Source organism: Myiozetetes cayanensis, unplaced genomic scaffold, assembly GCF_022539395.1.
Source record: "Myiozetetes cayanensis isolate MyiCay16 unplaced genomic scaffold, myiCay2020 scf6-25, whole genome shotgun sequence".
NCBI lineage: Eukaryota > Metazoa > Chordata > Aves > Passeriformes > Tyrannidae > Myiozetetes > Myiozetetes cayanensis.
Window position 1 is genome coordinate 6,733,177 of NW_026087853.1, and position 70,721 is coordinate 6,803,897.

Genomic DNA, 70,721 nt, shown 5'->3' on the forward strand with positions numbered 1-70,721 from the left:
TTAAGGTAAACAACAGGAATACTCCTAAGTGACATTTCCTCGTGGTTTCAGCTGTGCAAGTCAGGAGCAAAGCAGTACTGCTGGCCACAAGGCTCCTTTTTGACTTCTCTTGGTCCTTCTACCTTCTTGTGACACATTAAAGAAAAAAGAGAAGAGAAAATGGTATCAGCAGAGCAATCCCTACCTGGTTGTTTTTTCCTCCTTGCTGCTCAGCCATTCAGTGGGATTTTTCTTTCAGGGGAGTAAATGGATGCCTCTGCTACAGTTGGTCTATGGAGAGGACATCTCAAACAGCAGGGACAGAGTCACTTATTCCTGAGAAACCATGTTGCCACAACTTAGCCTTGAGTGCAGAAGGGTGGGGATACTAATAGAAACTTTCAAAATAGCCTAATAAATTAAACAAGGTACAGCTGAGGAGGAGGACTCAAGCTGAGCTGCTTAGGTATCTGTGGCCTCACCTGGAGGTGACTGGTAAGAATTGGGTAAGATGGTCTTATTTCACCCTTCAAATTTTCTTCTAGAGCAAATCTTTATATGTGCCTTGAGCTTCTCAAGTATTTGCCTACACAGTTTCTCTCAGAGCCTTTTGTAATAGGCTATGCAGAAGTCCCCAGCTTGTGTGTAAGCCCAGTTTTATACTTAGAGACAGACCTACCAAAGTTAGTACAGCACTTGCTGGCTCAGGACTTGGTTTTGTTTGCTTGACTGAGTGAACCTTTCTTTTGCAAAGGATGAGCAGTGTCCTGGGACACTAAATCTCAGCAGCTGGAGGTGCTGTGTGATGTCTCTCTTTATAACCTCTGCAGCAATGGCCATCAACAGCAGCAGAAACCCCATGTGGTAAAAGGGGAGCAATGAGCAACCACCAATGCTCTAGAAATAATGACACAGTAGGTGCAGCTTTTTTAGGGACTGTATGTAAGCAGAAATAAAGCCCCTGCCATCCCAGTCTTTAACAAAACACATTGGTGGCATCGGCAGCTTTAACAGAGTTGACTAGATAGGGACTTTCATTTTCAGTGCAGGATCAGAGATTTATTTGGTATACACACCACGTTTATGTTCCCAAAGGGCTAAATTAATACTTTTGAACTGACCGTTTTCCTCCTGACACAGCAATTTTAGGCAGTGATTTACACAGATTTAGACAGTGATTTGCACAAAACTCTTTAAGGGAGCTGCATTAAAACTGAGAATTCATGCACCTCTAGTCAATAGCATACCAGCAAAACATCTATAATTTGGAACAGTGTCTTTGAAACCTAGTGGTTCATATTGATTATAGTCCCCAGCTCTTACAACAGCCTTAGTAAAACTGTAAACCAGTGGCTTTAACGCAAAAGAAAGAAATAAAACTTTTGATTTTTGTTTTCAGTCTTAATTTAGTAAGAATGGCTTACATAAAAAACATTCAATGTTAAATCAACTAGAAAATAGCACTTAATTTACATGCTAAATGGTACCGGTTAAAATAACTAAGTCAAAGGCCTATAATGGAAAATTAATATTAACTGTGTTTGCAGTTTACTTGGATTAATTTGTTGTTGGTTTCTATAATTTTTTTTTGCACAAATAAGCACTAACACTTTCCCAAAGGTAAGACAGGCTTACATTTAATTTATGTAAACAACTTAATGTATCCCCTTTAGGACTTCACAATCTTTGTGGTAAACTTGTACAGATGTCTGTAATTACCCTAACAGGACAAGTGAGGAACTCGTCCCTATCAGAAAGCCTAATGAGAAATAAGAAAGCCTAATGAGAAATAAACCACTTTCTGCTAGAAATATTAGTAGTAAAATGAGCTTGATTAAAAAAAAAAATCTTATTAGAAATGCTCATGTTAAAATTCTGCTGCTTGTTTATTTTAATTAAGCTATTGGGAGAATCAGTAAGACTATTAATTAGGAAGCTCTTTTTTTTTTTTTTTTAATCAGAGTGCTCATCTAAATTGCTACAGGGTTTGTGTCAAGGAAAGTCTTATTTTTAAAAATCCTACCAACAAGTAGTACTACACAGGAAACAGCTAATATGCTTTGAATGATAAATAGGCTTATAATAATGTATCTCCAAAGATTATACTTTGGAGACTGCATAGAGAAATCCATGCTCTTAGGAAGATTAAAGCTTTGGTATAACTTCAAGGCAGCTGTAACTTACATTGCTGATACTTTTCAAATGAGCTTGCGGGTGTATTTTAAAAAGAATTCTCTGCGTGAAATTTCTCCTCAGAAAGTGCAAACCCTCCCTTCTGGTGAATGCATACATAAATACACACATATCTCCACGCAACCAGACAAGGACTGTCGTGCTGGGGGAAGCTCCAAAGGCTCAGTAAGTGAAACATTTAGGCAGGGCAGGGAACAGAGATTGACTGAATACACCAGCCCAATTCTGATGATCCAGTTGAATCAATTAACTTGCAATTAACTGTGAAGCTGTTTTCAGTGCTCTGCTACTCCACCTTTTGTTTTATTGGGAAAGCTGCTGATGTTCGGGGACCAGCACAATACAGGCTTTCATTTCCATCTGCTTACTGACATGCTAAAAATAGGCACGCTCCTCATTAGCCTAGAAAGAGAAGCTGTATTTTGATGGCACAGGGTTTAGAATTTTAAGTCAGATCCACAAACTATCTTACCTCTGTGTCTTGGGGCACATAAGAACTCTTGGTTTTTCATTTCTTTTGTTGCTGGCAGGCTGATATGGAGCTATATTAGCTTTTTAAATCTTGATTTTTTTTTTGTTGGAATTTCATTTATTGGTCATTATTATATTCAAACGGGGATTTCAATTAATGCTTCAGAAGACCTGATACTTCTCCTTGTGTGCTCTTAATACTTAATGGGTTTTTTTTGAGGGGGAAGTCGTTATTTAGAAACTGTGCCCCATACGCTTTCAAGGTAACCATCAAAAGTGTAAGCACAGAGTTGATGTCTGCAATACAAGATATTTTTGAAGATATGAAGAGGTACTGCTTACCAAGTGGCTGCAGGTGAGTGACAGGGTGTATAAGCCAGCTGGGGAAAGGGTTAGTCGCTTGGTTATGCAGATGTGTGTCCCTAACTAGTACAAAGCTGTTGTTACCTCCCAATGGGCTCCACTTGCTGTGATTTGGATTCAGGAACTGGCTTGCACTGAGATGCTCCCAGTGTGATATTCCTCACTGTTGACTTTTCAGGTGTAATTTATTCTTGATGATTATGATTCTTACGAGGATGAAGATACGAAGTAGAAGAAATTAGAGATCTCAATAATTTGTTGCACAAGCAATCTTCTTGCTATAAGGTTCGTTCTCTTCCTTTGAAATACATTCCTAGGGGTTTCCAAGGTCCTTCTACAACCTGGGTGCAGAGAGGCCTTAGGAGAACAGTAATTCCTTGAAAGTTTCCCTCTTCCTTTTGTTTTGACTCTAGTATGGCTACAAACATGTGTTACTATGTCAGAAAATAGAAGAACAGAATTTTGTTTTTTGCTTATAGCTAACAATATTTCTTTCATGGTATTTTACATCCACAGTTGTCAAAGTGTTTCAAAGGAAGCCATTGCCCCCATTTCACAGATGTGGAAACCAAGGCACAGGAAAATGGCTTGCCCACATCCTCTTAGGAAGCCAGTGGCAGAAAATGAGTGATCTCTGTAGCCCAAGTTCACAGCATTTCATGCACTTCGAAGAGTGCTTTGGCTGTCAAAAACCTGTTTAGCCTTTGCAATTGACCTCTCACTTAATAAGATCCAGATACTGCTGTACCTTCATTTTCTCACATAAAAAAACTGGAAGCAGTTGGAAACAAAGTGAAAGCACTCCTTACTTTGACTGCCCCTGCTGCTGGCTGGAGTGTGGCTGTGAAGTCTGTGTGCTTAATGCCTGTGGGCTCAGTCCTAGCGATGGAGTTAATGGTAAAGCCCTCTAAAGCAACTAGCTCCACTTTTTGGCAGCTGCTGGGATGGTAAGAGCCTTGGTATCTGCTGCAGGTGGAGCCTGGGCCAGTAGCAGCAGCAGCTGTGGGTGGCAGATGTGGGGGACAGTGCTGCTAAGACCCTTTTGCTGTGGTCTCCATGACCTGCAGCAAAAGAGTGAGGCAGTTCAAGCAAGGAACCATGTGAAGGTGTATGTGAAGTATGAGGATGGACTGTGACAGGTAGGAGGCTGGGAGAAGGTGTGTTGTAAGATCCGTTCATAGATCCTAGGGATAAAGCCTTCAAAATGGAAAGGAATTTCAGCAGTTACTTCAATTTGGGCTTGTATAGCTGAAGGGATTAGGGACAGGATATAACAACTTTAATCTCTGGATGTTTGCTAGGTTTGAGATAGGTCATGGTTTGGAAGAGATTACCATGGTGGCTGCCATTTGATCTACATGCAGTTGTGCTGTGGTTTGCACTCAGGCCTCTGCAGGCAGCCATACGTGCCACAGAACATGCCCTGTAGGGGTCAGGGTCTCTTCTCTGCCCTCTAGGCTTCTAAAAGCAAAATAAAGCAGTTGAAAGTACTTGGAGGGAGAAAACGCCCTTCTGTTCTGTTCCCCCTGGGGTCTCTTCAATTAAAGAGATATTTTAGAAAAACAAACCATTTGTCTATGATTCAGGATGGGTTTGTAGACTGCTGGTATGGTGAATGTGGTCCCTACTCCTGGGGTATATTCTTCTGTGTATGACACTGCTTCACCAAAGAGGATTAACATACAGACCTGAAAGGGCTTCTGGAGTCGTATTATTCTTATCTTGTCTGCACCTTTTGTCTCTACTTCTTCCTGAACAGAGAATCATAGAAAAGGTGTTTGGAAGGGTCCCTGGAAATGGTCTTGTCTGAGCTCCCCTTCAGAGGACTATCATCACCACTATGGTTTTGTCTAATTGAGCTGTTAAACCCTTAAAGAATGGACATTAAAAAGCGTGATAAAATGTGTAGAACAATCTGTTGGTCTGTTGGTCTCAAAGGATCACTCCTTTGTGTGCTATTGCGGGTTTCATTTAGGTTACAAAATTGAGTTGTGGGTTTCAAAGGATCACAGGACCGATTACCCTTTTTGCATGTGCTGCCTCTGCTTCTCCTCTGACTTCCTCCATCTACTCTGAGTGATGGATTTGGTAATTATTGTCACCAATTCATGAGTAAACTCACAGCAGATTATGCTGTATGAAGCTGCACAAGTACTAAACAAGCACATCAAGTTCTGCATGCCCAGAGCAGGGCAAATCAACCATAACTGTAATGTAGGTGTCATCAGTGAAGACTGCTGATCTTAGAAAAAACCCTCCTTTGACACGCTGGGCACGTATCTAAACTGACTTGATAGGAGCTGACTGCCACAGAGTGATTCTTGTCTTCTGACTCTGAGTAATGCAAGCTGAGCCTGCTTAAAGTCTCCATTAAGGAAGTGCAGGGCTCCTGCTAATTCCTACCGACATCTGGCTCTGTATGAATTGTCACACACAGTTCTTGCAGGAGTTGTTTATGCTGCACCAAAGAAAGCATTAGAGAGTCCCTAATGTGAATTAAGTGCCAGCACAGCATGGATGAAGGGGTGAGTTACTCACAGTGCTGAATATGTTGATTATCTTCCAGTGATTAAATTCTCCATTGGTATTTAAGGCCTGGTACCTGCTCTGAACTAAGGAGTTGGGAGACCTATTGCTGTACTATGGACCTCATTTCCATTGCAAATCTTGCAAATCATGTGGTTATTTTGCAAGATTGACACTATGCAGTAACTGTGAACACCTAGAGAGGTCCTGTCACTATCTCTGCCTCATTTTTAACCCTCTGTTAACGCTTCTCTTCCTGGGAAAGCTGTTTATCGCATCCTGCCCACAGCTTAGTTGTGAGGTGACCAAACAAAATGTGGTTTGTGATGGAGCTCTTTCATTGCTGTATTTCCTTTCAGATACATTATGTGGACATAATCCCATGACTAACATGGTCACCCATATTTCATGACCATGACTATCACCACACAGACAGAGTGAGCAGCGTTTGTACAGTGCTAAGGTTCAGCGTTGTCAAATTTGTATGTTGCACTTGGTTGACCACTGTGTACCAGAAATATGAAGCCACAGATCCAGGCTTCATGTTTAGACAGAATGAAAACTGGTTAATTTTGATGAAACTTATGAATTTTTCTTTTATTTAAATTTACCTTCTCTCTTTCCAACAGGAACAGAAGGTGTTTCTCAGCCCTCTCTGCTCTACAGAAGGAAGGAGAGGACTAAATGGTACACTCAACCCAAAAGATTCTGGCATGGCTCTGAGGTTTCAGCCATATTCTAAGTACAGTGCAGCACTGTGGTGGTGCTCCTGGACTAGATACAGCTCCATTTATATGCCTCTTTTGTTTCACAGATTCATAAAGGTTGGAGAAGACCTCAGAGATCATTGAGTCCACCCTTTGACTGAACACTACTGTGACAACTAAGCCATAGCACTAAGTGTCACGCTGAGTCCTTTCTTGAACACTTCCAGAGATGGTGACATCACGTAAAGAGAAAATTAGAAAGGTGAAAGCTCAGCTAGAACTCAGTCTGGCTACTGCTGCAAAAAATAATAAAAAAGTGTTTTTATAAATACATCAGCAACAAGAGAGTGCCAAGGAAAACCTCCATCCTTTATAAGATGCGGAGGGGAACACTGTCACTACGGATGAGGAAAAAGGCTGAAGTACTCAATGCCTTCTTTGCCTCAGCCTTTAACAATAAGACTGGTTATTTTCAGGGCAATCCGGCAGACAGGGACAGAGAGCAGAACAGACCCCCTGAAATCCAGGAGTAAGTAGTTAGTGACCTGCTGTGCCACTTAGACACTCACAAGTCTATGTGGCCGGATGGGATCCACCTGAGAGCACTGAGTGAGCTGACAGAAGAGCAAAACAATTGGTAATTATTACTGAGTATATAGAACTACATGCTTAGATGTTTTATATCCTATGTGGGAAATATAGGACTTAGATGTACAAATTCCTGTGAATCACAGGTCTTCTCCATCCTCACTAGAGAAAGGAAACTCACCAAGTACTTATTTTATTCTAAACTTTGAAATATTTTCAGTATTGAAATAAAAAGACCCCCAAACAACCAAGTAAAAGCTAACACTGGAATCCATCTCATTAAACATATCTGATTTTTGATGTGAAATACTTGGAAAAGGCTTCTGCTGATTCCTATCATACTTTCATTTTATCACATAGCCAGTGCTTAATTAAGGAATATGCATTTATTTGGCAGCAAGAAACTTGTGGTGATCACAGCCTGGTTTACATACTGGAGTCCATGTGCAGTTGCTGTAATATACCACAAGAATTCTTTTTGAGGTCCAAACTCACCGTTAGCTTAAATGACCACAGTCTTGTCAAAGTAGTTATGAGTGATTTTTCTTTTACTGGCAATTAATTTGGCCTTGCAACCACTGAAAAATCTTCAGGATTATGAGCTTTATTTCAATGTCACAAAGGGAGTAAAACTGCACATCTCAGTTCAGCATCAGTCTTTGACCTGCTCTGATTCTGTTTCCCTGCTCTTCTTGAATAACCACTGTAATGGAAGCAGAGCTGCTCTGGAGTAATAAATTATAAATGCTGTGCTTGAGTCTGCTTATTGGGATGTGACTGAATAGATAATATAGTTTTCACAGATGACTGTTAAACAAAGAGCCTCCAGTGGCTCAAAATTACCCATTTCTCTGTAAACTCTTAAAGGCAGTGGGAAGATAATGCCAAACACTCTCTTTGAAGGCCAAGGTAAGAACATAGAGAAAAAAAACTTCTCTCTGTGGAAATGAGCTGCTCTCTCTGGGTGGAAATGGGGGAAGCTGAAAGACCCAGGTGTAGAAATGGACACATGCTGCAGCATCTGAAGCAAGCAGCTTGTGGGTCATGAGCAGGCAAGGTTCCCTAGGTAACACAGAAAACCTGTGTTGTTACACAGACTAAAAAACCTGTTTGTTAGACAAAAAACCTGTTTGTTCCCCAGTCCTGCACCTCCAAATGATGTTGTTCCTGTTAATAAGCCAGTGGGGTGGTGAGGAGGAAGCTGGCTGTGCACTGCCAGCCTGGGCTGCAGGCTCTTGCTGGAAACCTGGAGGTTGCAAAGCTGCTGGGAAAATGCATCTCATACTCAGATTTTTGTAGCCTGGGGTCTAGTCCAAGAGCAGAGGAGCTAGACTGAAGAGCAAAAAGATGATGCTTGGGTGATGTGCTCTGAGACTGGAAAAGAGGGGAGAAAAGGGAAAACCTGTAAATGTGATGGAGACAGTCCTGCAAGTCAAACCTGGAGAGAGTGACATGGTTCTGCAGGGAATGGTGGGGGTATGCCTGTTTCTTCCAGCAGGAATGAGCTTTCTGCTGCAATGGGGCTGTGCTGCTCTGCAGGGTCTCCTGCACTGAATCTGCCCACATGTTTGCTCTCAACTCATCTCTGCTTTTGTTGACCGGTTCTCAATATGCTCATAGCGATGCTTTGGTTAAAGCAAATCAGTGATTTAATTCTTAGTTTCATTTCTAAGTTTCCAGTGTTACAAGGACGTTACAAGTCCTATTAAGCAAAGCAAAATAAGCTTTAGCCTGCACATTAGTCTAGCCACAGTGAGTTGCAATATAAAAGAATAGTTCTGAAATGTACCGAGCTCTTCCACTTGATTCATGTTTCAGCACAGTATCACACTATAGATTCAACAAACATAGATCTTTTAAAATGGACAGATATGTACAAAACTATGATACAGTGTTATTACAAAACTCGAGAAATAAAGCTCTGTATTTTGAAAACACAATACTGCACAGTCCCAGTTTTAAAGCCAAAGTAACATGACTCAAAACATTCTGCAGCTTGGATGTAGACTCTTGAGTGCAAGCAGCTGACAAAAGAAGTCAAACCCAGAGATTTACTAAAGGATAAGCTGAAAATGTGTCCAGCAGAGCACTCTGGAAAACCTCTTCCTGTTGCTTTAATAAGAGGAACTAGGGCCCTGGTTCTCCAAAAGTTGATGGACACTTCAGTGTGTGTGACGAGACTACTTAAGACTACTGACGTGCTTCAACTTAATTGCACATAAGCATTATGTAGGAACCACACACTGTTTATATGGCCATATGCCTACTAAAATATATCTTTTTTTTTATTTTACTTTTTTTTTCCCCTCCCTGTAACTGATTTCCCTTGCTTTAAATGACTGAGAGTAAAAATACATTTGTCTGATCTGGGTCTTGGACCTGATCCAATATAAATTGTCAGTGGGTGATGAGAAGAGGGAGTTAACACACTTCCACCTGTGGTGGTACAGCCACTGCTTAATTTATACCCTTAATTTAGTTGAGGCACTGCTATTTTTAACGTTTCTCTGAGGGCTAAACACTGTAGTCCATTCTTAGGCCACACTCAGCTGTCATTTCAAGAGGAGTTTGGCTTAAGAGCAGGTTAAAAGACTCGGCTTCCACGATGGTGAATAAAAGGTCTGACCCTTTCACTGCTGCCATATGCAGAACCATCCCCCATTTCCCAGGTGCCTGGTGTTAGGCACGGGCTGAGGGGTCCAAGGTCTCTGGGGAGGCTCTTTAGGTCCTCAGGAGGGGAGAGAAAGGCTGCAGGAGGAGAAGTGGTGCATCTAGGCGGGGCAGAAGGTGTCCGTGGTGGCATTTCATCGATGCAGAACCTGGTTTCTGGCAAGCTGGCAGTGCTCCAGGGACATGAGAGTGGTTCACTTGGTCTCTCTTATACCTTCTGCCTTGCTGTGACACCTGCAGGAGGAGGGGGAAATACAAATTATTTGCAACTATGAACAGAAGTGTGTTTTTTGCATGCATGTGTACCTAACAGGTGGGGCGCTTCTAGGGAAACCGGTTTCATCTGTTCTTCAGATAACCTGAAAACAGGTAGAATTGTATGTATTTAATAAAAACCTCATGTTTCCAGAACCAACCCTGACACTCAAGAGTTTGGGTAACTTCGCTTTTAAGCTGGTCCAACAACATTTATCTTTCTAGATATTAAATAGCTGAACTTACTAAATCCAGAGGATTTAGCAGGACTGTCAGAAGGCTGGGGCAGCACACTGACACTTTTAAGAGCCTGTCTTACTCCATGCTTAACGCTTTCAGGGCCTGTCTTTATTCTAACTTTTCCAAGTGACATAGAGATGGGAGGAGAAGAACAGGGAAGCTGCATGACGTGAGTATTTGTCTGTAGGAATTCTCTAGGGTCTAAGGCAAGGAAACTCAAAGAGCATCTCTCCTCAGTTCAGGCATTTGTACAGTTCCTCCTCTGTTTGACTGTCACCTTTGTTAAATGGACATTCTTCCAGCTTTTTTTTTGGATTTGGCTGGAAATGAGTTCAGATATTACCAGTGTGCACACAAACACAGTATACCCACCTGTACATTGGTTCCAGAGGAAAGCCAACTAACCATTTCTTTCAGGAATATGAAGATAATGTGGGATGCTAATCTTTGGGTGACAAATCTGACATTTAAGGAACATCAACATTACTACAGAAATTTCTGCGTAACAAGACACAGTCAAGGTGAGACCAGAACTCAATATCTGCAATATCCTGTACCAAACTAGAACTAGTGGTGACCTGAACAGATCATGTGTGCTTGGGCCAAAACATAGAATAAAATTAAAAAAAAAAAATCAGGTAGAACATCCTACTTAAAAAGATTGAATGGGAGCACTCTAGGCTTGCTGAATCTGTCATTTGAAGAGGGATGGACCTGAGCTGCATTTGGGAGAGGAAGCACTGTGGTGGGAGACAAAGAGAAGCAAATGTTTTTCTTTTTTCTGTGACATAAAATCTGACAGAGAGGAAAAAGAGAATTGTAGATTTCAAGGTGCAGCTCATCTCTGCCCTCCTGGCATTGAAGCCCACGTAGGTGCTCCGGGTGTGATGCCAGGTGCTGCATTCCAAGGATGCACTGAAACTCCTGCCTCACTTGGCCACTTCATAAAGGCACCGTTTGTCCAAGCCTTCCTCTGTGTTGCAGTCCTATGTCTTTTTAAGGACAAAGCAAAGCTGTCTGTGTTTTTTTCTTTTCTTTTTTTTTTTTAACTTTTCAAAAACTACTTTTTTTAAGCCTGCATGCTGGAACCCCATAGCTTGAAAAAAATACATAATTTGTATTATGTATAAATACATACAATATATTAATTATAATATGTATTAATAAGCTTAACTCACAGTTCCAGCTGCCTTCCCAGTGCAGCACGAGCACCGGTCCTGATGTACTTCCCACCTATCCTTCACTGCTACTATTTTCTGCTCCTGCAGTAAATCTTCCTTAGGATTTCTAAACCAACAGAGCTACTTCCAGTTAATGTAATCCTGTGGTACTGCACAGAAAGTGCTGAGACGAGGGCAGGAGTAGTCAGGACTGCAACTACCCAATGTATATCTCATTTTCTCTTGCTAGAAATGATAATCCAGGTGCATGAACAAAAGCAGTCCTGTGGGGAAATCCTCCACAGGTTCCTCTGTGCTGCCATCCCAGGGGCTGGGGCTGATGGGCTGTGTGGGAGCAGAGCTCCCAGCTGGGCTCCCAGCCCCAGGGAACTGGGGATGCTGGAGAATAAATACATTCCTTTGAGGAAATGAGACAAAGAGCAATTTGACAATATTGATTTAGTTCATAAGAGATGCTCATCAGCATGGAAAGGGCAACGCATAACTATGCAATTTCAGTACAGTGAGTGTTTCGGTTGGTTCTTTTTCTTGCTTTTCTTTCCACTTGCTGTAAAAACAGACAAAGTTTTGCAAATGAGAGTCTCATCCTGAAACTCCTTTTGAGGGGCAACCATATGTTGCCAGCATCAGTGAAGGATACAGGGAACTTGTGTGCAACTCTGGAGTCGAATTTAGCTTTGAGTGGGAGCTGGTATCTTGCCCCAACAGGTACTTGTCCCTGAGTCCAGTGTTTTATTCCCTTTTCCAGATAGCCATATTTAAATAGTGCTGCAGAAAGTGGTTACCCACCAGCAAACCAACCGTTCTTAGCCGGAGGTAAGTACTGAAATTGCATTTTTACAGTTTTTGGGAAAATAATGGGATCAAAGCAAGGACTTTTTTCATCACGAGAGGTTTGATTACTTGGTTAGAATAATGACTTTTAATTATTTGCAGGGAAAGGCAGTTTGGTTGCTGCTGACACAGAGGATGAACATGTGGGCTGTGATCTTGTGTCGAAGGGAGGTCAGCACTGACTCCACTCAACGCAAGATCAACACCCTGGAGAGTAAAAATCAGAGTAACAAATTTATTTCACATGTATTTGTGATTAGACACAAAGACAAAAAGCTTAGCTGATTTGCTGAATACTGATTAGGTCTGTGAAGTCCCAATGCAGTGGTTAGTTCACATAAAAACACCTTTGTGAGTTTACATACCTCATTGTGTCACACAACCTTTTTTTGTTTTATTATCTCCAGTATCACTCTCAACCTCTGCTTTTAAACAAAAGAGAGACACTAAATATATCTGGTCATGGCAAGGCAAAGGTAACAGGGAACTTTTTATGATGAAAACGCTGTCTAATAGCAGAGATGTTCCTAGGAACATGGAATCATTGAATGGTTTGTGTTGGAAGGGACCTTAAAGACCACCTGGTTCCAACCCCTCTGATGCCATCCCTGGATGCCCAGGGAACCATGTGGCTTTTGCAGGATGGGGTCTTAAGACAGAAGTACTAATGTCAGGTGTCAGGAAAACATCGCCAGGGCTGGGAGCATGGGATGCTCCTGCTGCTGCAGCTCCTCCTGCTGCCTCCTGGGAAGCAAGTTCTAGGAAACCACTTCTATTTTGTGGCTTGTTTTTAACTAGGGGAAAGTGTCAGGTTTAGAAAGGTAAATAACTACAGCCTTGGGGTATGCTGCATTAAAAGGTAAGTCGTCTGTGGTTGCTGCTCTACCCATGCTGTCTTTCTCAGAAATGGGTGCTCAAACCATTCTTTCCTTTCTCTTCCACTTCCCTTGGAAGGAAAAACACTAAACATTGATAAAAAGAGACTATCCCACTTTCATGCCTATTTGTTTGACCCCAGGATCTTTCAGGATACAGGTTTTGGACAGTATATTGTATCTTTCTAAAGGCTGACAGACCCACATGTCTTCTCTATGAGGTGTCTCTAATTTGGGATTAATTAGCCACCCAAAGGTGGCTTCAGCTCGGTATAGTCCAAAGCACTGGGACATTCTTCCCAGTTTCGGGACTGGCTGTGGACTCTTGCTGTGAGGTGGAGACCTGTGAGGCTTTGGCAGCTGAGCCCTCTCCCAACACCAGCAGGGCAGCCCAATTTGGCCGGTCAAACAGGGTCCTTTGCAGAAGCATCAGCAAGATGCTCTTTTTTAATGACTTTTAATGAGTTTTCCCCTCACCCTGCAGTAATGGTTTGAGGGCCTGATGTTTAGCAGCTACTTAAAGTACCCCTGGGGCACGCTGTCAGGCAAAGTGCTCTTGCAAGGAGGCTTAGCAGGGGAAAAACCAAACAACCCCATGGCAGCACTGATGTTGCTGCCTTTATGTGTTTATAAGTAGTTCAGAGGGGGCCATCGCTGATTAAGTACTGAGTATTAAATGCTCTTAATCACTGCTCTGGAGCCTAATGAAGCTCTTGTTTGCACATAACCATGCCTTGTAGCTGTCTTTAGCACACTTGACAGATGTGCTTATTGCCATCTTTACTGCGTATGTGTAATGGGCTTTTAAATTATTGATTCATCATTACCCGTTTATAAACTACTTATAAATGTCAAGCGAATGAACTATGCTTGGCTTTTTCAGGTTTAAAAAATAACAAGCTCCACGAGACAGTGTGGCTCTAGGGGCAGGTGGCATTGGGCCTTGAAGTGGGGAGGAACAGCTATATACAAATATCTGAGGAGGGCTCTCACACTGAAGTCACTTCCCGAGGGCTATTTATGACATAGGCTACCTGAGTAGCTTTTGCTGTGCCTCTTCTTCTTCTTTCGTTTCCCAGGTGGCCTCTGCTTTTCCCTGTCGGTGTGAGTTTGCTCTGGGGGAAGTGTTGCTGAACAAGAGGAGTCAGTGGCTGGCTCCTCTGAGAAGGACTTCTCCTGAGAGGTGTCCAACAGCGAGTCTGTACCAGGGTCTTCGTTTTCCTTTGTCATCTCTTTTGACTCTGCCTGATGAGCCTCACTGCAGGGAGCGCTGCCGGGGTCCGTCCCGGTCTTGCTCAGCTGGGGTTCTGGCTCCTGTGCCAGCCTGTAGCTCTCTGAGCCATCAGCTGGGCATTCCTTGTCCTGGCCTTCTGAGAGGGACCCATTAGTCCAGCTGAGCTGGTCTCTCAGAGCAGTGGCTGAACTGCTGCTCACAAAGCTTATCCTCGTGCCTGTGTCAGCCAAAGAGAAGGTAATGGAGCTGCCCTCTGTGCTCGGCTGGAGGCTTGCCCAGTTGTCTGTCTGCTCCGTCCCAGTGCCAGGCACAAGCTGACCAGCCCCATCAGCTTCCACCAATCTCACGGACGGGCTTTCGGTCTGGGACTCCAACGGCAAACTTCCTCCAGTGTTGTTTTTAGGTAACACCTGGTTTGAAGCTGAAGCATCTGTAACACCTCCATCCATCTCCATCAGGGCAGTGGCTGAGGGGGGAGTGCTTTCTGAGGGATGGCCATTCTTGTTTTGCTTGGTCTGATCATTCATCTGCTTCCCTGTTGCTTGTGGATCCTTAATGCTCTTTCCTTTAAACAAAAAACATGCAATCAGCCACAGCTGCTGAGCTGCACCAGGGATCAACCAAGATGCTTCTGCCACTGGAGAGGTTACAGGTAAGCAGCTGCCTGTGGAGGGAGCACTGATCCTAAAGCACCTATGCAGAGGCAGCACTAGTTTATCCTCCCTGTACCTCCCCCCTTATACCAGTGTGGTCACCCTGGCTGGACTACAAGGCTCCAGCTCAGCAAAGGCCCCGCTTTGTTTTCATCAGGTGTGTCTTTGCTGCCAACTGACTGATTTCCATGGAAGCTCCTGGAATTGCAAGGAGGCCTGAAAGTCTGTGGCAGGAAGCGAGAACCTGCAAGGTCCTGAACCAGAGTGGACTGCTGGCTTGGCTGTGTGAGGACTTCAGAGCTGCCCATTAACCAGCCTAATCCTGCCCTTGCAGAACAGGTCTAGGGAAGCCATGGGCTCTATGGCAGACCAATGTCCTTGGACTTACCTACTGTGCTCTAACACTGAGGTCAAGAGACCAAAGAAAAGCTAAACCCATGGGCTGTCTCCTCACAAGCACATAAAGAACTTGGGTACTTCTGCAAATAGGGTTTCTAATCTTTCTAAGGGCTTCTTCAGATTCCCAAGCATAGACTAGGATGGGGTGCAGCAGACTCCAAGGAAGTGACACACTGAGACTCAACAGGGTGGAGGGGACTTGTGTGGGGATGACACCAGTGTCCCATCAGCATGGTGCTGTGGCTGACACATGGATCAAGCATCTCAGAGGGCTCATCAGCACAGGTGCAAGGCCATACTGCTCCAAATTCCTGCTAATACTGGAACAGATCTGTCTGGCAACAGCTCAAGGCTCTGTGCTCCTCTTCTCGTCAGCACTGGCTGCAAAGCCTTCCTAAATAAAATGCCCCAAATGCAAATGCAAAGGCTTCTTGCTGGTGCGTGCTTGGCTCAGGCTCAGAGGCAGATGGGAATGAATAGCTGCAGTACAGTCAGGTCTGTGTCCTTACCAGACTGGCTTTCCTCCGGGCTCTCCTCAGACAAGGGTTTAGGAATTGCATCTGACTCATGTCTGTTCTTTGTCTTTCTCAGTGTGAACCCTTTCCTGATGTCGGCTAGCAGTGCATCGATGACACACACCTCGTCCTGCTTCCCCAAACCCTTCTTAACTGGGAGAGAGAGAGAGATGGGTGTTAAAATTGCCCATGGGGTGGGTACTGCTGTCCCAGTACAAGCAACCACTGGGCAAGAGCAAGGCACCAATATCAGGCCTGGGAGCAGCTCATGCTCTGTGATCCCACAGCAGTGTGCCCTGCATGAAGAAAAGGCATTTATTCCAAAGTTTCCCTGTTTCCTATGCATGTTAGTGGGGTCTTTTTTTTTTTTTTTTCTGGAGGGAAAATAAATTTTATATTTCTATCCTCTCAGCTTCTTCCAATCGTCTTTTTCAGTCTTTCGTTTTCATCCAGAGATGAAAGTTATAAAAGCTATATGCAAGATTTTTGGGACATCAGTAGTCTGTGATAAAGAGAAATTATTCAAGTGTGTACAAGGATCTTGGAGGAGAAGACAAATTTCTTGTTAGATTTGGTATTCAAAAGTTGTTTAGAAACTGAAAAAGTTAACTGAAATGTTTTAATTTGTGGTTTTTTTTTTTCTTCTGCTGTTCAGTCAGCAAACCTAAAATTAACTTCTCTGCCCAGCTGCAACAGTGGAAAGTCAATTCTTAGCTATGGCTCTAAGACACCTAAAAGCCTTTAGTCAGCTGGCACCTGGAAACCCACAAAATAAATTGCCACTACTAGTCCATTAAAGCAGGACCAGCAAAGAGCTTCTATGGCTCCATCTCTCTTTTTTGAAGCCATTTCAGATACTCACTGACTTTTCCATTTTCTCCCTTTTGTCTCTTCCCCTCTTCCTCTTCCAGCTGTTTTTTCCTCTTCTCTGCTTTGGCAGCTTGCTCCTTTCTGTCCTTGTTTTCCTGCAGTGAGGTAACAGGGGCATGAGAAGGTTGGCTAAACGTCTGCTAGAAGCTGATGAAGAGAAAGAAGATCTATAGATAAAGGAGGAAAAATTCTGGCCTTATCCTGTGCAATAAATGTAATGGGCATTGGGAATAAGGGCTGTTTTGCCAAGAGGGTGAGAGGGGCCTGCTGGCTTGGCCAGGACTCTGCCACATCCCAGTTGGAGGTGGCAGTGGTGATATGCCTAACACAGCCACCTACCAGTGTGCTCGTCTTCTGTCTAACCTTTCGCTGAAGTTAAAGTGGAAAATACTGAATCCACAGTTTTCTCAAAACGGGTGGCTTTTTACTACATGTACCCTTTCTGAGCCTGTTAGCTCAGGTTGAAGCAAAGGGTTCAGTTTTACAAGTTTTTACCTTCCTCTAAAATTTTCACGTTTGGCCCAAAAGTATCTTTCTCATTCTGCAGCCAAAGTTGCACCAAAATCCCAAATCACCAGGGCATGGGCCAGGTCAGGAGCACCAGCACTGCATGAGGATGCAGTGGAGAAGGGTTCAGACAGTGCTTCACTGGGTGCCTCACACCAAGTGCCAAAAGGAGGAGCCCATAACCAGCATTTTCCCTCCACCAGATTCTGGTGCCCATCCCATGCCTGGCTACTGCAGTGGAGGATGTGCCAGTACTAGGGATGCTCAGCATCATGCCAACCTTCAGGGCTCGGATGAAGAGATCTCTGAAGGTCTTCATGATGCTAAATATGTCCTCTAAGGACAACTTGCTTGGGTCTTCACAGAGGTAATTTGCAAGTTCTTCTCTCTTCCTTTCAATGGTTTCAAATTCTTCTTCCAGCTTTTTGGAGGCATCAATGCTATCCTGAAACACATTAAATACACACAGTAAAACACCATCCAGAGGACGAGGAGTGAAGTGCACTTGCAGAGAAAGAATATAGGAGCTTGGAGCAGGACTCTGGGTCCTGCCTTTTAACTGCAGCAGAACTTATTGGAAGCAGGTGGGAAGAAACAAAGATTTGCAGATGATTTTTGCTCCTGGCAAACTGGCCTGTGCCAGTTTACAGGGTTGGCTTGAGCAGGACATGGAAAGCTCCATGCAAAGCTTAATCCTGAGCAAAGGGCTTTACTCTGGTGATCCCCACAGAGGGTGAACATCTTCAAGTGAGAAGTCACACAAAAGCATGGACAGAGCAGCTGGGGCATGCACCTCAAGAAATGGCCTCACCAAAGGTATGTTGTTTTGGGGCGGAGCTGGCAAATGCACAGCAATGGTTTGTGTGGCACTGCAGCCTATTTCCAAATCTCAGAGCGTGTCTTGTGGCAGTATTTCCCCTCCTCTCATGAGCCTCCTCAGCTGCAAATGTACCACGCACAGCTTCTGAGTGTGTAAGGAGGGAGATCTAAGTGAGCTCCATTACTGACCTGGATTGGTTTCTCGTACTGTTGTTTCACATCATCATTTGATGATAAGACTTTCCGCTGAAGCTCCAGCAACTTCTTTAAATTGGTACCGGACTCCGTGCGTATGATATCAAGATTAATTCTGAAATCATACAGAACCCCACCATTAGTTGACACTCCAGCATCTCGTGCTGACCAAAGAGTGGGCAAGTCTGAGCTGGTGGTTTGGATGTCCCTCTACTTCCCACCACTTCACTGAACTGAAACCTGAGCTCTGAACTCTCTATACAGTCCAAGCTCATGGAAAACAGCTTCCTTCCACAGCACTTGTGGAAAGACTGTCAGGTCTACCTGAAACTTTGTGTATTGGATAGAAGGCCGAAAAAAGTCCACCTCTTCACAGCACTGTTCTCCACCTGGAGTGCTCAGCATTAGCTCACTTCCCCTGGCCAAAGGCACTTCAGAATGCTTCTGGGTAGCTGACCTTCACAAACTCCTGCTACCACAAAGGCAGTGAACATTTTGAAAGGGTATGGAAGGCAGCTTTAACTGAATGCTCTGCAAATTTCAGCCCTAAGTGTTGCCAGCTGTAGTAGAATTATTATATATTAAAGGGCTTTCAACATTCATCAACCAAATCTTTTGGTTCAAACTATATAAGATGCCATCTTGTTAATTTGCTATGCCAGCTGTGTGTGTCCTAATTTCTGGTATATTGTTGATGTGCATGCGATTTATTTTTGTTTTTAATTAAAAGGAAGTGACACACAATTTTACCCTGCTGCTTTTGAAACATATTCAAGATCCTTTGGCAGTTCCAGTAGGTCCTTGTGGCTGTTTTCTACTTCCTGAAGAGGAAGAGAGAAAGAAGAGTTATTTGCTGTGTGGCAGGAGCTGAGGGGAAGCTGGGGGGAAGGAACAGAGGCAGAAGTCTCCAGGAAGGATGACTGTGCCATGACCTGCTGCTGCCCAGCTGTCTGTAGTTTGCACATTTGGAGAGGAAAAGCATTTCTCTGGGCTATAAAAACATACAAGAGCACAGAACCCTGAGAAATACTCATAGTTCAAAGCAAAGCTAAGCTCTTCTTTTGCCCTTTTCTGAGACACCTACTCTTGAGCATGGGAGGAGGCAGGACTTTGATGCAGTCTGACACTTCCTACGGTCCCAGGAGGGTACTAAAAGGCCTTGAATCTTATTTACATCCTTCACTTTCTCAGCTGTCCTTGCTGAAGCTACTGCCAGCTAAAGTGGTGCTTGAACATGTATAGCCAGAACAGAGGGACCTTGATGAATGAAAGTGGCATAGCAGAGCATTCAGAAAAAAGGTAAAAACAGCATTGCAGGGAGTAAGAAAGTCACAGGACCTTAAAAAGTAGCATGAAAAGCTTGAGCATAGTCTGATGGAAAAGGGAGAGGCCGTGGAAAGGCAGAAAGGCTGAATGGGTACAGATGAGCCAGGGACAGCTTTGGCAGCCATGTGCTCTGTGGTTTGCGGCTGCTGATGTGCAGATTGCACAAATATGAAAAAGGAAGTTCCAGACACTGTGGGGAAAGATGATGGAGGGAATCAGAGCAAGTCTTGAGGAGATTCCTGAGTAGTGACAACAAGCAACCTCCACCAGCCAAAGTGATTCAAACGCTCCTGACTTGTGACATTCTGTGGGTAGCCAGGGAGGGTATGAGTACGAGCATATGGCATTAACTGGGAGTAGGACAAATGGTTCATCTATAATAAAACCTCCCTCTTCCCTACTGTGCAGGACTTGGCAGTGGTACCTCTAGAATATGGTGGAGCAGCGTAATGCGGGTCTGGTTTGCTTTGGTTTCTGTTAGTTTGAGCAAAGTGCTGATCTTAAACCCGTCAGCATCGCCTGTGTGACTTCCCTACAAAAGAGAAAGAAAGCACAGGTAACTCGTGTCCACCCAAATTACAACCCTAAAGGAGATCATTCACAGACTGTAATGGGTGAGGGCAAGACAAAAGAAGCCCTTACGTAGTTCAGGAAGTTTCCAACTTTGAGAATCAGTTGGCAAAAGAGCGGCAGGCGATGACTGGTCAGAAGATCTGAAAAACATAAAGGACTTTTAAGCAAAAGCCTCTGTTACACCAGAACATTTCCTACACTGTACTGAAACTGGGATTCTGAATTCCACTGAATCAAATCTGGTATTTCAGCTTTGCAGCCCAATGGCCCAACCTGCAGAGAAACTGGTTTAAATAGATTCAATTCCACAGGTTGCACAAGCTTTTGTTGACTTATGTTTCTGTCTTTAATCTGGTCTCTCCTTCCTAACAACAAATAACCTGGAGTTGGACCCTCCTCACTTACAGGCTTCAACTCACTGCCTTCTTTGGAAGTGCCCCAGTGTTTGGGCTGCAAATTTAATCCTGCCAACTCCATTCAGCTGTGCAGTGAAGCCAGCTCTGACAGCCCTGTGATTATCTGCCAGCTGCTAAAACCAGACACTCTCACCCTGTTCTTGGCCTCGCACGATGGAGGTGATCATTACCTGGGCATGAAGGGTACAGTCCCTGTCCTCGCTCTTATGGCAGGGTGCTGCTGCAGTGTGCTTTCTGAAGCACTCAGCTTTGAGTCAAGAGCAGCTCCAAAAGGACAGCTGGGCTGCTGGGAAGACACTTTTTGGGAAAGCTTCAGTTTATCCCAGCAAGCAGCTGTAATGCTAGCTGGAGAGACCCACAGCAGGAGTTGGGGGAACCAGTTCTTTAGGACAGGTAACACTTTGACAGTGCCAAGAAGAGTATCCTGCTCTCAGTGGAGTGGGACCAGAGGTTTCTGCCATAGGAAGCCAAAACCTATTATTGCATAATCTCCCCATGTACTCGCCAAATTTGAGCATCAGCAGTTTTATAACCCAAAATAACAAATTTATTCTTCTGGTTCCATTTGTAGGCAGGGAAATATTAAAGCACCACTACTTTCTGGGGGAAGTTTGGGGTGGGCTTTTCTGGCAGCAGAGAAAATTGCTGTACGAAGGTCTTAATTTGGCAAATAATGCTGGATGGATGAATTAGATGCAATGGGGCCAGCTCTGCTTTCTAAATTCAGCTCCTTTGAAAGGGCCGACAAGTTTCCAGCACTTCACCATTGTTTCAGAGGAATACATCTGCTGCAGAAAAAGAGGGCTGAGGATAGGGGAAAATGATCTTTGGTTCTGTTAAGGGCTTTGACCATCATTGGTACCTACTGCTGCACCTCATGTGCTGCAGCGAACCAGTGAATGGACCACAGGGGAGTTCTTTGGGGATTGGGTAGTAATATTGCAGAGCTCCAGTTTGGGGTTAACAGTGCAGTGCTCCAGGGGAGTTTGGGTGGGGATTAAAGCTTCCTGTCATGAATCAGATCCAGAAATAAGCTCAGGTCACTTACCTTCGCAGGCTCTCCTGATGGCTTCAGCTTTGGGCTGAATCATGTCCAGCACGACAGTGGTCTCTTCACAGATCAGCATACACTCAATGCGCAGCTGGTAGCTGAGGATGGAGATTGATTCACAGTGTAAAGAAACTGGGATCTTGGGCACCACAGCAGCCCTCTTCCCACACCACCAGCAAGTCCATGCCAGCCCACAGCACTGCTGCCAACCACATCCACATCAAAACATTGTCTGCTGCTTGCAGAGGGAGGCGAAGAGCTGCCCCTCGCCCTGAGGGCCAGTGGGGATGTAGATTCTGCTGACACACTGTGATCAGCAAAGAGAAGACTGACCACCGTGTGAGAGACGGGCTCCCCCTTCTTGGCATGGCATTTGGCACTGCCTTTCAGTAAGTTATGGAGCCTCCTTGGGTCTGGATCAGCTTCTGCTACTTCAGAGGGAGAGAAGGTGCTGGAGCAGGAAGAGCTCTCCATCTGAGGCTAATAGGGAAAGGGACAGCTCTGAGGTGGAAGAGGGAATCCAGTTATACCCCTCAGTGTTGGTCTGTGAGGCTCCTATAAAGAAACTTAAACTTCCCAGAGGTAAACCAAGAAAAAGACTGGGCTGAAGTTCATGACCAACATCCTTACCTGGGAATCTGAAGGAGGAGGAGATAAAACTGATCTGCATTTGCTAGCTTTGATTTCTCTTCTTTGAAGGCCTTCAGGTTTTCTATCTAATGGGAAATAAAGAATTAAGGCTGCAGGACTGCACTGTGTGTTCAGCTCTGTGAACCTCTGGTAAGGGTACCATTTTCCTCCTGACCTCATGCTTTTCAGGCAGCAGCTTCAGCAACTGCTTCAGAACCTCAACGTCGAATTTGGTCCGGTCCCCATTCTGGATCATGGCAGTCACCTCTTCATTGGAGCTGCAGGGAGGAGGAGCAGAGGCAGCCATCACCCAAAGAACTCTTTCACTACCACATACTACCAAGACTTTTATCAGTGCAAGCACTCTGTGCTTTCCCTAGTGAGAGCCACAATAATCCAAAAGGAAAGATACCTCCCCATAATTAAATTAGAATTAGGACCTGGATCTCTGCTATGACCCAAATTTTGTTTCTGGCCCTGGTCAAGTGACTCCAGGCCAGAGATGAATCCTGCAACTCCAGATCCTGTCTCTGGGCATTTTTTATTAACTTAAGAGGAAATTCAATTCTTAACTTGTCCATTGGACCTGTTTTGAGGAGGGATTTGACTTCCAGATGTGTCTCACAGCCTAAGTCACCCTAAGAATCTGTGCCACAACTTTATCTGTAAAATGGAAATGTAATGCCTTTGCCAACATACAACACTGTTGTATGTAAAAACATAACTAAACCTCTAAACTCAGTATTTTAAAGATAGTGTAGGACCAGCTGGGAATGTTCAGATGATTCAGTAACATGGACCACCAAAGCACATTGGCTAGAACAGATTTCGTGAGGACCTTCCAGATACCACAAAACCTGCTCAAAGTTTTGTCAACTATCACGAAAACTGACCCATATCTTACCATTTAAATTGCTTCAAAAATATGTTCAAATTGAGACTTTTCTTGGAGTCCAAAAATGTGATCTTCATTAAAGAAAAAGAAGATATCTCGCGTTAGATGAGCTGTCTGCAGTGATCGTTACTCAAAAGAACGAGTGGGACCTCCTCACCTCCTTTGGCTCCGCCTTCACGGGGGCGGCTGTCTTCTCCTTGGGGGTTGGTTGTGGAAAGCAAAACAGCTGCTCTATGCTGGTGTAGTTGGGTTCTATAGTTTCCTCGCTGCTGCTGCTCACCGAAGCCCACATGGAGTGACTCTCTGAAAAAGAGACGAAGTGTTCAGACTGGCTCTTGGGGCAGAGTGAGTTGCTAGAAGGGACACTCCTCAGAAGACAAATGAAATAAGATAAATGGTCATTATTGAGGAGAGGCAATTCTCACAGGTGGGATCCAAAGGGCCTGAAGGGCAATTAAACTTGGTGCTTTACCCCAAGATGTGCTGGTAAGGGGAGGCAGCACTGGGCACACAGAGGCTGCACAGCCCCATCCCTCCCTCTACAACTGCATTTTCCTTCACGGTGGGCAAACTGGGTCCACATAAGGGAGAGCTTGGACATTTCTTTTTTAGTCCCCTGGCTGATGTTATTTTTGCTTCCTTGCATCCTAACTGAGGGACTGGGCACAACCTGGACATTTTCTGACTCTGACCTTCTCCATTTATCATGTTATAATTGAACCTTCTTGTACAATGCTGGCTATGGGACTGCTTGAATGAATTTCCACCGTACTTTCTTAAGATGTATTTAAAAAACAATCAGCACCCTAACATGCCTCTGGAAGTCTCCACTGAAATAATCCCAACAATTTACTGTTCTTGTGATTGAAAACATGCCTTATTTAGATTTCACCTTTGCCTGCTTCTATGCAGTGGATGCCTTGCTTGTCTAGGACAAAGCTGACACTGCTTGTCCTGGCTTCTTCTCACGTTTCATGCTCCTCTTTGCATCCACTGGGAGAGGGAAATGTAACCCAAAAATCAAGAGATATAGGATGTGATCCTCAAATGCACTCTTACTCATGACTTTAATATTCCAACATACAAGTATAGATGAAGTGGGGAATGAAAGTTTGGGGAACTTAGATCAGAGCCTGTTGAGGACTCAGGCCTAAGGCATGTCATGGTGGATTAGGGAAATATTCCCATCTTCCTTTCTTTTCTTTTAATTTCCAACTATTTTAGTTATAAACAAGCTATCCCGAAGTACTGATTTAGTTGCAATGGTTACTGTATTATACTAGTAGTTCCACACTACTTTTATTTATTTAACCTCTGCAGGTCAAAAGTAAAGGAAATCAGGAAAGTTCTGTATCTAAATGGAGTCAACCACATTTGACAAACTCAAGGAGAGTGTTTCCTCCCTGGGTCACCCCTACAGCAGCTGTGACTTTATGCCACTCACCTCTCACCACGTTAGAGGGCAACTTCTGCCAGTTCAGCTTCTTCATCCTCAGCGTTGGCGTCTTCACCGCCTTGCGGGGAGGCCGGCCCATGCCAAGAGGGCAGCTGAACTGGGAGGCCACCATAGCTTCTATGTGATCTCCTGCCATGCCAGGCAGGAGGGGTGGAGGGGGTGGGATGCCACCCATGCCAGGCAAAGGAGGGGGAGGGGGAGGGATGACCACCCATGCCAGGCAATGGGGGTGGGGGAGGAGGGATGCCCACCATGCCAGGCAATGGGGGTGGAGGAGGTGGGATACCACCCATGCCAGGCAATGGGGGTGGAGGAGGTGGGATACCACCCATGCCAGGCAATGGGGGTGGAGGAGGTGGGATGCCCACCATGCCAGGCAATGGAGGGGGTGGGGGAGGGGGAATACCCTCCATGGCAGGCAGTGGGGGTGGGGGTGGAGGGATGCCAGGGAGTGGAGGGGCTGGAGGTGTATTCGTCATCAGGGATGTGGGGTTCATGGCTACTGTGCCAGAGGGTGGGGGCGGAGGTGGTGGGGGTGGAGGTGCTGGGGTGGATCCAGTGTTATGTGGAGGGTTAGACATCTCTGGCGAAGCAGAGCAGCCTGTGAACTGGCAGGATGAGATCTTCTTTTCGCAGGCAAGTGGCCCTGAGGATGCTGTCGGTGCCTTGGAGGGGTTTGATGATCCCACTGGACCCCGGGCTGCACGTGCACATGGCTCTGGCTCACCCTGGGCGCCTCCAGCTGCACTCCCAGACAGCCGGTTCTCAGCTCGCTTTTGCTTGTTCGGATGTTTCTTGGTAGACAGCAGCCTCTCCATGACTTCTTCAACTGTGTTCCCTTGAACTAGGGAAAGGAGTCAGGGTCAGAGGAGGGAACGGGGCCCCAAGGCTGGTCTGGTTCGTGCTATTCAACCCTCACCAAGCAGCAGACCTGGAGCCACAGAGCCCACTCTGTGGTGTCGCTTTGCACAGCTACACTTTTGGCTTCCAGGCAATTTCCTTCCCAGGCTCCCAGCCCACAAACGCTGTTTTGAAAAAGCCTGCCAGCAAGACAAGCCAGTGCCAGTGGCAGCATGCCAAGGAGGACAGATTCCCAATGACTCCCACGACCCAAAGCTCAGAGGATTAACCATGAAAGCAAGACTATGAATCCCAAGCCCACTCCTAAATGTGGCCATCCCACATGGCTGGAGCTTCACATCAAGACTTGACCCTGTACAGGAGGTGTAGCTTTGTCCCAGCTTCTGTTCAGCTCTTACCGAGTCCCACAGACTATTTCCTGTGCATTTGGGAAAGATTGTTGTGGGCTGTGGGTGGGACAAGGTAAAACAAGAGGAGTTTGCAAGGCTGGATGGATATGCCATTCTTACTGTCATTTGCAAGCAAAAGGGCTCTGTTCACTACGGCATCCAAGGACTCCCACAGCAGGAGGCTGGACTGATGAGATGGTTCCAAGTGCAGCAGGCTCTGAAGGATGGACAGCAGCTGGATGGAGACTGGAGAGCGGCTCACCTGGAAGAGAGGGCAGCTTTCCATCACAGCAAGGCTGGTTCCAAGCAAAGTGGGTTAACTTTGCCATCGTGTGACTTTGCACCCCATGGGAGGGCCTACTTACTTTATTGAAGAGAGATGAAAAGACCTCATGATGATCATTCATGTTTATGCCATCACACATCTTTAATAACTCCTCATCGTCTTCTACCTTGAATTCCTCAAATGTATCACACTGGATAAGCAGATCCTCCTCTTCGATGTCTCTGCAATATTACAGCACTCGTTTTCACTGGAGAGCCCTTCACTAATTTTCAGATGATTGTTTTCGTTTAAATGGTTTTTATCTCTTTGCCTCTCAGACTCAGCCAGTCAGTATTCGAAGTACCCAACTGTGCCCAAATTTATAAAGGATCAGATGCCATCAGTGCATCCTTTCTTGAACTGAATATACCTCTTCCTACAGTCAACATATACAAACGAATGGGACTTTCCATGGCATAACCTGGCCTAGTGTATGCTTGCTATGGAATTCTCCTTGGAGCTGTAACAATAGAGTGGCATTCCCACCTTTTTGAAACTGGGCCACCTTCTTTCTTTTTTAAGGTCAAGACGAATTGAAAATATTCCAGTGATCTTTCTGTTTGAAAAACTTTCTTCCCTGTTACTCAAAATTTGATTAAAAAACCCCAGATATTCTAAAACTAACTTTTTCAACACTCTTGAAACCACTCTGTGTAAGAACTTCACCGTTGATACACTATTGTCTTCTCTTCCCTAATTTTTATGGTGCTGGATGGAGCAATTCCAGTTACATGGATAACTGCAACTCACATAAAATGCATTCTAGAATTTATCACGGACGCTTCTGACAGAACATAATTTTTAAATTATGCCCAGATGCGCACTAGCAAATTGTTTTTGTAAATGGGTGCTTCTGGGACCAACAGCAGCAGTGAAGTGGTTTTGAATACAGTGAGCTGCTCAGTGAGCCCACAGCATTGCTCCAGGCTCAGTCTGAAACACATCCTCAACGAGGACATCGCTACTCCATCTGTGCCCAGAGCCTCTGTCCGTGCCATCTGTGCCAACAGCTGTCCCTGTGACACTGTGGTTGGCAAGAGCATCTTAACACTGCCTGAATGCCTTTGGTCCCCTGTAAGGGGTGCACACAAGAGTGGTCCACTCCACCCAAGCGCAGTGCACTTCACGCAACTGAAGGTTTATAAGTATTAAGTTTTCACAGCTACCTCACCGTGAATCTCATTCATAAAATAAATGTAACCAATGATCCTTACCTTAGCTTGTCTAAAACATCCAACAGCTGAAGCCCTGGAAGGACAAAAATAAAATAGATATATTTGCATTATGACCTATCTGGTACTGATTTACTGTGATCTTTATATATGTTATGCTTATAAATATATTTTGCAGAGAGAAAAAAGTGAAAATATCTTCATATGGATCTGCCAAAGTGGGTAGGGTCATCTGGTTAATGATGGGACACCTCAACACACATCTGCAGCAACTGTGTGAACCACAATCCCCATGGAGTTACTGAGGGACACAGGCACTTCTGGGACATGAATGACCTCAACCCAAATTTGATATCTAAAATCAGTCATGGTCCCGTGTCCCTTGTTCTCCACAGAAAGAAATGGAGCCCAGGCTCATCAGCTCAGATGCTCCCATTACATGAGGTGAATCCCAACAATGGTACCTAAGATCCCAGGATTCAAACAGTTGGAAAGAATTTCTGAGTCACGGGACAGCTTCTATGGCTCAGCTACTGTTACAGGGAGTTGCAATACATGGAAATGTGGCGATATAAGATTGTTATAGAAATGTTCTGAAGAAGCTCAAGAGATACAGTGATGCTGGGATTCCAGAAAAGATCAAAGCTATGGGAAAGCAGCAAAATTAAAAAAATCTGGTGACAGAAAGGTTGTGGAGAACAGAGGTCAAAAGAAAGAGGAAAATTAGTATTTGCAGTTTTGCTCCCCAGCCCTGTTCAGACACCTTGTGGATATCTCTGAAATAAAAACTGCTTGACAACTGACTTTCTCCAGAGAAAGTTAGGTGCAACAAACATCCTTACCTATGAATTCGTTTCTGATTTGTGTCCTTGTTCTTAGCTCTTCTTTCCCCAGTATGATGGCGTTGATAGCACTCAGCAGTGTCACCATGTATGGCACGTTGTCTGTGTTGGAGAGCTCGTTCATTATGATGCTGAATCGATACTGCTGGTTCTTCACACTCTGTTAATAACACAGGTGATATTATGACAAGAATAGTCTCTATAGACTTAAATGTCTATCATTGTGGTGCAGGCTCTCAGATGGAATTAGCACCTTAAAACCTCAGTTTATCCCCACTCTGGACAGGACAGGAAGATGCAGGTCAAAGCAGCACTCCTACATTATGGAGCAGGCACCGTTTGGCAGAGAAAGTCAGTGAAACATCTCTTTGGATCCCTTCATGCTTTCTCATAACTGATGCATGTACCCGTGCTCTTGGGCAGTGAAAACTGTGGATGTGGCACCATTTATTTTGCTGATCTGGTGGTGCTTTTGCTGTCAGAAAACACCTTGTGGTTGGCAGTCATCTGTCCAGACAAGTCACAGAACAGCACCACAGACATTTGCTGAGCAGGGCAAATTTCCTACAGTTTTCACCTTATAAATCCCTGCTTCTTCTACTAAAACAATGCAAAATAAACTTCATTCCCACCCTTTTCTGCATGGATCGGAGCTGATCCATACCTCCTGCTCCAACCCAACACTTGCCTTGTAATGGTCCAAGGCATCCAGAGCCAAAGCATGGCCATCTGATGAGTAAATGCACAGCGCAGCCAGGAGCTCGAATATTTGCTTTTTGACCATGACATTAGTTGTGTCAAGTGCTGGAAGAAAAACAGAACAAAACAAAGCAGAATATAAAATGACTCTCAGTGTCTTCTGCTATATGGGTTACGACCAGTGGTAGAAAAAAGACAGAAGGAGGGGACCCAGTACATGGAAGATGGGAAGAAAAATATCTCAGTATCTAGATATCCCATCCCAATAGCATTATGTGATAGTAACTTCTAGTGGGAACAGTAAATGCCACAGGTACCCTGTTGGCATTTTGGTGCAGCCTGTAGTTGTTCATCTCTTCCATGTCCCAGTAGCAAGCTGAAAGAGCAGCCAAGATCTCAACACTCACAATCACACAATTTAGTTCCCATTTTCACATATGGCTGTTTTCTAGAACAGCAGATGAACCATTTTCCTCGATTAATGACTCTTATTTTTAGTGCAGAAGAGACCAATATGCATATCAATTAGACCAATTGTTTTAACCAGTCCCCGTGCATTCCCTTTTTCCACTACTCTTTCTCTGTGAGCCCTGGGAGCTGGAAGGGAGAGGATTAGACCATCTTATTTTTCCTTTATTAGTACACAAAGAAGCTCAAACAGTGAAAAGCCCAGGATACTCCCCCGTTTTTCAGGGCATAAAAAGTCAGCTCCATATTTCACAAAGGTTAAGAAAATGTGGGGTAAAGAGGAAAGAAGGGGACTTCAAAACTGAAGAGGGGAGCAAGCCAGCTTTCAGACTAAATGCATTTTAAAAAGATAAGGGTTTCTGGGCGCAGCTGTGATCTCTGTGGAGCAGCACAGAAGTCATCCTTCCGGCACCAGCACTATTAAGTGCTGTACAAGAAGTTCTAGGAGATGCCCTGATGCATTTCATACCTAACAACGAGCCAAGTGAATGGAAAGAGAATGTAAGTGGTGTTACCTACCATCTTCTAGAACAGACTGAGAAGAACAGAGAACAGGCTCTCTGGAGTCTAAACCACACCACCTTCTCTCCTCTTTACAGACTCCAAGCCCTTTCAATTCGTCTCCCTCTGCCCTTGGGGCTCACAAAGACTTAATAGCAAATGTCTGCTGACAACTGAAGGGTCATGCCTGCATATAGCTAAGGCTGGGTTTACCCCCAGCTTCTCAGTAAACTATGACAATATTTGCGTGGAAACAGCACTGGGTGGTAAAGGCAATGTGATTTCATGGTGATATTACTTTAAAGAACAGAAAAATCTCATTAATCCGTTGTGACAAACGATTTCCAACAAGCCTGGTGCAGGGCAGAAGGATAAGCAAAAGGAAAGTCCCCCCACCATGCCACGTGATGGATGAAGCAGGATGATGTCTTCTCACCTTGGAAAAGTTTTCTGACGTAGCCCTCGTTGCTCACGATGTATTCGATGCCTTTGTGGGAGTTCATGACAGCTCGCACGCAGCTAATGCAGGTGAGCTGAAGCAAGGCATCGGATATCCTGGCCACTCCTCGCCCAGACAGCCTATCCAGGGCCTCCAGAAGGAGGTCCAGCCCACACAGCTCCAGGAACTGGACCATCCAGGCATCGTCGCTGTTCTCCAGACGCTTTTTCAGCCCGGAGTAGTTCACCACCGATGGCATTTGCAGGAGACGGATGCACAGCTCCGGCTCTGCATTTTCCAGGTTGGCCTCTGACTGATCAGTCTCCTGGGGTCCGAGTTTCTCCTTCAGGGCCACCCACTTCTTGTGGGCACCTTCCTTTTTGATTGACATCATGAACAGTTTGTTCTGAAGGAAAAAAAGAAGAGACAAAGTGAGACGTTTGTCTGGACTGAGCACAAACTACCCGGCAGCCCTGTTTTTTCTCCAGTGATCAGGATGTGAAGCCCAACTACAGCACGTCCCAGATCTTCAGCATGTAGAGAACACACTGGAACCAGCCCTCTATTGAAGAAACTCAATATTATCCCCACCTTAAACACAAATGCTACATTCAGGGTCTGAAAACTTCATGGAGAGACTTTTAGCACATCCAAGCCAGCAAATACAGCTTTAAAAGTAGCCAATTTACACCAGTCAATAGCCACTACCTATTTTCATGCAATGAAAGGATAAGGTTGGAAGTGGCATTATCAGCTCTAAACTCCCATTAAACCACTTTAAAATCTCACTGTGCTGGAGAGGCTGTGCAGTTTCTAAGCATTTGTAATGGGATGGAGAAGTAATTCTGAGCACATCCTGCTCATAAGAGCATCTAATTACCCTGCTCTTTTTTTGCTTTTGTTTCTTTTGACTGATGTTGAGGTTAATTTTATAGCACTCACTTAAGTCCCTTCCTGTCTGCTGTAATAACAAATATATTTGCAAACGTGGTGTTTGTGCATAATAATGTGAGAGCCCCGACAGGTTGTGAGCGCAGGGATGGGAGCAGGAGGCTGAAAAAAACAGCAGAGCACCTTTTTGGAGATGGGCAGCAATGGCTCATCTGCTTGGAGGGCATGGCCTGTTCAGCCAAGCTGTTATAGCAGCAAGGAGGGTCAGGAGCTGATTCAGCACAGAGAATCTGTAAAGCCAAGTGTAACTCTTGGTACCAGATTTTACGGCTTTAGGTAGGATTATTATTTTTCAGACCCACAGTGATTTAGTTATACAATGCAAGTCCTTTTGGACTGCATGCAATCATTTTAGAGCTGAATTGCTCCCAGAGACGACAGTTTGCCCAACAAGAAGGGGATAAACCAGCTGGACCCAAAGCCATCTACGGACGTGACCTCTCCTCCCTGCCATGCCCACAGGACCTGTGTTCCCCTGGGCTGCTGAGCCTGCACAGGGCTCAAAATAACCTGGGGGCCAGTTGGGCCCCAAAACTCAGCACTTAGGGGACTGAAGGGATTATGGGAGAGTCTCTTTTTTCCTTTCCCAGCTCCAGCACAAGGGTTTCTGGCCCTGCAGTGAGTAGAGAAAAGGCTTGAAAAATGTAAACTGAGTAATCTCTGGAAGGTTTTATTTGCCAGACAGCCAAGACAAAGGATGGACGGTTTACGCTGATTGGAAGTAATCTCATTTGAAAGCCTACCTTGTGATTTTTCCTGGGGACTGCCCTGTTGGAAAAGGTCCTGGTTGCTTCTCCACAGCTGAGCCACACGGCTTCTGTTTTATCCAAAACCTCATTTTGGCAGACACACCTTGGCATATTTACAGCCAAAGGGTTTGCTCACTGATTTGTGGTAGGCATGATATTATAGGCCTAAACATGCCTCTTGGAAAGATGCAAAGTGTCATGGGATAGGATATTTGAACAATTTCCCAGAGAGAAGGTGTTGGTGGGACTCTCTGGAAGGGGCACTCGGCTCACAGTATCAAAGTCTGCATTGAGAGGTCAGAGGGGTGGAGGAGATAGCAGGATACGGTGACAGAAGATTCCTTTAGAGAGCTCCAGAGAAACCTCCTTGCAGAGTTTCCTTTTGCTTCAATGAGAAAGAAGCTGGCTAAGTGCCCGGTTGTTCCCTATTCTGTTGGCTGAAAAAATGATGGCCACAATTGAAAAACATGAAGTTGTGGATATACCATCTGAGAACACACTGTACAGCTGAAAAGTGATAAAAAGACCATAAAAGAAAAAAACCCCAGCCAACAAACCCTCCTGCCAAAGCACAGGCTTGAGTTTCTAAGATTTGTCATCACTGTCTGCAGCCCAAAGCCCTTACTCACTCTCAGTAAAATTCTTATTGGGATTAGTCAACCCCAGTCCCTCCCTTGTACCCAAGCCTCGGTATTTGGGTTAGGCTCGATGCAAAGAAGAAAGATCCTCCCTCCCTGGAGGGAGAGAAGAGAGAGTGCCCTGCCCCAGGGTCACAGCCCTGGTGATGGGGCAGTGTCCTACACCTCTCACCACAGTGAATTCACAGTCATGGGGCTGAAGAGGTGCTCCTACAGACCTATAGTCAAATCCTGCTCCATGATGTGTATTGAGCTCAGCCACCCCTTTCCAGTGCCTGGGGTCAAGCTGGACCTTTGGTGTGGGGCAGGACCATCTGACCTGGCTGCTGGTCAGCACAAGGGGCTGCAGAGGTGGCTGCCAACTGCAAGCTCCCTCTCTCTGTTGCGACTTCTCTTCTATACTCAGCAAATCACTTTTTAAATTTGAACACGTCTAAACATTTCTTATCAAATCAGATAACAGAGCAGGTTGGCTTTTTGCTCCCAGATGTATAAATACTTCACCATATTGTATTTGTATTGTATTATATTGTATCAGCTACAGTAAGCCAGAGAAATTATAATAGCATTATTGACCTGAGGCTTAGCTGATTCCTGAAAATTAAGCTCCACCAGCACAACAGGAGACAGGAAACACCGACAGAGCATCCTGTTTACCAGTGGATTTGTTCTGAATTATCCTTCCCTCCCACCTGCTCCACACAGATGTGAAGAGATGAGAAACAGAACCAGGTAGGTACCTCTCCAAACAGTCCTGGCTTGTGTTTTTATGCACTAGACTGAAAAAATCGGATTGATTAAATATTCTTTCCCACAGAGACTGCACACTTTTTGCAGGGAAGTAAATGAGATGTCTTATGTATCTAACTGTAAAAACAGAATAAAATAAATAGGAGCTGTACTATATAAATGGAAAGGAAATTAATATGGAGGAGAGGAGATGGCAGTACGATTCTGCAGATGGTGTGACAAATCTGTTTACAAACATAGATATGAGTGATATATCATGAATGCAACATCTTTCCATATTTTCCATGAAGCAAAGTGCTGCAAAGTTGTTCAGATACATCCTTTAAGGGCTGGTAGTTTCACCTTTTATCTCTGACCACAGGAGCTTATTAGCAGGTAAATGATCTCAGCAGAGTGAGATGGATAAGGATTAAAATGGAACACATCTATCTGGCTAGCTCACAGAGGCCATTTAGACTATGTTGGCTGAGGGAAGGACAGTCCCCTGACACAACCAGACAAGACGCTCTACTTCAGTGGCTGAATATACCTCACCTCTTGTCAGCAGAAGGGCATGGGGAGCTTTGCTTTTTGCTGCCTAGGCCACGGAGGAGGATGCAATCATTCCTGCAGCATCCATGCTCTGCCCTGCCCAGCTGTGTGCTCAGCATTGGTGCTGGGTGCTGTTTCCTTGGGCACATCCTGACAGTGCATCTGTGCTTACTGTGTGGGGACATCCACAGCCACAACAAAGAATCATGGAATAGTTTAGATTGGAAAAGACCTTTAAGGTCATTGAGTCCAGCCATTAACCCTGTATTGCCAAGCCCACCACTAAACCATGTCGCCAAGTGCCACATCTACATGTCTTAAATACAACACTTTCCTCATCTCACCCTCAGAGGTTGGCCAGGTCTGATGGAGGACGACAATTAAAGAAGCCGTTGCTTCTTAGCAAGCAACAGTGATGCAAAAATATTCCTAATTTTGCAAGATTCTTTTTGGAAACATAAAGGCATCCTAAAGGCTCACCCTCCTGCACCTGGCCACAGCAACACTGCGTTTCATGGTGCTAACTTCTTGGATCGTTAGGTTTGCAAAGCTATAATGCTCCCTGCATCCATCCAACCCAGTTCATAAAATTTCCTCCTCCTTTCTTTCTGAATCAGGTGCTACCCAGACTGAGTTTTCTGTGCCCCTCTGTCCTTCAAGTCAGCTCCTAGGGAGATGACATCTGTGGGAGATAAATCAGGGCACGCCAATACTTTCTCCATCCTGTGAAGCTGTGGAGAACAGAGCTGCACAGCACAGCTTTCAGTCTAAATTATTGCATGCCTCCAGGATGACATGGATCACAGCAAGGACTGGGGAGGACATGTAAAAAGAGATTTCTCAGGGCAGCTAAGTATAACTGAGCAAAAACAAAAGGGACAAACATTGCAGGTCAAAACCATTCGTATTTTTTTGGGGCAGACTCTCTCGTGCTGAAGAACAGGGGTGCATGAGGGGGAACAGTAGCTCCTTGCTGCCCTTTGAAGTCTGGGAGCATCCCAATCCCACCTTCTGCCCTCACAGCCCCTTGCATCCCTCCGCAAGGCTGCTGGGGCACATTGCTGGCCCCTGAGAGAAGCTGCTCAGCCCCTCCTTCCTTCTGTGCCTGTTCCTGGCACCCAGGAGCCCGTTCTGCCTGGCTGAGTGCTAATGACAGGTTTTGCTTCTGGGTAGTTCCAGCTTTCACTCTGCTGCTGGGAATATGCCGAGCCTTTGTATTTTGCAACATGTCAGACTACTCAGTCACTAAAAAGAAAAAACATCCTGGCTAAATCACTTTTAGAAGCGTGACGGGTTTTCTCCACCTCTCCTTTTGCTTTCATTTGTACCGTTGTGTTTTCCTGCGCAGCGTCGGAACAGCTCGCGTACGCACAGACTAACAAAACCATCCTCCCACACACCCAGACTTAGCGGGGGGGAACTGCAAATCTCTGTCTTACAAACCAACCTGAGCCCCTGGTGTGGGCCCATTGGCCTCTGGAGGAACCTGCAGCGTTCTCAGTCTCCCGGGGAGCTGAGGGTAAGGGTACAGTGGGAAACTCAGGCGGGCAAGCCAAAGGCAGGGTTTGCCCAACAGTCCCCAAGTCAGCAAGCACACCTAGTGCTACTCCACACTTCTGCTGCCACGGCCAGTAGCCACAGCAGCCTCTAGATTTACATGTTCTTGATCCTCACCTGTATCAGAAGCCGGAATGTATGATTTATGCTCAAAAAATGAAAAGGTTTTGGAATGAGTGCCCAATCTTGCTCTTCAATACTGAAGAAGTTCGTGGAGTCTCTGGCACACTGTTTTGCTGTGGCACACCCCTCATGTAAGGCACACAGGAGCTCTTACAACACAGTGCAGGGTCATCTGTGTCCACAGCAGTGCCACACCATTATGGGTAGTGTTCTGTCTTTAGGAAATGAGAGAGCATGGACACACAGCCTGATGCAGCTGGGCAGGAGCTGTGCCATCTGCATGATGACTGGGCCTGGCATGGGCTGGCAATGCCTTCTTCTGGCTGCAAACTTGCAGAGAAGGACTTCAGTGCATAGACAAAAAGTGGCCATACTGGCATAAATGTCTATGTATTTTGCCAGTATAGCTTATTCTTTCACAAATAAAGGAAAAACATGTTGTCCTGATTCAGTCCCGTCCACCACTATCAGGATGCTGTGTGCCAGCACAATTTTTCTCTCCAGTATCGTGTGATGTCTCCCCCAGGGGGTAAATGAGTCCATTCATATATCTTGGTAGTGGTGGGGTTACACCAGGTTTAACCATACCATGAAAAAAAAGTCACCAGTGCCTTCTCCCTCACAGTAAATAAACAAATAAATAAATCATCAGGCTGCTACAGGTACCACACACAAATCAAGCTCAAGTGGGATGCTCAAGAATGTTTACATCAGGATCTTCAGTGGCATCTAAACCCTTATTTACACTGAAAGGTTCCACAAGCTTTGCTTTAAATGGGTTTAAAACCACTCATTGTTACTATGATGACACTGTGTGAAGACACTCAATAACCACATCCCTGGAGCTGGCGAGCCAGGTTTAAACCAGATCGGTGCAAGCTCTCAGACCTTTGTTTCGGTAGTGGCCACTGCCACTGGGGAAACCTGGCCAGAAGAAGGCACCAGCCCTCCCTGTCTGTGTGAGTGCCCAGTCAGACAAACCAATACAAAAAGCTTTCCACAGTGGGTACAAGCCCTGGGCATCCTCACACGCTCCCGCAGGCACGACGGATTTCGTGCTGGAGGGATGTAAGGTGGTGGCCAGCACTTGCCCCGTGAAGACAGAGGGTGTCAGCACCCAGCTGTGCTGCAGCAAATCAGGCCACCAACACTTCATCTCGGCCTCACTGGGGCTTCCCCCTCTGCTGTCATCAGCCTCGGACCCCAGCTGGAAAGAAACGGGACTCAGGTCCAGATCCCAGGGAAACACTGACTGGGAGTAAGGCAGGTCTGGAGGACCCCCTGCTCCAGTGCCCACATGCTCAGGCAGCACCTCCACCTGCCAGCAATCCCAGCATCGTTCAGCATTTTGGGATGCAATTTATTATTCCAATTTGGGGGTCATGTGAGAAGCAGGAGCTGTTACCCAGCAACATGGACAGTGCAGTGGTAACTTTCTAAGACTCCCGGCTTCCGCTCTGTGGGAAGCTGTCACACAAGCAGATATTATGAGCAGCAAAACCCTTTTATTGCCTTTATTTTTTTTTATTTTTTTTTTTGGTTGATGTTTTTAAACACATCCACAGGGTGCCAAGAGGACAAAGAAAACTGTCAGAGAGAAGAATTCCTACCTCAGAGATGAAGTCAAATAATTCCCTTGTCTCTCTCACACCGAAGGATCCTTCTGCACCAGTTGTGCGAGCCTTCCCCTCCCCAGCCAGCTCCTTTCCTCCTTCTCTGCCAGGCAACCTTCAGTCAATAAAGTCTAAATCCCCAAACAGGCAATTCTACAAATTGCACGCTCTAAGAAAGTTCAACAGGATGTCAGTGTCTAATAGTATGCAAATACCAGCCTTCAGAAAGGTGCAAGGAAGTGACTTTTCTGTAGCCTCCAGGGAAGGCATTTGCATGTCATTTGTCACCCCTCTCATTCACACTGCACTGGGAGGGTGACAATTCCCCATGCACTGGGAAGGTGGGAGCCTTGCACCCACTCCAAGTCCATCTGCCAGCATCAGAAAGCAGCCCTGGCATGGGGTGACTCAGAGAAGGGAAATGACCAAAGCAGGGAAATGATCTGGCAAAGGAAAGGGGGGAAAAAAAAAGAAAAGAAAAAAAGAGGATGCAGGATGGTCAGGGTGGCAGGATGGAGAGCGTGGGGGTGGGTGGGGACAGCCCCTTGCATCTTGCATGAGCTGCACTGGGTTTTCTGGCTTTATGACACCAGAGCTTTAAATACTGTAAGATCTCAGGGCTCTTTGCAATACTGGAAGAGCCAGGACAGTTTAAAATACTGAAGATATCTGACCCAAGGCTGCCCATTGTGGGAACTGGGAGAGGATCAGCAAAGCAAAGACCGAGGGTTCAGGCAGTGTCCTCTGGGCAGGGGCTCAATGACGAGAATCCTGCCCTCACTGGGCACCTCTAAGGTCCTGCTGAGCTTCAGTGCAGCCCAGCTTTTATGGGCTGAGCAGGCTCTAAAGACATTAAAAGCTCTTTTTAAGAGAAAATATCTCTGTGCCTTTCTGGTTGACATTTCACGTGGAAACTAGTTTGTGAGCCACAGCTGCACAGTGCATCCATTCAGCCTCTTGGGAGGTGTTGATTGAAACCCAGCCATTATTAAATTGTGAATATTTCAACATGGCCCATTTTAGCATAGGCCTCCTGCCCGGCTCAGGGAGCAGGCTTCAAATGCTGCTTATTTCTTACTCTGTGAGGTTCTACCCTGAACTGAACCTCCTAGATCAAAAGTTGGAGCCCACAGCAAGAGTCTTCCTGCCTTAGGTGGGAAACTCAATCCTTGTGTACATGAGCACAACTCCACCAGTATTAGAAATCCACTGATCTGTCTGCCCTTTGGTCCAAATTCAGCTGGCCTTTAAGAGATCAAATGCCACGTGCTTTCTAATTAAAACAGTTTCACCACAACAATTTAACGTCCAAGGAAATGACTCCACATAATTCCCCATCCTGCCACAGGAAACACTCTGGGGGTGTGTCTGTACAATCCAGGACTAATGTTAATTCACGATGGGTTTTACACCAGCAAGTGAATGTCCCTACACATAGCATTCACTCCTGAAGTTTAAATCCCAAGTCCTCAAAAGATTAATTGCTAATCTGGTTCCTAGGAGCAGGACCAGGCTCACAGCAGGTTTTAGGGATTAAAAAAAAAATAAAATTAAGAGGGGAAAAAAAGTCCTGCAAAGAAAGGATTGCGATGGTGCAACATTCTTGTCCCTGAAAACCATGGAAGAAATGTAAAAGGGTATCAATCAGCTCCCATCAGGTTTCATCTGAAGCCTGGATCTGTGAGAAATGCCAGAAATGCTTCTCTTCTTAGAAAGGCTGCATCATTTCCCACATTAAAAAAAAAAGAAAAAAAGGCAGAAGCAGAGAAGTTGGGCTGAAAAGCAGAAAAACCAGCTCTAGAGCTGCAGTGGCTGCCTGTGGGCCCCATGGACATGAACAGCAGCAGCACTGGGCAGCACCTGAATAAAATAAGGGTGTCTGGAACCCAGCTCTTGCTCCCAAGAACCCAAGCATCACTCTTGCTGCTTCCAGATGTTTGCTGCCCTGCCTGCCTGCTGCAGACAGTTGCCCACACCCTCACCATGCTCTAATGCCAGTTTGAGTTGGAGCAACTTGTGGAAAGATGGATGTTCCTGCATCCTGCTGAGCTCAGGCACGGCTGAAGTCCATCAACCTGACCATCTGTAACTTGGCCCCAGCAAAGGTGTTTGCTTTGCACTGCATGACCAGAAAGAATCCAGTCATGGGGTTTTGTCTCTGATGGAATGCTTTGGGCACTGCCTGGGGACAGAGGTTTCCTCAGCACACCTGGCTTCCTTTAGAGGAAGCAGAGGCAGCCCCAAGCTGATGGGCTTGGAGAGGAGTCCAAAGGCTTATCACACAGGAGAGCTCAGTGCTAACCTGGGGAGTGAAGCTTTGCCCCCAGACCACTAGGATGTTGGGTGTTAAGGGCATAAATCCTTTTACGGATCTGTCCCCTCATGTCTGAGCTTCCATCCTACCAACTTTACTTTCAAGTTGCTCAGAGAGAAGGGTAATGGTTTTCCCCCAGCAAATCAGCCCAATTTTACCCCAGTTTTCTAGCAGGTGATTTGGTGGTCCTCTGAAGAGTAACTACACCAAAATCAGACAGGTTATATCAAGAACTAAGGGTTTAGTCCCATGTTAGGTAAGGTAGAGCCGAGATCCTCTACACCTCAAGTATCGCTCTGCTGCCTCTGGATTGCAGTGCAACGGCTTCACTGCCCACATGGCAGGTCCACAAAATGCAGGAATCCAATTAAACAGACATAAATACAGCCCATTTGCCTTTAGGAATTAGATTATTCCTAATTACAGCAATCAGTGTCTTCTCACTGCTCTGTGTTTCTGTGACAAATCCATTCCCGTGCCAGTGGCTTTTCAAGTAAGACGTGTGAAGGGTTTTGGAAAGGAGACACCCAGCTCATTTCTGGCTGGCAGGGAGAGATGCCAGCCAGAGGTCTGCTGCGACGGCTCTTTTTAGGTAATCCTGCCTAAAATGCCCAGTATCACTTGCTACTAAATTACTAAACATCAGCACAGGCAGTATTCAGGAATTACAGCTGTAATTCACCTCTGCATCTCTGGGACCAAATTACTGGGTAGTGTGGTACCTATGTGGCCAGTGAAGACAACCACACATTTACAGGGGGAAAATTAGGGTAATGGAAAAAAATCTGGACAATTCAACTTCTCTGTTTGTCTGAGAACTGAGCTCTGAGTTAAGCAACCAGAAGGACCAGTGTCAAAAAATGTGCTGAAATGGCACTGAAAGGGGATTTGGCTGGGTGAAAACATATAGATTTAGGGGGAGACCCAAATCCCCCCCCTGCCCACAAGATGCCTGGCCTTTGCAACATGACCCTGTGCCACGGGGAAAGCAGGAGATGTCAGAAGAACTGCTGGGAAGCAGATGGGGTGAACCAAAGCTGACCTTCCCAGGTACAGAGAGAGCACAGTGACAGCAGCTGGTTTGCTCCCTCCTTAGGGAGCAGAGACATTTGAGCATCCTCAGGAAGTCACAGAAGCAAGACAGGAACTGCAAATCTGGCTGCTACTGGCTCTTCTGCTTACTGAATTTCTCTGCTCTCCTTGGAGACTGATATCCCTCCATCCCTCTTGTCACAGACCAGCTCTCTGACTGCTTCTCTGCTGAATGCATTCACTTTATAGGATGTTAAAAGGAAGGAAAAAAAGCCTTCTGAAGTAGTTTTTATTTAATGGATACTTCAGATAACAAAAATAAAGGACTTTGCCAGCACATGCATATTTCCTGGAACTTTGTATTTAATGGGGTCGATCTGCTTAAAACATCCATAAAACTTGCTCTGCAGTTCTTTTGGTAGGAAGCTTCTGCAACAAAGAAACATCCTGTTTAGGGGAGGGTGCTTCCAGCTGGGGAGATGAAAACATTAACTGTGGGGAACTTGGTGCTTTCTTTGGGCAGGTGATGGCAAAAGTCTGTGCCAAAACCCCAAACTGCACCAGCAGTGCTGCCCAGAGCAAAGGGCACAGTCCCATGCACGGGTTTCTGAAGGATGTATGTGTACCTAAGCACAGGCTGAGGAAGGAGCCTGATATTTATACAGTTTATTTATCCTGTATACAGATATTGCACATGTATTAAGGCTGCAGGGAGTGCAGGGCTGCAACCGCTCAGGCATTGCCAGGATGAAGGCTGCCATGGCAGCTGAACTCTGCTCCCCTGTACACACACTGGTGCTGCAGCAGCAAGAAGATGTAATTACAGAAAAAAGACCTTCTGAGACTTGCCCAGAGGGAGAGAGGTAGGCAGGTCCTGTCCTCTGTACTCTTTTCAGCACAAGCACAAGCCCTCCTGACTTGCACAAGGATGAAGACCTTCAGGGAGAGAATAGCTCCTCCCTAGAAACCAGTTTGATGTCAGAGGTCCAAAGAGGAAAGGGTTGAGGGCACCACTAAGCCAAAGAGCTACCCAGATCCATATTAACCTTTACAGACATCCCTTCTGAAAAAAAGCTACCAAGACACCAGAATGGTACAGAAGGGAGAAGCATTTTTCCAGCTGCTCTCCAAATAGGCTGCAAACGTGATTCCCTCCTATAGAGATCAGCTTTTCCATTCAACTGCTGATGAATCATGGTGGCTGGTATCTCATCTGGTGAACAGCCCAAAAGCAAACATCCTGAGTGTTTTTGTTCAGATAAGGCTGACCATAGCCAGGATTCCTAATGGCCTGGGCGAAGCACATATTGCACACATTAAGGAGCACAGCCTCAGATACTGCCAGGTACTTTTCCTGAGAGCTTGTGAGAATGTGAACGCTACTAAGAGTAACCAGAAAACATGCTCAGCTGCTAATTCAAAAAGTTAAGCATTTGAGCAGTTTAAAATAAATTCTTGAAGAAGGGTGGCTTAGCATGATTTCAACATAATCCGCTCCAAAGATGCCTTCAGAGTATTTGCTCTACTGTTGGGTGAAAAAGTTTGAAGAGCCTATTTTATAATACTGTAATCCTAAAACATTGGCTTAACCCCTCATTTTGCTACAGTACTTGGTCCAGCTGCTTCGAGAGGACCTAAAGTTGTCCTCCTCGATATTATCTTTACAGTTCTAAGTCAGTCTTGGAATTAATGCAAACAGATTTTAATATGGCCCAACCAACTGGAGGTTGATCCTGGGAATTTCTCATGCCATGGCAAAATGACCTTACTGTACATGTAGGATACCTTATACTGACATTTTGATCTCTTTCAGTTTTTCCTGCAGTATGATTTAAATCACTCTAGAAACAAGTGATACTTTTCTGTTCTTTGCAAAGAAATCACTTTTTCAGTCATATCCTCAGGTCTGCAGAGTCAAAAAAGCTGCAGTGCTTTGTGCCAACTGAACATGTGGCTGTCATTAATCTTCAAGAGGAAAATCACTGTATTTATCTGATAAATTAATACACAATTAATATTAGGATATCATTTTATAATTGATTCATCTCTACACATATGGCTTGCCCCAACACTTGCTTACAAGTGTTATCAGAACAGGAGTTTGGGAATTACAGGCTAGTAAATCAATTTAGCTTTGTGTTAGTCCTTTCCCTTCCTTTCTAGATAAATGGAGGCCTTATTTAAGGCTTGGTAATGTTTGTGAAGGTTCAGTCCATTTCCAGTAATGGAAACAACAAAACCCAGAATTTATCCCCAGGCTTACAAAAGAAGCCTCAGAACTGGGTAAATATAAAATAACTCATGAATATTGGACAGCTTGTTCTGAAATGGGGAACTACAGCCCATCAGTGCATAAACAAGTGAGCAGAGCCAGGCAGGCTGGAAAGCTGCCTTTCGAGGGAGAAATGGAGCAGCTCAGCCAGGCTTCAGATGCCAGCTACTCAGGGAGCCGGCTGCCACATCAGCATGATGTAAACCAGAAGGGAAACAAGTTATAAAATGTATCAGGGAATAAAAATATTTGTTCCCCAGTTCACCTTCACGGTGGGCTCAAATTTGCACTGTTTGTCATATAAGTCAAGAAAAATACACATTCACAAATACTTCCTAAATTGCAGAGCCCACTGCTGACATACCAGGTAAATACTGCAACCCCCAGTTTCTTATTCCTTGAGAACTTTTATGCTCTGGCTCAGAGTACATTTGCTTTACTGCACAGTGCACACAGCTGAAAGTTAAGCTGACCAATTCTAAAGGATTTATCTTTTTTCTTTTCTAAATAGAAGAAGTAATTAATCTGCTTCAGAGAATGAATCAGCCTTTTCTGAGCTAGAAACACACAAAGGAGAAGATTGTGGCTGTTTCTGGGGCGGGAGGGAGGCTTACTCACACAGACGATGCAGGGGAGGCAGCCGCCCAGAGTCCACATTTGTGGGCAGCGAGGGGGGCAAAACGCCAAAGCTGGACCTCAAAACCCCCTGGTGCCACTTTGTGCCCCCAAGGGACCTGCTGGGACAGAGGGAGAGATCTTGGAGCTGGGAACTGTAGTGTTGATGGAAGAAATGAGCCAGTCCACAAGGAATGGTCCAGGGAGGGCTGTGTGGCTTTGCCTCTCCTCCTGCATCCCCCTGGGTTGCACATCTAGCCTGTGAGGGGCTGCACCCCCTCCTTGGAATAAATCCTTTGCCAGCAGAGACCATCCTTTTATTTAGGTGAAGTACCTTGATCTGGGCCAGACGGTGGAATGAGTTGATTTGCCACAGTTTGACTTCTCAGCAGGGTGTGGGAAGAAAAGCATCACTCACAAAAAGCCGCTGCCTTGTACTACGGGAACTTCTGTTTCCACCTGGGGCCTCTGTCAGAAAATAAAGCTAACACTTAGCTCACTGCTTCCAGTGAATGCTGGGCAATGACTTAACAGAAAAGCAGGACGGACGAGGAGCAGGCAGTTCCCAGATAGGGGAAACCAGTAGGACAGAAGCAGCATGGAGATATCTGCCTCATTAAAAATAATGCAATTTAACCGACAGAGCAGAGGGTAACAAAGTTATTCCTTGGCTACACTGACACAAGCAGAGATGCTCACCAAAGTTATAAATAAAGAAAGAAAGAAAGATGATGCCAACCTCATTCATTGATCTGGAGAGAGGAAAGGGGCTCTGCTGCTTCCCTCCCTTCACCTCCTCTGCCTGCCAGGGGACAGTGGGGAGAGGTTGTGCCTCCAGCAAGGGATGAGCTCACTGTGCAGTCCCTGGGACAGGGACAAGGCTGGAATGTCTCTAACTTTGGGAAACACAGTGGGGTGGACAGGTAGCCATGACTCCCTGTGCAGAGGCTCCGTGCAGAGCAGATCTGAGGGTCCCCAAACTCATCTGACCTCTGCAACTGCAAAATCACCAACATTTTCCATTTTAAAGTACAACTAAATATAGAGGGTTTATGGTTGCAGGGTGACTCCTTTCCCACACTTTCCTGGAGTGATCTCCAAATTCCTCTGCTGTCCTCGCTTGTTAAAACGTGACTCAGCTCTCCCAGCTGGAAAAGTGGAGACCCACTTCGCCCCAAGGTGGCCAGCTGCCATTAGTGATGTCCTATGTTGGCATTAACCACAGCTTGGGAACAGCAGAGGCAACAGAAGGTTTAGCAAGTTGGATTTGGAGTGAAATCAGTGTTACTGAACCTGTGGGTACTCTGTGAGCAGCCATGCAAACCATCAACTGAAATTTCCTTTGTGTCCCTTTTGGGAAAGTCCTCTCAGCACTAAGGGGTGGCTGACGACACCTGCTCAACATACTCTAATGGAGCAGCAGTGCAAAGAGCAAATCCCTCAGACATTCCCCCAAATAAATACTGTTTACACCTCAGCTGAGGAAAAATAATGGTTGTGGTAAGAAAAACAAATGGAAAGTCAATGCCAACCAGCACCACCCGGTGATTCCCACTACAGCCTTGCCAAGTTCAACATCCCACCTTACCAGCTACAGCATTTGGTAGCTCTTCATTTGCCTGTACTTGTTTTACTGGACACAGTGCTGGAGCAACATCCCTTCTAAAGTGAGCTGTTTCTTTTAGGGTAGTTAAACATTTTGGAATCAGCTGAGTGACTCCAATGCTGACATGAGGACTTTATCCACCAGCTCTCAGTCCTCCTTTCTGGCTTTGCCTGATGTCCTTTATCGGATCATTCTTTTTTCGGAGCACCTTGAAATACACCATCAAATGCTAAAGAGCTTTTTGCAAACACTATTGCTTGCTTAAGATTCTCATTGATCTGTGGCTTCAGCATTCCCAGTGCTTTGAAATGTCAGCTCGGGTACCAAACCAGTAGAAACAGCTGAATCTGGGAACAATACGTGTTCGTTACATCAAAAAGAAAAATCATCATGCTGTTAGATGCTCTCCTGATGATTTCTGCAGATGTGAGAGGCTGCCTGGCAAAACAGCAACAAATGTTCACCTGCCACACCACACAACTACTTACTTAACTGCGGGCACTCCTGTAGATGCCAGGCTATGACTCAGGGGTTCATGCATGAACCCCACACCCCTCTTTGTTTTGACATTCAGTTCCATTAAATCAACTCATCTACCACTGACATGATCTGGCAGCAATTATAAGGCTTGGCTGTTGCTCACTAGTACTTTTTTCCCTAGGAAAAAGGAGACAGATGATATTTGCCCTTGATGAGAATCCTGAGAGGCACAGCGAAGTTGCCCAAATGCAGAGAACCCTTTTTTTGAAGCACTCCCGTTTTGTGCTTCGCTCCAGTTCTCAAAGTGTGCCTGCAGAACTGGAACAACTGGGATGCTGTGACAAACCCCACACCAGACCTATGAGCACGATGCCACTCTTCATTAGAAGAAGAAAGTCAAAGCTCAGAATCTGACGTCTTTTTTTCTTCCCCCAATTTGTTCTTAGCATTTCAGTTTACAGCACAGAACCCAAGAGTATAATTAAAATACAGATTGTTTGCCTGCTCTGTTGCAGCACTTGGTGCTCTCAGTGCTTTTTCTTGCCACTGAGAGATGGAAGCAGGCTCTGCAGCAGCACACTCATGAGCACTGTATGACAAACTGCTGCATATGCAGTGCTGAGAAACACTGGAATAAACTTGAGTTTGGTGGATATTACCAAAGGGATTATAATATATTAGGGCAGAAGAAGGTAGTCATGCACTGAACACGAGGAGCATCAGGCTGCAGGGTTGCATCTAGCTTCTGCAAAATATTTAGCTATTTTTCACCTGCTTATATAAGAAGCCGTGTCCAGTGTTAATGAATGGAACAGGGATAACTCCTTGTAAAGTGTTTATCTGCACCTACTGGCTGCAGTATTTTGCACTGAGCAGACCTGGATTTGTTCAGTGCCTTGTGTGACCCTGTGAGCTGACTTTGTTGATTCAGTGGGCGGTATTTCCTCTGAATCACTATTGATAGAACATATTGCAAATATTAAGAGCAAGGATGTTCAACTGGGAGCTAAATCTGAGCTCAGATAGGAGCACTGAGTTTGTCTGATGTTCCCCCAGCTGTTTCAGCTCTATGAATATTGTTCACTGCCCAGTACACAGCATTGTGTTGATACCCACTGCTGAATTACACCCATCTTCTACTCACGGCTGGTTACAGTACAATGGTGGGATTAAACATCCCTCATCAACAGTATAATTGTTGCAGAAAAAACCCACCCTAATAACTGATGCCACAGAAGTAAATAGGGGGAAAGGAGGACAAAATGCAACTTAGCTTGCTTTGATAAGAAATATTTTCTACTCAGCTACTTTGGGAAGCCTACCCAGCATACTTGGCACACACTGGGCAAAATTCAGCTTCAAACACATTTCAATGCAGCCCCTTGCTGTGCAGCTCAGTGAAATCAGGAGTTAACAAACAAAAGATGAAAAATTGCAATAGATAGGGTACAGACCTAAAAGGATTAGACAGACAATCAAATGGAGAGGGTCAGTCTGAATTTGGCAGGGGTCACTACCAAGTTAAGTTCTCCCTTCACAACAGAGCAAGTGGGAGAAAGCTGGGGGAATACTGCACTAGCATGGAACATGGGGATATGCAAGAAAAATGGGATTAATAAGAGGCCTGGAGTAAGATGAGAGCTGACAGCAGAAAACAAAAGTCAGATGGACACCTGAGGATGAAAAATTCCAGTTTCCCACCCCCATCACAGGGCAGGAAGAACCTGAGGAGGAGGTTAATTGCAGTACCTACCAGGTGAGGGATTTATTTCTAGGTGAGATGTCAAAGCACGAGAGGCACAGCACAGATCTCTGAGCCTGGCAGCTCTGCTCATCCACAGGGAAGTTGGTAAATAAGAAGGCCAGCCCATGACTGCCAGGGATCAGCATAACCTGGAGCCTGCTTCATGAAAGCAGACAGCAAGTTCAATCTTGCATGGCATGACACAGTGAAAAGCATGCAACTCCTATTTCTACACTGATAACAAAGGAAAGCATCTATACTGGGAGAACTAAGCAGTCACAGTGCATATACAAAGTAAGAGAAAACCATATATTAGAGAAAAAATTAGTGTCAGTTCAGTAAAGTTCTGAAACTTCCCATTCCCAGGAGACCAGGAGCAAATGAATTACAGTGGTGTGCAGTAAGGCATAATATCACTCTGTGTTTAGATTTGCTGACCTGCCAGGTCCCTTCCTGTCCTACATTTAGATTATCTTTTATACAATGGGTCTTGTACACTGCTTGCATTTTTTGAGCAATATTCTTGGATGACAGCCTAGAAACGGGATTATTAACTTATAATAGGACAAAAAAACCCCCACCCTTATTCTCATAGGTTCCTGTGACACACCCCCCTCCCCCCGCCCCCCGTCCTTTAGTTTTGGCAGCTTCTGTGTAGCGGAAAAGTAAGTTTAAGTGGATGGAAGAGAAATGAGATTAGTGGCCAGACAACCCAAATTCTGAGCAAGTTCAGTAGGATGATGGCAACCTTACTGTAACTCTGCTGACTCCAACTTTTCTTTCCAACTGACTTAGGTCAGAAGTTTGCTCGCAATCTACCAGGGAGCCTGAGGTTGTGTCCCACTGTGTTTACCCAGCGAAATTCTTCAGAAATCCGAGAAAAGCAGTGTACATTTCACAGTGTCGATCCGGTACTGGGAGGGATGACCATGAACACTGTTTTGGGGTATTTCTCCTAAGATCAGTGTGTCTGAGCACTCCTTCCCCGCCCCCGAGCTCTGGAATTCAGCTCTGCGTGCTGATGTTGCAAGAAGCCATTTCATCATTGCGGAGTTATTGAGCAAAAGGGAGGATGAGGCTGGAGAGAGCTATGTGGGAAAACTGGGCAGGACTTGGGAGACGTCCGAAACCCACTAGATAACAGAATCTTTCAAAATAAAAGCCTAAAAGTTGCCCAGCTTGGACACAGGCACAGCAGCCATACACTCTGTGCTAGGAGACGCTCAGTGAGCCCCCGGCACATCAGGACCACATCCCACCTGCACATCACACCTGCAACGCGCACCACGTTGCACCTACACGTGCAATCTGGACCACGTCACACCTGGGCACGGTGTAGCTGCACCTGCGATCCAAACCACATCCACCACCTGCGATCCAAACAACATCCAGCCCGTACACGGTATGTTTGCAGCTGCAATCCGGACCAGCTCCCACCTGTATGCTCCACCGCCGTACCTGCAATCTGGTCCAGGTACTGCCTATCCACCGCTCTGTTGCATCTGCAACCCGGACCGGCTCCTACCTCTCCCACGTCCCGTCAAACGGGCAGAGGGGAACACGTCCCAGCGACGCGCCCTGCGGCCACACCTGCAGCCCAGACTGGGTCCCACCTACACCTCCCTGCTCCTGTCGCGCCTCCATCCCCCCTGCGCTCAGCCATCCCTCCCTGCAGCTCCGAGCCGCCGCCGAGCTCCAGCCCGGCGAGCTCCTTCCTCCCCGGTCACCCGCCCCGTCACACCGGCTGGGAGCGGGGGACGCCCGCGGAGGGAGGGGGAGATGCTCAGCAGGGCTGCAGCCCCGGGAGGGGGGTTCAGCCCAACTTCTCCCGGCTGAGAGGACCCCAGGATCGCGGAGCTCGGCCTTACCGCGGCGCTTTCCTGCGGCGGGCACCGACCCTGCGGCGGGCACGGACCCTCCGCCGGCGCCCGCAGCCTTCGGGCTCTGCCCGCCCGCAGCAGCCTCGCCCCGTTCCGGGGCGGGGCGCGGGCGGGGCGGGGGGCCCGGACCGGCCCCGCCGGGGAAGTTTCTTCCCACCGAGCCGGTGGGTCCAGCTGCGGATCTGTCGCCCCGCGTCCTGCCGGGGATGTCACCGCGGCAGCGCGGGTCCCCTCGCCTGGTATCGCCCTGGAAGAGCATCCCCAGAGGGAGAGCCCTTCCCGGAGCTAACATCCCCCTCGCTGCCCCCCTCGCCGCAGAGAGGTCCTGACCCCCCTCCCCTCCCGCAATGTGCCCCTGGGCTCCCTGGAGGCGAGCGCTGAGCCCCCGCCCCAACCAGAGCCGTCTGACAGCCCTTCTGTGCCCCGGGGTGTGCGGGTGCGCCCCGTCCTCGGTGGGGGGACACTTTCTGTCCAGCCACGGGAGCTGGGAGGTGAGGCGGAATCACAAAAGCTGGGGACAGGCTACCCAGGTGGTCAGAGAGCCAAGGGACCCTGCACCTTCCTCTAGGGACCCCTGCACCCGTGTCTCCCCAATTTGAGCACCTCAGTTTTGAGATGGAATCGTAGAAACATGGCATCTATTAGGTTGGAAAAGACCTCTAAGTTAATCTAGTCCAACCATTAACCCAGCACTGCCAAGTCCACCACTAAACCATGTCTCCAAGTGCCACATCTACACACCTTTTAAATAGCTCCAGGGATGGATGGTGCTTCAACCACTTCCCTGGGAAGCCTATTCCAATGCTTGAACCTTGTACTTGGCACCAGCTTAGCAAAGCTAATATTTGCGTTTTTCACAGATTTTGAGTCTATCATCATGTAAACATCTAGAGAGATACAGCCTAAAGCTGAAGTCAGTACCAGTTCAATATCTCATAGTAGTTCAGATCGGTGGGCACACCCAACCAGACCCCAGAGGGGAAGGATTCCTTTTTCCCTGGTGAAACACATCAGCTCTAGAGATGAGCAGTGAAACAGTGGAGTTAAACTAAATATTATCAGCCAAGTGGGGGGAATTTGGTGGAAAAATTTGTTTCCCTTTGTGGGTCAGAAGTGGTGTCTCCTATAGGCATTAGGGGCCAGAGTCAGTTATGATTTCAGGCAGAGCCACTCAACTTCTACCACCCAGAGAAAATCTGGCAGGGGAAATCAAGAAGCAGGGAGAGGAGAGCTGATGTAAAAATCATGATAAAGTGTTTTGCAAAGGGCTGCTGCAAGCTGGTGAGAGCTGAGCTCAGACCACTAAGTGTGATTATAGGAGACTGGAGGATAGTTACAGGGTAAGAACACAGGGCTGTGCATCTCTGAGACTCCAAATTGGAAAATGAGACCTGAGGTTTTACTGTTTGGCGTAAAACACTCCTCTGTTTTTAGTGGAAGAGGAGACAAATGGAAAAAGACTGTCTCTCTGAGAGATGGCAGTTAACCAGAGTGGTTCACTGGTTTTTCTTTTACCCAAAATAAATGTTCCTAATTGGTATCTTATGCAATACTCAGGTGGGTATGTACTTAGCTTTAAAAATCTACATAACAGGCAAAATGGATGTGTCCCCTGCAATCTTTCTCTGAAGGGTATAAACCCGATTTTGAAAGAGCTGTTTGTTGTTTAGGAAATAGTAATTGCTTTTGCCTGCTGCTGCTGTTCTTGCTTAAGCCTTTTTTCCATTCTCTGCAAGTTTTTGCTACTTGGTGTGTGAAGAAGAACAGGGAACCCAAATCTTTCCTACCTGAGTGCATTTTAATTCTTCTTTGCCTTTGTCTGCTCCCTTTGCATTCTGGGGCAGTCCTGCCAGGGCTGGCCATGCAGAAGGCAGGCAGGCAGAACACCTTGCTCTTGTCTGTGATGTGACCCATGGGTCTTCCCCTCATGCTGCCTCAGTCATAAGCCCATTTCAGGTATTTTCAGCATCAAGTTTGTGGCCTGTGTCCCACATGGTGTGTGCTGGGGAAGTTGGCCAGTGGATCCTTTAAGCCACTTATCAGCAATGTTTGTAGGACCATGGGGTAGCAGGGAGGCTGTGGAGCTGGGTTACATGCAGGAGACCTGCAGTTCACAGTGACCTTGTACTTGGGGCAGATAAGAGACAGCAAGGGAGCTCTTCTCCTTCCTCCATGTGTCACTGCTTTACTCATTCTTACCCGAATGCTTGATAATTGTCAGCCCTGCTTTCTGATGTGGACAGGAGAAGGACAGTACACATGGCCCTAAAATTGCTCATGGAAGACAAATTATAACTGCAGCGCTGCAAAGGCTCTCACCATCATGTAGGAACAAGGAGCAAAGCTTGGAAAAGACAGGGCAAGGAGAAAAAATGAAACTCTGTGTAAAAACTCCCTCACTTTTGCCAAAATCCCTTTTGACTGAAGCAGATATGACTGCGGGGGTGAACAGTGAACACACAAGTGCTCCTTTGTTGGGATAAAGCCACATTATGCATGTATGTCCACAGTATGTGATGTGGCCAAGGGGATGCAGTAGCTGGTTTGCTTCCCTGGACCTGTATCTGCAGTGTGCTTTGCACCTTGAAACCTTGCACCCCTGAAAAGCAGGCTGATCTCTCCCTGGGCTCCCCATCTGCCTGCCTGGAGGGGATGTGGTCACTGAAGGTGCTGCTGAATGTCTGAATTGCCATTTCTGTTTGGTGCTATCACTGTCAGTTATGTCAGAAATGTGTAAATACAACTCCACCACGTGGTCCAAATTCTTCTTTGGTTAGAACACAAGCCACTTTTCCTCCCTTCTAACCTCCAGCTGGTCACTTTTTTTCTTTGGTGCAGGCAAAAGAGCTCATAGCAAATCCAGTTTTGTTCAACGGCATCCTTGTGCTTGGTTGTTTGGTCCCACAGTAAAAGGGATGGAAAGAAACACCACTGCAGCTGGAAGCTGGGGCTTTGAAGTTCAGGGGGATTATTGCCCTGGCTGGATTGAGCTCTTAAAAAGCAAATTTTTCAGTGGAACAAGCTACTTCCAAATAGTTCTTAGCTTGTATTGCTCTGTGTTCTCGCTACCTACACTAATATAGAATAGAAAAGAAAATTTCAGTTGGAGGACCTAAAATGACTATCTAGTCCAAATGGATTGAAGTTTTTTTTCTTCTGATCTCTTTTTCATGCTGTCCAGAGTTCTATGACAGGTTCCTTATATTTTACCTGCAGTTGTGCCTTGCCCCTCAGGGGGGATGAAACATTTTTGGGGAGGCTTATGACATGAAGGTAAGGCTGCAGTAGAGCTCAGGAATGTAAAGACAGGAATGTTTGTGCAGACATTCCTTTCCCTACTAAATGGCTGAGTTTTAGATAGAGATCTACCATGCTGAGAATGTCATTACTGCACATCTGCAGGAATTGTTGTCCCAAGGTCTGATGACAAGAGCTGGTTTTGTGTTTGTCCCTGCTCAGATTAAAGTGGGCCTTGATTCCAGCAGTGGAGGTTAAGAGCACGTACTGCACAGAAGGATTCCTGATCTTTTGTTTCTTCCCTTCAGCCCTTCACAATGCTTACAGCAAAGGTCAGAGCATAGAAGAAAAGTGCTTTCTGGTTTTGAGTCGCAAAGCGGTGGCAGCAGTTGAATTTTCCTGAGGGGGAGGTCCCAGGAGAGTCGAGAGCCTCAAAGACAAAGATATTATCTGTAATATCAAGCGCACAATAATCTTTGTGTTTTAGTGTTCCTTAACCACAGGAGATTAAGTAAGAACACTGGGAAGCAATGTAGGATTTGTAAGTCAATAATGGAGCATAGACACACAAGGATTTAGACACGCATTTTCAGTTGTAATGGGAAGAAGATAAGAAAACCCCCACCCATTTAAGAAGCCTAGAGACGCTGAATGGGTGAAATGCCTCAGATTGTGTAATTTAGATAAAGACTCACTGATGTCCTATTATATAATGTAACTAAGCACAGTCAATTTTTCTAAGATGTTTTCAGTCACTTTACCGTGTATTTTGTTTTGTTAGAGGCGACACTTGGAGAGCGAGAGAGTCCTTTGTTTCATAAGAGCTCATCTGCTCCTCTTGCCTACTCCCCACTTGAGAGCATTTTTTTCTTCATGTGCCATCATGTTTATTTCCCCAGCAACAGTGACTGCATCTCAAACGTGATTTCATAGAAATGAAAAGCTTCCAGAGCAAGCGTCCACAGCAGTTAAAAAGCAGAGGCTGAAGTCTCCTTCCCTTCACCGCCAGATTTCTACCTAATCACAATTTGGGATTAATGACTGTGTTTCCCATGTAATGGAGTTTTAAAGCACTGTAGTTCTAGAACTGATTATTCACTCAAAGTACAGACTAATGGGATGTAATTTTTTATTGATTCAGTGCTCTGGCTTTCCTGTAAATCTCTTTGTCTTCCTGGTATTCTTCCAGGTACACAGCAACGCCATGCTTGCTGTCACTTCCCATGGATAATGGTTACAAAATCAGGGGAGAATATTTATCCAGGTATCCCATTCACTGGTGGGATGCACTTCTGCCAGCTAGACTGGGGGGACAGGTGATGTGTGGCTCCCCACTCCTATCTCTTATCCAGATGATGTAAAAATTTTTAAGTCTTCCAGAACTTGGAAATGTTTCCAGCTCTGGCAGGAAAGCCTTCTGCTTTTATGTCCAGCTTGCTGGAGTTCAGGTCCCCATTGCTAATAACTCAGCTAGGAGCACCCTTTGAAATGCTGTGTGTAATTCTAGATAATTCCCAGAATGGAGAATTTAAAGTGGAACAGATGCTGAGAAGGGGGATGCTAGTGGTGGTTTACAGGGCGAGATTAAAAGACTTTGGCTGACAAAGCATAAGAAAATGAGGGTTGAAAGGGGATGTGATCATCTCTGAGTATTTCAGGAAAGGTGTCAGTGCCACGCAGGAGAAAAATATCCCCAGCTATTAAAGTGTGTGAATTATACTGGCACAAGAACAAATGGCTATTAATAAGAAATAAACACATTTACACTGGAGAGAACAAGGGGTTTAATGGTCAGAAAAGCGACGTGTCTGTCAGGAGATGAAAGGCCAAAATTCTAGGCTGAGTTAAAGGGGACCTTCATTGCTTTATTAAAAGTGATTGAAGAGGGGTTTGCCTGCAGCTGCAGATGCCAGTTTCAGCGACTGCAAAAGGATTTGGTTCTTAATTCTCCTTTCCTTTTACTTGAACATCTGTCTATAGCCTGAAGGAATGAAGAAAGGCTATGATATACAGTTTGCCCTCCCATTTTAGGTGAGTGATCAAGGACAGCCGCTCTCACGGCACGGGAGGTGCTTTTGGGTAAGTCACCCCTCCTTTGGTTCCCTCCTTGTTCCTTTCATGTCAGGCTTAGCCTACATTCTCCTGCCTTGGTTGTGGTTCATGTCACAAGGTTTCTCCCTTCCTATCCTGCATGCCTGGAGCGTTTCATATGCTTTGAGACAGAAGGTGAAGGGTTATGGACTCTATAGGTTTGCCTGTCTTGTGTAATGGAAACTTCGTCTATCAGCTTCTGGATGGGCAACCCACAGCCACAGGAAGAAAGACCAACCAGCTTATGATGTGTTACAGGTCGTAGCCAAATTACTTTGTTAATGACACAACCTCTACCTCTTTGCCCTTAGCAGAATACTGGAGGTGCAGATACGGCAAAAACAATGTTACACTTCTGGGAAAGGATTTTTACAAATGCTTGGGCCCTACAATATGTTAGGCACTGGGACTGGATCCAGAAAAACACAGTCCAGCTCTTTAATGTCTTCTCCAGCAAAGATTTAGAACTTCAGAAAAAACCTCGACAAACTAGTAGAAAACATGTTCAAGGTAAACCACGAGGGCTTATTCCTGACACTAGATGACATAAGTTGTGAAACTGCCTGCTGCAGGACGTTGCGACAGTAAAAATCAGGGAAGACCAATTCATGAAAGAAAAATAGTCTGAGGGTTACTGAGATAATTCTTCTGGCTCTGCAAGTTTCTAAGGTACAAAATGTTGGAGACTGAGGAGGTGTTATGGATGGCTATGACTATATGCTATAATTAATTATGGCATAACTGTTTATTATTAGCCTGGTATTATCAATTATTAGACAGGACTAACAATTATGAGGCATCAGGTTTGGCCACTTACAGAGAATAAATGTAGGTCTAGTTGGATGGAGACTTTGGTGTGGCCCAGTACAGCTTGTCTTGTATTTTGGGCTTTCTTTTGCCTGCTCTTCATAGGTGGAGGAAGCCCTCTACCCCCTGCAGAGCCTGTTTCACTACCCATTCTTTGAAACAATGCCTGAAAAAGTTTTAGCTAAGTGACTTAATAAAAATATATAATGTCTGCAAAAAGCTGTCACCGATTCCCCAGAAGGTCTTTGTTCTGGTTGGAGTAAGACGTGGGGTTTTTTGTTTCCGGAGAGAGCTTGGTCCTAAGTTAGCACTGACTTAACCAGGTTGCCTGAGCTGGTGGAAGGATGGGACGGTGGCAGGACAAGGCATGGCTCCTTCTCCTCTAGGATCTATTTCCACTGTCCTAGCTTGCCGAGAAGCAGCATGTTCTGCATGGCACCAAATTTCATGTGCGGTTTTGATAAATAAAATCTGTGTTCTAAGCAAAGGCACCCAGACAAAGCCCCTTTGTGAAAGCAAGACTTAGACCTAGTGTATGTCTTTGGGAGAAATGCAGAATTCGTTTTGGGGAGGGAAACTGATACGAACAGCAGGCCATTTTCCTCTACAAAGGCTCTCTTTCAAAGCTGGTGCATGCAGCAGAACAAAGGCTGACCCCACAATAGCTTGGAATATTTGATAATTTGGCTATTGTACATGCATACATCATGCCTGGCCGTAAATAAATAGGGCCATGGTTGGTTATCCTCATGGTTGTGAGGATAAAGTCAGCCTGTTGCCCATTACCATTCTGGTTTCAAGGAAATGCTTATTTTGTGTCTGTGCATTCTCTTGGCCAAGGTACACCCATCTTGCCACCAAAGCCAAAGGGTCTCAGTTTCAAGCCCAATAACGAAGACACAAAATATTTTGCCACCATTTTAGAAGAAACTTCTTTACTGATGCTAAACTGGTTCATCACTTCTCTCTCCTATTCCTGTAACTTCTGTTTTTCTTAAGGATCTTGGCTGAATTGATGGACAACCAATATGTAGCCCAAGAAGAACTTGTGTCTTACAGGCAACTTGAGGCCCATGAGGTAAATACACAGGCTAACTCTCCACTTCTGTTGTTCCTTGTGTGTAAAAAGGAGAAAGATAAAACTGCCAAAGCCTATCCTTAGGTGCCTGAGATATTCCAGCAATAGAAGAGTGTCTCTTGCTCAAGCATGCAAAACTTTGGTAGTATGCAGATTAGTGATAGTTTTTATAAGTTGTCCACAAAGTTTTATGGGGATGGAACATATTTGCTCAGAGCATTTTGTGGTTATGCTCATAATGCAAGGAAAACTGTGGTTGCTACACTGGAAACATAACAAACCACTGGCCTAAGATGTAGTGCATTTGCAATGTAAACATTTGAGCTTTTGTTAATATAATTGCCTGTAACTGAAGAACAAAACAAGCAGGGTGAGACTCTTGAATAGTCATCAGTTGTTTTACTGGATGAAACAATTTTCACTTGGACATTTTGATCCCATTCAGTTCATTGATTGGCAAGAGTTTTTGCAGCGATAGTTGTCAGAGCCTGGCATGAATGATTCGTCTCCTATGACATAATGTCACATGGCATAACAGCACATAAACATTTTCTAATACCGTCAAAGCCTTTGTGCATGTTTTAATTTTCAGGCCAAGAACACAGAGATCTGTTCCCGCAGAAGAGCTGATGACATGTATGACTCAGTACATAGAGTTGCCTCTAAATGCATAAGCACTTGACTATCATCAGCTTTTACTCTGAGAACTTGTGACATTCCTAAAAATTAACCTTTTTTTTGTTTGTTTGTTTGTTTGGTTTTTTTTTAGTATTTACTATTTACATTCCTCAGATATTGTGAAGACACTTAGTGATGTAGTGATGAAGGGACAGGTTTTCTGGGGATCTCAAAAGCCAGAAAAGTACCAGAAAAGTTTATGAGGAAATTTCAGACTGTGGAAAATTGTTAGAAAAGAGTAACAGAATACTGAGTTAGTAGAGGGGGGTAAATTCCATTGAAGCCACTTCCATGGATTAACACTGGTTAAAGCAGATGAAGCAAAACGTTTTCACAGCTGATAAGGAATGGACTAACAGCTGGTTCAGCCTGGAGGAGAGGAGACTGAGGGGAGACCTCAGGTCTACAACTACCTGCAGTCTACAACTTCCTCAGGAGGGGAAGTGTAGGGGTAGGCACTGATCTCTTCTCTCTGGTGACCAGTGACAGGACTTGAGAGGATGGCCTGAAGTTGTGTCAGGGGAGGTTTAGGTTGGAAGAAGTTCCCCACCCAGATGGTGGTTGGGCACTGAAACAGGCTCCCCAGTGCAGTGGTCACAGCACCAAGCCTGACAGAGCTCAAGACTCTTGGGCATGTGGTGGGATTCTTCAGGTTGTCCTGTGCAGGGCCAGGAGTAGGGCTTGATGATTCTTTTGGGTCCCTTCCAACTCAGGATATAATTCTAACAGACTGCTATAGTGGTTTATCTTGGGGTGCTTTTCTGCATATTCATAAGTGGTCTGGAAGAGGAGTGAATAAAGAAGTGACAGCAGTTCCTGATGATGCAGAGTTGACTGAGAATAATAAAAATTAAAACTGACAGAAAAGATTAACAGAACGATCTCACAAAGGTTATTGGCAGAATGGAAAAATAGCAGATGCAATTCATGTACTTAAGGAAAACAAAACAATCCTAACCATGCACAGCGGTAAGGTCTAAAATTAGCTATTGCCACTCAGAAAGAAGAGCTTTAACTCATCATGTATAACCCCATGAAAATGTCAATTCAATGCTCAGCAGAGAGAAAATGGCAAATCAGATGTTAGGTATTGTTCAAACATAAAAGTGCACAAAAAGAAGAAAACATTACAAGCTACTCTAGAAATGTTTTGCTCTCATAGCTGGGAGGCTGCACACCCAGAGCAGTTCTTAACTTCCTTGCTGAAAAAAACCCCAAGCTGAAATAGAAAGGATGTGGAGAAAGGCAACAGGAATGGTAACAGGAATAGCACCTCTTCTCATAGGAAGACTTTTTACTAAGAAGGGGAGTGATTGAAAGGGTCTGTATTTGAAGCTGCAATGTCATAAGTGCAATAGAGGAGATGAATAGTGAACAAAATTATCTACTTTTTTCCTCCCCAAATGAGAACTTGGGGTCCTAAAATTAACTATTTTTGTTTTCAGTAACAGAATTTTTAAACACAACCCAGTTCTTTAAACAGTCTAGCATTAAACTGTAGACTTCACTGTAGAAGTTCAAGAATAAAGGGCTTCAAAAAGTGGTTAGAGAAATTCAAGGGAGAAAAGTCCATTGAGATTGTTAATTGTAAAGGATCTAGTGTGGATCAGCAAGTCCAAAAAATACTCATGGATTAGAAAAGTATTGGGATTAGAATGTCATGTCCTTATTGCCTAAGTGTTCATTGCTGCCAAAGACATGATATGGTCCCAAACCTCACCCATGGGCCAAGTGTGGTCCCACAGTAAGTGTCCTTGCCTTTTCCCCCAGAGCCGTAAAGAGCTCAGTAAATTTGGTGCCAAATGTCTTCTAAAAACTGGCCTTCAGACTGGTGCTAGACCTCGAAACTCTGACTTTTCCAAGGTTACAAAGATGGCAACAGAGTCTGCAAGAGCACTCAGATCTCCTGTGTCCCCACGGGATTGTGTACCACCAGACAAGGGATACCAATCTGCCTCCCTATGTGCACTTCTGCTTCTGTTCTTTGCAATTAAGGCACCATTTAATTATTTTCTAACATTTTCAAAACATTTAGCCCATACCAATGACAGGTTTTGAGCTAGCTGTGGTACAGAGAAACTGCTTTTTCAGAAACATCTGAAGGCAGTCACAAAGCTGATTTGACAGGGAGTTTCCATAGCTTGCTCTTGCTGCACAAAGGTTTGCTTCCTATGACTCAGCCACTGATGTGACTTGGTTACTCATCAGAAAACTACTTTAAGAAAAGACTAATTTTGAGCTGGATTTGATTAATATCTCAACAGTGGAGCAGGGGCAGAGACTCAGAGATGGGTTTAGAAATAGGATGGGGTAAGGAGGACCAACAGCTTTGCTCACTTCACTGGTACAAGCTTCTGCTTTCATAATAACCCCTTCCTCCTTCCAGAGACCCAAGAGCTGCACTGATCCCCAGGGATCTGGGTTAACCTCAGAAAGCAGTGTATTTAGTCCTGTAGCCTGCTCAAGGGACCTGCCTGCTTGTGTTCTTGGATGTGCACTGGCTGGTGTGACCCCTCCTGCAGCTAGATGAGCTGCGTGCCACATCCCCACCCCATGACTTTGGGACCAGGCAGCTGAGCCAGCATGAGAAAGGCTGTTATTTAACATTGCCATGGGCCAACAGAAAATGCTTCTTTCAGTTGAAGGAGGAAACCAGAAAGGGAGTGGTGATTCACGGTGAACCTATGAGTCATAAAAGTTGAGAGGGTTATATTACGGTAGGGCAGGATAAACCCAACTCCTTACTTGATGGAAAGCCTTCAAGTCACTGTCTAGCTCGTTTCCCTGCTATAACCAGCTGTGCTGCCTTGTGCTTGTTTAATTTGCACTATATTGCCTTGCCCTTCACCTGACTGTTTTGATAAAGAGCGAAAATCGTGTTCATGCCCTTGGTGTTGAGCAGTGAATTGGTTCAGGCTGGACAAATCTGTTTTCTCTCCCAAGGCCAGGCTCAGAATGAAGGATGGGTCTTTTGCAGGGGGCTTTTCTCGGCAGCTGAAAAGCCTAAGCCCTGAGAAACTCATCACTGATACAAGGAAGACCTATGTGTCTGGCCCCCTTGATGTCTTTGTCAAATTTTAAATCTCCTGTCTCCTGCATGTCTGGCAGACAGAGACCAGAGGTGATCAGAAGCTGGTGAAAACAGGAGGGAGAAGTGTGGCTGCAGAGTTTGGCCCTTGCCTTGCCAGCAGTAGAAGTGGGCATGAGTAGGAAAGCTGGAAAGTGTCATCTTTCTGCACTTGGGATTCACACAGGTTTCAGAGGAATCACACCTGAGGAGGGATTGCAGGTGGGTTGGCAGCACTGCAGCCTGCTTTCACCAACAGGGCTTCTTGTGTGGCTGGAGTAAACTCTAAAGGTGGCTCGCATCAGGCTGGCAAATCTGAAGGATGAGTAGTCCATGTCGTGTCTCCCAGTTGCACAGCACAAACCACAGCACTGGTGGCTGTTCTTGGCTGCAGACCTGTAATTCTTTTCCAGAGCAGAGGAAGACCTGAATCCCAAAGGCCATACTGTACAAAGTCAGAACAGATCCTCTCAGGGCTTCTGAAAGTTGTTGTGAACCCCTAAATATTCATCTAGCCGAGTATTACTGTAGCTGTGACTGCTCTGAGGATGTAGTCCATGTGAGACATGCAGGGAGAGAGGTCTTTTGTTATACTGTCTTCAGCTTTCTTTTATTTATTAAGAAATCTGTGCAGGGCTTAGGAAAAGTGGTCTTTAAATCTGTCATCAGCTTTTAAAAGACAAGCCCCAGAGCTCCAACTTACTATTATCTGAGAAACTTGTGAAATAAAAGCTGGGGAGGCGTGTGGGTGCTGAGCTCTGTTTTCCAACTCCATGAATGAAGCTGTAAGTGAATGGGGAATGGATAGCTTATGTTTCCTCTCTGCATCAACACCTCTGCCGTGAAAGGGCCTGTTTCTGCGCTGAGCTCACCCTACTAGAGGTAATTATGCTGTTGTAAAACACTACCAAGTCAGAACAGCAGATTTGTGTGACCTCACACGCTGGGCATGGGGTTTACTCATTTGACTTCATCTTGCCATTCTGTCCCTATGGAGGCAGTGTATTCATGGGCATTATTACACTGTGATAGCTTCTCTGCATTGGGATCCCGTGTGTCTGATGCAGCTGCTTCACTTGGTCTGTGAATTCCTCACCAAATATGTAGAGGCAATCCCAGATGGGAGGATGGAGGCAGGGTCCCTACAAACACCTTGCACTCATTTTCACTTCAGAAAGTCCAGATGAGTAGATATCATCCATGAAGTGCTTTCTTACAGAAACAGCATGTTGTTTGCCCTAAAAATGAAGAGCCTTTACTCATTTCCAGAAGCAGCATGATAAATATTTTCATTTCAGTATGTTTTTTGTTGGGAATCATTTTCATTTACTTTCTTATCACAGTGACTTGGGGACTAAGAATAACTAGAGTCTAGCAGTTCCTAGCTGATGAAACATGTATTTTGAGCACTAGGTTCGAACTTGCATTACTCATAAGAATCATAATCTGCTGTTGCACTGTGCTCAGCAACATGCTAGTTGCTCCAGTCTCTTTGCACCCAAGGAGCTTGATAACAAGCAGGACAGTGATAGCTGCCTCCAGCCCTCTAGCTGGGAATAGCTGATATTTCCCAGATAGCTGCTGCTGCTGGAGATAACCACGCAGAGCTTATTAGTGCCACACTGGTTTCTGTTTTGAAGGTTTATGAAGATGCTCTGTACACAAACTGCTGTATTTGAGTGCAGAGAAGCCTTTTGCAGCCAGCAGGTTTGCAGTTCGCTAGGGACATGGCCTGATCCCCTGCTCAAGTCAAGCAGCTGGAGCCTTCCCCCAGCATAGGGGCTGCCTTGGGCCCAAGGAGAGCCACCCTAGACCAGTGTAGCAGTGTGCAAATGTGCCTGTTTACACTGGCTACCTCTTATCACCTGGCAGTGGTCTAGTGAGTTGTGAAGACACAGAGGGGTACTGACCACAGAGCACAGGCCACATGAAACATGTGGTTTGGTGGGTGAGCTGCTTCCTCAGACAGCTGGATTAAAACTGACACAGGTCTCTGGGCTGATGTCTCACCTCTGTTTTACAAGGATGATCTCTAGTTAGGTACCCTTGTTTGGTCTTGGAGTGTTTTGTTTTTGTTTTGGGGTTTTTGTTTGTTTGTTTTTGTGGTTTTGTTTGTTTGGTTTTGGGTTTTGTTTTGGTTTTTTGTTTGTTTTGTTTTTTTTTTTTTTTTTTTGTTTTGGTGGGTTTTTTCCTCTTCTGATGGTCAGAGTGGGGAGAAGGGATTTAAGGCAAATGGTTTTCAATTAGAGATGCTCAGCAGGTCTCTGTGTGCTCTGGATGCTCCAAGTGTCCAGCAGAAGGACAACAGGCTTTAACCAGTCAGTGTTCTGTGTGCCCGGAGCTCCACAGCTTGGACATTTGCAAAGCCTTGGGACTGGAGGGAACAAATGAGGACGACATGGAAAGGTCTGGGTTGCCTGTAATGTGGGAGGTGAGCAGAAATGCCAGAGGAGTCAGGCACTTGGAATGGGAGGGGGCAGATAAAGCCCGCAGGGCTGCCTGGGAGGGGCAGGAGGGAGTGTGGGAGGCTTCACTGCCATGTCAGGGGCAGGGGAACTGTAGAGGACTGCAGTTTTCAGCTTAGAGGTGGGATTGAGAACCTCAATGCCTCTTGCCGCGTTCAGGCCCAAAAAAAGTTTCTGTTAATTTTTTTTTTCTCTGAAATTCAGATTTTGATGTGAACAGGACATAGAAAGGAGAAATAGTTTGTGTCAAATGAAAAAAAAGGAAGCAGAAGCAAATATATATGCTGAAGGGTCTGAAATATGGTGTGAAATGAGTGGCCAGTTGCTATTTGGAGTTGCAACTGGGTGAAGGCAGTGTCATTGCAGTGAGGTGAATGAAGTTTATTAGATTTCTCTGCAATGGATGAGATTACACTCCTGAGAAGTCAAAAAGGAAGCTGTGAATCTTGGCCACTTTTAGAACCACAAATCATTACAGCAGGAAGGAAATTTGTGATCTGATTTAAAACAGAGAATCATTGAATTTCTGTAAGCAAGGACTCAAGCAAAGGTGCACAATGCAGTGGTGACCCAGAGATACAGGTCTGACAGGATGTTCTTGAGATTGGACCCCTGCCAGCAAGCTGTGGTGCTCTCCAAGAGGATTCAGGAAGATGCTGGTAGTGATCAAAAGCAGAGAAGTCTTAGAAGGTGTTCAAGGTTATTCACCTTGTTTGGCAGAAGCGCTGCCACACTTCCTTCGTGTAGTAGGTGTTGGTGTGGTGCACCCACTGGAGAGATGATGGGGGCAACCAGGAGGGCCAGCATCTGGCCATACCTGTGGACAGTGGTATGACTGGTTTTAGAGCCCTTTAGGTGTCTGAAGGCCTTTGGAGAGGTTTATCTTTGTCCCTATGCCCTTCCCTTGGACAGATACATCCTGTTTGCCTGTGTTAAGTGCTTTGAGATCTGCTGGGTTGTTAAGCTCTGAATTACGATTCCTGCCATTGTCCCTGTGGGATGTACAGGAGTCTTGTTGACAGACTGTGTGATCATTCTGCTCAAGCCATCACTGGCCCTGGGAGGATCTGGGCATCCATACCTGCCAAGGCAGGCCCCAGGCACCAATGTAAAGGTCAGGGAGGGCGATGTACTTTGTCTGGACAGATGACTGACTATTGTTTGAAGGAAGATAAAAAAGGACTGCTGGTGGTTATGAAATGAACAACTATGAGCTGTGGTGTCAGGGGGCCTGAGAGGATGCCTGCACAATTTATTAATCTTTTTTTTTGGTTTTGCTCACATTTAGTAAGTACTAGCTAGGGAGAGCTTAAGCAATGCCTTCAGCCTCTTCTCTGTGCAGGTCAGACATGAGGCTGGTGAGATCAGCAGGGACTCCACTAAATTCCCTTCTGAGGATTAGCCTAAGAGTGGCAGTAACTCCAGCCATGATGCCACAAGGCAGGTGGGAATTTTTTACCACAAATGGAAAAGTGAGCTTGGGAAGAGCTGGGCCATCATTTCTAGCCAAGACACAAGCATATGTGCTTATTTATTTTGCCTGTAACTGGATGTGAACTCCTTTCTTTAATTCATGATGATTTAGAGGAAAAAAGCCCCTCTTCTAGCTGTTCTCAATGAACACAACAAAAACACACCTTGACAACCGATTTAGTTCTTTCATGGGATGGGATGTGGACAGGCAGCTTTGTCTTCTCTGTTTCCAGGTCTTGATGCTGCTCTGAGAAGTCCTGTGAGTACTGTGGGCAGCTGGGGAGGCAGGGGATCCTCAGGGCAACCCCAGGGGCTGGGGAGCGGAGCCTGCAGGAGAGACAGGCAGGAGGAAATTCAGTGGCACTGAAATTAGGAGAGGTCATCTTGTGTCAGGCTTGTTGGCAGAGCAGCATAACTGGCTGCCAGGTTCATTCCTTCTCATTTTGATTGTAATTTGGGGGCCAGTCATGTTGCAAATGGACGCTGAAGCGGTGAGACCTGGTCTGCAATGACTGTGTCCATGTGTGCAAGGAACAGGTGTGATTAAACCCTGCAGGACATTGCTGTACCAGAGCAAAAAAACTAAAGGAGAGATCTGAGGTAACCTGCCTCAGCTACTGGCTGATGCTGTGAAGCCAAGTAGCTCCTGCACACACCTACCCTGTGTGTGTCTGTGTGTGCTCGTGTGCCCAGTGATGGCAAAGGCAGAGCAGCTTTCCTTTGAAGTACACAGTTCATGGACCATCTTGGGTGCTTTGCTGGAAGGAACCATGGCTGAGTATTTCACACCGAGCTGTGCCTGTCTTGGGGATGCTCAGGGTCATGCCTTTCCTGAGGCTGGATCCAGTGTGGATGGGACTGAGCTGGAGGTGAGGTCCCTGCAGTGTAGATGTAGGCTGGCATGGCACACTCAGGGCTCTTGTTCAGCACAGGTAAACCCAGTTCCAGGTTCAGAAGCCTCCAGGGAAGAGACGTGCAGGTGCTCATTTCTCACTCTCATACCCATCTGCTCTCAGTGACCACACACCGAGTGCTTTCTTTCTACTTCCCATTTTTGCAGCTCTGGTTTGATTTCTTATGCAGAGCTGACCTTGCTGCAGGTTATGGCTGCTCTAACAAGCTCCAGCTGCTGTTTAGGAAGGGCACCTGGAGTCAGAGCTGCAGGAGGAGGCTGTGCTTATGCAGTTGGTGAGAAGGGTTTTGAGCCCTGGCTCTCACTCTTGCGTGAAAGCTCTTCCTCCTGGGGGTGGGGATGAAGGATGGGGTGTCTTAGGTCTGAACAGGAATGACTGAACACTTGCCTGTGATGCTGGCAGCATGACAGCTCTTTCTTTGTGGTCTGGGTAGAAAAGTGCCTTGGCTTTCTCATAAAAATTACGTTGCATAGGGCACCATAAGCATATAAGCACACAAGCACTCGCTGGAGTGAGTCCAGAGGAGGTCCATGAAAATGATCAGAGGGCTGGAGCACCTCTCCTGTGAAGACAGGCTGAGAGAGTTGGGGGTGTTCAGCCTGGAGAGGAGAAGGCTCTGGGGAGACCTTACAGCACATCCCAGTAACTAAAGTGGCTACAAGAGTGCTGGAGATGGACTTCTTGTGAGGGCATATGGTGATAGAACAAGGATTAATGGCTTTAAATTGAAAAAGGAGAGACTTAAATTAAATATTAGGAAGAAATTCTTGACTGTGAGGGTGGTGAAATACTGGAACAGGTTGCCCAGAGAACGTGCAGATGCCTCATCCCTGGAAGTTTTCAAGGCCAGGTTGGATGGGACTTTGAGCAATCTGGTGTAGTGGAAGGTGTCCCTACCATGGCAGGGGGTTAGAACTAGGTGGTCTTTAAGATCCCTTCCAACCCAAACCATTCTGTTAAACTTTTCTATCAGGAGGAAAACGAGGAGTGTCAAATTTTTGAGAGAAAACATTTCCTTGCTATGAATTAATCTGCAAAGAGAGGGAGAGGCTCAGACATTCAACTGAAAGAAGATAGCCTGGCCCTTGGGGCCCTTGTTGCTGCTCTATGATCTGAGTCAGCACTGTCACCCTGGGGCAAAATGGGACAAACCAGCAGCCACAGCCCTATTTCATTCTCCATTATCTGAGAAAGTGCCAAGTGAGGTCCCTGACCCTGAGGCAACAGCTGAAAAAGCCCTTCTTTTCTCTGCCTCTGACCTGCTGGGGCAGTTCTCTCCAGGGCAGGGTTTTGGTTGTTACTCTCTTCTGTAATGTGTGTGCGTGGCTGTGCAGGCACCAGGAGACCAAGGCAGTGCCCAGAGGGATGAGAGCCCTGGTCTCGCTCACCACTGAGCTGCTTGCACTGAGGGATAGGATGGCCTTGCAGCAGTGCTCAGAATGACTGCTGTACTAGAGGCATCATGAAATCACTGTCTGAATCCCCCCAGTTGCTATTTAGGGCACATACAGGCTCTGTGAGGAAGCTGGGGTACATGTTTTGACCTCAAGTAAACATCCCTTCCAAGGGCTTTCCTAGGTAAAGCTGTCAAATGAGGATCTGCCCATATGAACTGCATCTCCACTTGTCTATCCCTTCTTGGGGTCAACAAGTGGGTGCCCACATCATTTTCCACACTGCCTTTGTCCCCGCTGATGCAGTGCAGCTCTCTGGGTACCACACTGGAGTACGTCTCCCTTTCTCTCATTTGTAAAGGAGTTATTTATTGCCACTGACTGCAAGATGGTGAAGTGGCTCGTGGCAGCCATGTAAAATGCCTTAACAGATCATTGATTGCCACAGATGAGAAGGCAGCAATTACACTATTTACACCACAGTTGTTTTGTTTTACAACCTAATTCGTATTCATTCCCCTGTAACAAACTCCAAAGAAAAAGCACCCGTTCATTGGTGTTACTCATCTGTATAATTAAACAGTAAGTGCCTGATCTGTCAAACAGATAGAGGTTCATTCAGGTTTTGCTTGCAATGTGTTTGCTCAGTGAAAGGATGTAGCCCCTCAAAACTGGCACAGCTGCATTAAAACCAGCTCTGTAAAAGTGATGAATGGGGGTCTGGATAGTTATGCAGGCTGCTCTTACAATGGGAATAGTGCTGATTTCAGAACACAGGGCGCTTGCTTAGGTTTTGGGGCTGTATTATTATCCCAAAGCTTCCTAGGTTGAATAGGCTGAGTATTCAAACCACTTCAGATGAAAACAGAACCAAGCATGTCCCCCACCTCCAAATCCTCTCACTTTCCTAGGGTACTGGAGGGAATATGAGCATGACCTCTTCCCTTCTTAAATCTGAACATGAGAGTTTCCAAATGGAATTATCTTGTAACATCTCTTTACCATCTCTATCCTTTGCAGTGGGATTGCAAAAAGGGAGTGAATGACACTGATCACTCCAGATGGCACTGCTATTTGATTTTCTGGTTTATAATTGGCTTGCATTTCCTTTTTGCCTGCCGTGTGCTCTTTGCATTTTGCAGGGAAAGGATGCAGTGGAGCTATGTGGGCACAGCTCTGTCCCAGATCACCCTGTCTGTGGAACAACCCTGTGGGAAACTACACTGTCCTGCTCTGAATACCTCTTTGTGGCTTCATTTGAATCCTGAGGAGATGCAGCTATGAGGTTCTAATCATTGCTAGTCTGGCTTGCAGGGTCTGATTTATTTGTGTTGGACAAGTTTTGCCTGCCTATGTTGCATTCCTTTAGGTGATGTGCAAGAGTTGGTGTCTGCATCCCCTGCTGAGAGTGAAATTCATTTTGAGCAATGCTTGGAGCTCTTATTCTGCCTCTTTTCAGGTCATTTGAGTGCCAGTGAATTCAACACAACCATGAAACACTTTATAATGACCAGCACAGTGCTCCATCACTCTGCTTGGTCTGACCACTGCGGTCTGTGTGTACCTTTTCTGCACTTTATCCTGTTGCTGGATTTCATCAGACCAAGGTGAAGGAGAAGGCAATAGATCCATGCTGGATTCTGCTATGGGACCTGTGTGGTATAGTGACCAGCTCTTGCTGTGAATTAGCCTGGTAACAACATGCCACCTTCCTATTGCAACTCTGGTTCCATGGGTTTAGATTTTTTTGTGTGATTTTTTTGTTGTTTGTTTGTTTATGTTTTTGTTTGGTGGTGTTATTGTTTTTCTTGTGTTTTGGTTTTTGGCCTGTTTTGTTTGTGATTTTTTTATTTGTTTATTGGTTTGGATCTTTTGTTTGGTTTTTTTGAGAATCATGTATCTTTTATGGTTTTTAGAGAAGTATTACCTGCAGGCAATACTGGGGGCATTGGGCAGTGACTTGAAACAGACAAGAATCGGATCTACTCTGCACTGCTGTGAGCTTAAAAAGAGGAAGAAAAACTATCAGAGATGGATCAGACCTCCCAGTCTTACCCACACACATCCTCCAGACTTCTGGCACCTTGGCATATGCTGCTTGCCATGGGTACTGCTTGTGAGTCAGGCACAGAAATGAAGTGCTCTCCCTAATTTAAGTGATTGTACTCTTAATGCAACTAATATATGTACTTCAAATATGTGTATTTTACATGTGTAGATCTTTTTACATTTCTATCCTTTCTATCAGAACTTGTTTGGCAGCAACAAGGCATGTGCCCAGCTTTTAGTTTAGATTCCTAACAAAACATTGGCTTGGGTGTCCAGCTGGGGAAAACTAAGCTTTCAGTTGCTTGGAGAACTATTTTCTACTTTTTTATTCAGAAATGTGGATTATTTGGGTAAATAAATGCCTTTTTGCTGAGGGGAGACAAGAAAAAAGTCTGATCACTCTGACCAGACCCTCACTTAGTAGACCTCCCTTTGCTTCTTGGGCACCTCAAACCTCCCAGAGCTGCTTTAGGTGAGAGCAACAGCTCACCATGAGTGCTTAGCAGTTCATTCAGATTCTCCCCTCTGCTTACCATAACAACATTTTTCCAGTTCTCTGCCATGTCTCATTTTGAACAGAAATAGCTCCCGATAGTATTGAGATCACAGAAGTTTCAGGTCTTTAACGTCCTTCATTTCTTCCAGATGCCCATAGAACCTCCTGCCAATTTGTTTCTTTTTTTTTTTTTTCCCCAGGAACTTAGGTTTCATCCCAGCTGCATGTCTGCAGCTTCAATTAGGAATTAGGAAGCAATTAGAGTAAGCAAAGAGCAGTACTGGGAAAGGGCCAGTGACCTTGAGGTTTTCTCTGGAGAAGCAAGAAACCCACTGAGAGGCAGGACAAGATTTCACTGGCAAGGTCATCCTAGCATCCCTATTCTTGCTGATTTTCCCTTAATAACCTAGGATACTCTGTGGTTAATTTGTGAATCTAAGATCTTAATTTAGGCTGAAATTCCCTTTCCTCCTGCAGTGTCTTTGTCCCTCTTAAAGCAGCAGCAAAGTCAGGAGGTAACTTGTGAACCAACTTTTCTAGACAGATTTTCACAGGCCTAGGAAAAACCCATGTTCATGACCTAGAATTTACTTCACTTCTTAGTTCCACATCTTGTTCCTAAATGACATGAGAAAGGACATTTTGGGGTTTTTAAGGGCAAAACAAGTTGTCCTCTGCCTTAGACTTTTTGTTAGAAAGAGATAAATTCACTTCTGACAGATTTCTGAAATCCAGACTAACTCCTCAGATATTCAGCCTTAAATGTGTACTCAGTGAATAAAACTTCATCCCAAACAACAGGTATTTGAAAAGCTGTAGGCTAGAAAACCAAAACATACCAAACCTTTTTTGAACCAATCCTACTAAGCTCTTAAGTCCATAGCAAAGTGTTGCTCAGTGTTGTTCTCCCTGGTGTTCTTGTGGGTAAACACCACCCCATTTATGTGATTAGATAGTCCATATCTGCAAATCCTACCAAGCACACAGTGAACCAGAGGAGGAGCTTTATCTCAGTTCTCAGGCAATCTTGTTCTTTGCATTCTTCTCCCCTTTGATTTAAGACATGACAACAGGAAAATAAGCCACCAGAGTTGTTAAATTTAAATGTATCATTTCTCTGCTGTGATTCTTGAGTAGAGGAAACATGAAAAGATGGGTGTGTTCCTAAGAAAGAACTCCTCAAAAACTAAAACTAAGGAAATAGAAATTAGAATTAGATCATCTTTGATGATCTCTCTATTTGTGTTGTTGACAAAGTTTATTGAAGTTGTCTGAGTTTCCACTGAGATCTCAAAAAATATTTACGTTGCTCTGAGGGACATTTGATCCAGGCCCCGCACAGAAAATCAAGAAAAATAATCCAAGAATCAGCTTGTCATGCACAGTATTTTGTGTGTCCCACCCTCTGAGAGGTGTCTGAGTCTGCATGTACTCTGACTCTTTCATTGCTCCAGGGTCTTGGGCCACTTGTCCACACTTGTCCTCTCTTACAGCTTTTGTCATATACACTGGCATATTTTTCTGTGGAAGCAGATTGTGTCAGTAAAGGGAGGGAAGGGTTGGCACATGCCCACATCCAGCTCTGATAAAAAACTGGGAAGTGTCTGCCATCTGGGACCTCCCAGATAACTCAGATTAGGTTTATCATAAAAGTAAATATGCAAGTCAGTTTAGGGACTGCAGTATTGCTCCTGCCCTGGAAGTAAGCCAACAGAGCCACGCTGATTGCACACTCTACAACACAGCCTTTCTCATTTGCACACCCTAAAACCAAGAGAAAGCAAGCAGAGAATTCAACCAGGAACCCACCTTGCTCTGGAAAAGGATGGGTTGTTACTGACAAAACAGGAGAAATCTTGGAGCTATGGTAGTTTCGTCATCACTTGGGCTCCATAAACCAGGAAAAGAGCACTTCGGGAAAGACCTGCTACAGCTTGGACAACAGTGACAGATATATTGAGGTGATGTTACCTGTAACAGTCCAGGAGCTTATAAGAACA

The 70,721-nt window shown here is 45.4% G+C and overlaps 2 protein-coding genes across 4 annotated transcripts; both read right to left on the reverse strand.

The window, feature by feature from the left end:
• Nucleotides 1-7,194: 7,194 nt before the first annotated feature.
• LOC126650630 (inverted formin-2-like) lies at nt 7,195-23,235 on the reverse strand. The gene is made up of 14 exons (XM_050335640.1): nt 23,123-23,235; nt 22,246-22,348; nt 22,071-22,156; nt 21,438-21,538; nt 20,043-20,113; nt 19,825-19,932; nt 18,825-18,895; nt 18,069-18,189; nt 17,341-17,505; nt 16,546-16,648; nt 15,678-15,836; nt 13,917-14,681; nt 12,373-12,429; nt 7,195-9,731 (listed from the first exon to the last, which is right to left on the reverse strand). Exons 2-13 carry the CDS (start codon nt 22,324-22,326, stop codon nt 12,374-12,376), a joined length of 1,887 nt encoding a protein of 628 aa, XP_050191597.1. The 5' UTR covers nt 22,327-22,348; nt 23,123-23,235; the 3' UTR covers nt 7,195-9,731; nt 12,373.
• LOC126650631 (inverted formin-2-like) lies at nt 23,123-48,341 on the reverse strand. Of its 3 annotated transcripts, XM_050335642.1 has the most exons (10): nt 47,846-48,340; nt 30,115-30,523; nt 28,699-28,814; nt 28,011-28,170; nt 27,211-27,244; nt 26,037-26,178; nt 25,792-25,933; nt 24,777-25,265; nt 24,410-24,698; nt 23,123-23,268 (listed from the first exon to the last, which is right to left on the reverse strand). In XM_050335642.1, exons 2-9 carry the CDS (start codon nt 30,509-30,511, stop codon nt 24,421-24,423), a joined length of 1,758 nt encoding a protein of 585 aa, XP_050191599.1. In that variant the 5' UTR covers nt 30,512-30,523; nt 47,846-48,340; the 3' UTR covers nt 23,123-23,268; nt 24,410-24,420. The 3 variants fall into 3 exon arrangements, with proteins under 3 accessions (XP_050191599.1, XP_050191598.1, XP_050191600.1); XM_050335641.1 differs by having other exon boundaries at nt 24,410-25,265; nt 47,846-48,341; XM_050335643.1 differs by lacking the exons at nt 23,123-23,268; nt 24,410-24,698; nt 24,777-25,265; nt 25,792-25,933; nt 26,037-26,178 and having other exon boundaries at nt 27,207-27,244; nt 47,846-48,341.
• Nucleotides 48,342-70,721: the final 22,380 nt, after the last annotated feature.

Excerpts from the sequence above, each read along its gene's own strand:
- LOC126650631 (XM_050335641.1), bottom strand. The coding sequence starts at position 30,511 with ATGATGTCAATCAAAAAGGAAGGTGCCCACAAGAAGTGGGTGGCCCTG. Across the intron at positions 26,179-27,210 it reads GATGTTTTAGACAAGCTAAG|AGACATCGAAGAGGAGGATC; the intron begins GTAAGGATCATT and ends GTAATATTGCAG. Across the intron at positions 25,934-26,036 it reads TTTCATCTCTCTTCAATAAA|GTGAGCCGCTCTCCAGTCTC; the intron begins GTAAGTAGGCCC and ends CCTCTCTTCCAG.
- LOC126650630 (XM_050335640.1), bottom strand. The coding sequence starts at position 22,326 with ATGATCCAGAATGGGGACCGGACCAAATTCGACGTTGAGGTTCTGAAG. Across the intron at positions 19,933-20,042 it reads TTGGAAACTTCCTGAACTAC|GGAAGTCACACAGGCGATGC; the intron begins GTAAGGGCTTCT and ends TCTCTTTTGTAG. Across the intron at positions 17,506-18,068 it reads AGTACGAGAAACCAATCCAG|GATAGCATTGATGCCTCCAA; the intron begins GTCAGTAATGGA and ends AATGTGTTTCAG.